The sequence below is a fragment of the Plecotus auritus genome (genome assembly GCF_963455305.1).
Source record: "Plecotus auritus genome assembly, chromosome: 6".
Taxonomy (NCBI): Eukaryota; Metazoa; Chordata; class Mammalia; order Chiroptera; family Vespertilionidae; genus Plecotus; species Plecotus auritus.
In genome coordinates, this window is record NC_137773.1 from 107850886 (window position 1) to 107922808 (window position 71923).

The 71923-nt window shown below is 42.0% G+C and overlaps 2 protein-coding genes and 3 pseudogenes across 6 annotated transcripts; 4 read left to right on the forward strand and 1 right to left on the reverse strand.

Moving 5' to 3' along the window:
* Positions 1-11139: 11139 nt before the first annotated feature.
* TRIM58 (tripartite motif containing 58) lies at positions 11140-31020 on the forward strand. 2 transcript variants are annotated; one of them, XM_080672725.1, is made up of 6 exons: positions 11140-11715; positions 14059-14154; positions 21609-21839; positions 25878-25900; positions 25991-26091; positions 30121-31020. In XM_080672725.1, exons 1-6 carry the CDS (start codon positions 11296-11298, stop codon positions 30708-30710), a joined length of 1461 nt encoding a protein of 486 aa, XP_080528851.1. In that variant the 5' UTR covers positions 11140-11295; the 3' UTR covers positions 30711-31020. The 2 variants fall into 2 exon arrangements, with proteins under 2 accessions (XP_080528851.1, XP_080528850.1); XM_080672724.1 differs by having other exon boundaries at positions 25878-26091; positions 30121-31012.
* LOC308250283 (CDC42 small effector protein 1-like) lies at positions 22439-23067 on the reverse strand (annotated as a pseudogene). Its single transcript has one exon. The product of its transcript is annotated as a CDC42 small effector protein 1-like (transcript).
* Positions 31021-41092: 10072 nt separating the features above from the next.
* On the forward strand, positions 41093-42611 carry LOC308251799 (UDP-N-acetylglucosamine transporter-like; annotated as a pseudogene). Its single transcript has 3 exons — positions 41093-41284; positions 41533-41800; positions 42041-42611. The product of its transcript is annotated as a UDP-N-acetylglucosamine transporter-like (transcript).
* A 4613-nt stretch (positions 42612-47224) lies between these two features.
* Positions 47225-48138, forward strand: LOC308251061 (transcription factor Spi-C-like; annotated as a pseudogene). The gene has a single exon. The product of its transcript is annotated as a transcription factor Spi-C-like (transcript).
* Positions 48139-56081: 7943 nt separating this feature from the next.
* On the forward strand, positions 56082-57026 carry OR2W3 (olfactory receptor family 2 subfamily W member 3; the record flags this gene model as incomplete). Its single annotated transcript, XM_080676583.1, has 1 exon — positions 56082-57026. One exon carries the CDS (start codon positions 56082-56084, stop codon positions 57024-57026), a length of 945 nt encoding a protein of 314 aa, XP_080532709.1.
* Positions 57027-71923: the final 14897 nt, after the last annotated feature.

Below are 71923 nucleotides of genomic sequence, written 5' to 3' on the forward strand. Positions count from 1 at the left end.
AGTCAATAATAACCTTTAACATAAATGGATTACATGCTCTAATCAAAAGACACAGGGTAGCAGAATGGATAAGAAAACATGACCCAAATATATGCTGTGTACAAGAGACCCACCTTAGAACAAAGACTCACACAGACTGAAAGTGAAGGGGTGGCAAAAAATTTTTCTAGGCAAATGGAATGAAAAAAAGCTGGAGTAGCAATACTTATATTTGACAAAATAGACCTCAAAGTGAAGGCCATACAAGAGATAAGGAAAGACACTTCATAATACTAAGGGGATTGATACAAGAGGCTATAACTCTGGTCAACATATATGCACCCAATACAGGAGCATCCAAATGTATAAAGAAACTTCTGTAGGATATCAAGGGAGAGATCGACAGCAATACAATCATAGTAGGGGACTTTAATACCCCACTGACATCACTGAATAAATCTAAACAAAAAATCAACAGGGAAGCAGCAATCCTAAAGGACACACTAGATCAGATGGAACTAATTGACGTCTTCAGAACATTTCACTCCAAAGCCACAGAATATACATTCTTCTCAAGTGCACATGGGACATTTTCAAAGATAGACCACATGTTAGGACACAAGCTAAGTTTCTACAAATTCAAGTAGATTGAAATCATATCAAGCATCTTCTCAGACCACAATGGAATTAAATTAGAAATCAGCTACAATAAAAATGCTAAAAAATAATCAAACACATGGAGGCTAAATGGCATGATATTAAACAATGAATAGGTTACCAAAGAGATAAAAAATAAATAAAAAACATCCTGAAAACAAATGACAATGAAAACACAACAATCCAAAATCAATGCGACACAGTGAAAGCAATCCTGACAGGGAAGTTCATAGCACTACAGGCCTACCTCAAAAACCAAGAAAAACTTATAATAAGTTATCTAAGCCTACAACTTAAATAATTAGAAAGAGATCAACAACAAAAAAGCCCAGAGTAAGCAGAAGGAAGGAAATAATAAAGATGAGAGCAGAAATAAATGACATAAAGACAAAAACAAAACAAAACAAAACCCAAACAAACACAGTACAAAAGATCAATGAAACCAAGAGCTGGTTCTTTGAAAGGATAAACAAGATTGATGAACCCTACCCAGACTCATTAAGAAACAAAGAGAGAGGACCCAAATAAACAATATCAGAAATGAAAGAGGTGAAGTTACAACTGATTCCACAGAAATACAAAGGATCATAAGAAAATACTATGAAATACTTTATTTCAACAAATGGGACAACGTGGATAAAATGGACACATTCCTATAAATATACAACCTTCCAAAACTCAGTCAGGAAGAATCAGAAAACCTGAATAACTACTGATAACTACTGATAAAATTGAAGCAATAATAATAATAAAAAACTCCCAGCAAACAAAAGCCCTCATCCAGATGGTTTCACAGGGGAGTTTTATCAAATATTCAAAGAAGAACTAACACCCATCCTCCTCAAACTATTCCAAAAAATTCAAGAGGAAGGAACACTTCCAAGCTCGTTCTATGAGGCTAGCATTACCTTAATTACAAAACCAGATAAAACACTACAAAGAAAGAAAACTCCAGGCCAATATCCCTAATGAACACAGACGCTAAAATCCTCAACAATATATTAGCAATCGGATCCAGCAATATATATATTAAAAAGATCATACACCATGACCAGGTGGGACTTATTCTGGGGATATAAGGCTGGTACAATATTTGCAAATCAATAAATGTAATACAGCACATAAACAGATGGCAAGACAAAAATCACATGATCATATCAATTGATGCAGAAAACGCATTAGACAAAATCCAAACCCCATTTTTTTATGAAAACTCTCAACAAAGTGGGAATAGATGGATCATACTTCAACAAAATAAAGGCCATATATGACAAACCTACAGCCAACATCATACTCAATGGGCAAAAACTAAAACCATTTCCCCTAAGAACAGGAACAAGACAGGATGTCCTCTTTCATCACTCTTGTTCAACATAGTCCTGGAAGTTATAGCCACAGCGATCATACAAGAAGAAATAAAAGGCATCCAAATTGGAAAGGAGGAAGTAAAATTCATTATTTGCAAATGACATGATACTATGCATAGAAAACTCTAGAGATTCCATTAAAAAAACTACTAAATTTAATAAATGAATTCAGAAACATAGCAGGATACAAAATTAACATCCAGAAATCGATGGCATTTTTATACGCCAATAATTATCAGAAAGAGAAACTAAAAAACAATCCCATTTACCACCGCAACAAAAAAAGATACTTAGGAATAAACTTAACTGAGGAAGTAAAAGACCTGTACTTGAAAAACTACAGGACATTGAAAAAAGAGATAGAGGAAGATATAAACAAGTGGAAGAATATACAGTGTTCATGGATTGGTAGAATAAACATCATTAAAATTTCCATATTACCAAAGGCAATCTATAGATTCAATGCAATCCCTAATAAAATACCAGTGGCATATTTCACAGATCTAGGCCAAACACTCCAAAATTTTATATGGAACCAAAAAGAGACCCCAAAATAGCTGTAGCAATCTTGAAAAAGAAGAACAAAATTGGAGGAATCACATCACCAGATATGAAGTTATATTACAAAGTCATTGTAATTAAAACTGTGTGGTACTGGCACAAGAACCATCATATAGATCAATGGAACAGAATAGAGACCCAAGAAATTGACCCAACCCACCATGCTCAATTAATATTTGACAATGGAGGTAAGAGCATACAATGGAGTCAAGAGAGTCTCTTTAATAAATGGTGTTGGAAAAATTGCACAGATACCTGCAAAAAAAAAAAAAAAAAAAAAAGAAGAAAGAAAGAAAGAAAGAAACTAGACCGTCAACTTACACCATACACAAGAATAACTCAAAATAGATAAAAGACTTAAGAGTAAGGCGTAAAGCCATAAAAGTCCTAGAAGAAACCATAGGCACCAAAATCTCAGACATCTCTCATAGCAATATGTTTACAGATACCTGTTCTAGGGCAAAGGAAACGAAGGAGAAAATAAACAAATGGGAGTACATCAAAATAAAAGAGCTTCTGCACAGAAAAAGAAACCATCAACAAAATGAAAAGGGAACCCACTGTATGGGAGAACATATTTAGCAATGATACATCTGATAAAGGGCTAATATCCAATATATACACTGAGTGGCCAGATTATTATGACCACCTGACGTTTGTAGGCAAATTAGCCATACACTGCATCGTATGGGATACGGAAGCTGAAGGCCTGTTCGAATACCTTTGCTGTCTGCAGTTACCAAGATAAAAAGTCTCCAATTTGCCAAAACCGGTTTGGCTCAGTGGAAGAGAGTCAGCCTGCGGACTGAAAGGTCCCAGGTTCGATTCCGGTCAAGGGCATGTACCTTGGTTGCGGGCACATCCCCTGTAGGAGGTGTGCAAGAGGCAGCTGATCAATGTTTCTCTCTCATCGATGTTTCTGACTATCTATCCCTCTCCCTTCCTCTCTGTAAAAAATCAATAAAAATATATTTAAAAAAAAAAAAAAGTCTCCAATTCACACAGGATACAAGGCCTGGACAGTTGAGCATTGGAAAAAGGTCATGTGGTCCGATGAATCACGTTTCCAGTTGCATCATGCAGATGGCAGAGTGAGAATTTGGCGGAAACAGCATGAAAGCATGCACCCCACATGCATGAGTACAACCCTTCAAGCTGGTGGGGGCAATGTTATGGTTTGGGGCATGTTTTCCTGGCATGATTTGGGCCCTTTAATTCATGTGGAACAATGTCTGAATAGCACAACATACCTAAGTATCGTTGCTGATCAAGTTCATCCTATCATGTTGATGGCGTATCCCAATGGAGATGGCTTCTTCCAACAAGACAATGCGCCATGCCACGGTGCTTGTATTGTGCAGGAGTGATTTCAAGAACATGAGGGAGACTTTACCTTGTTTAGGTGGCCCCCACAATCACCAGATCTCAATCCAATTGAGCATTTGTGGGATGAAGTTAAAAGAGCCATCAGGCAGCTGGTTCCACAACCATCAAATCTCACAGAACTGGACAGTGCTATTCATCAGGCATGGTGTCAGATTCCTCGCATCACCTTTCAACATCTCGTGGAGTCAATGCCAAGAATCATCACCGCAGTATTGAAGGCGAAAGGTGGCCCAACGAAGTACTGATGGGGCGGTCATAATAATCTGGCCACTCAGTATACATAGAACTCATACAACTTAACAAAAGGAAGATAAACAATCCAATTAAAAAATGGACAAAGGCCCTAAATGTACACTTCTCCAAAGTGGACATACAGAAAGCCAAGAGACATATGAAAAAATGCTCAAAGTCACTGATCATCAGAGAGATGCAAATTAAAATGACAATGAGGTATCACCTCAGACCTGTCAGAATGACTACCATCAACAAATCAACAAATGACAAGTGCTGGCGAGGATATGTAGAAAAGGGAACCCTAGTACACTGCTGGTGGGAATGCAGACTCGTGCAGCCATTATAGAAAACAGAATGGAATTTCCTCAAAAACTTAAAAATGGAACTCCCATTTAACCCAGTGATCCAACTTCTAGGAATATATCCTAAGAAACCTGAAACACTCATCAGAAAGAATATATGCACCCCTATGTTCATAGCAGCGCAATTTACAATAGCTAAGACTTGGAAACAGCCAAGTGCCCATCAGTAGATGAGTGAACATTGCAACAAAAAAAGATACTTAGGAATAAACTTACAAAATGGAATACTACACGGCAATAAAAAAAAAGAACTCTTACCACTTGCAACAGTATGGATGGACCTGGAGACTATTATGCTAACCAATATAAGCCAGTCAGAGAAAGATAAATATTTAGATGATCTCATTCATATGTGGAATCTAATGAACAAAATAAACTGATGCACAAAAATAAACCCAGAGATATAGAAGCATGAACAGACTGTTGAACCTCAGAGGGAAGGAAGGGGAGGGTGGGTGGGAAGAGATCAACAAGTAAACTTGTATGCATATATGCATAACCCATGGACACAGACAATGGGGTGGTGAGGAAGCAAGCTTGAAAAGGTCAATGCGGGGGAAGGGGGACTTATGGAATACTTTCAACAATAAAGATTAAAAAAATATATAGACTCAGTTGAGGACAGGAAAAAAGCCTTCTCTACCTGGTCGTGGTCTATATTATGGAACAGGCCTGATCAGATACATCAGGCCCAGATGCCTCTACTCAGCAGAGGGAGACAACATGTGGTTCTGCGCAGTCATCACCCAACTGATGTAAAACATTGGGGGGTGAGGGCATGTATGGGAGTGGGGTGGGGGGGGCAATGGTAAGATATGTACACATATAATACCTTAAAAAAAAAAATTTAATGTTGATATAATTGCAGGTGTCACCCTATTCCATGCCCTTTGCCTGCTTCCACCCATCCCTACACCCCCCTCCCTTAGCCTTCACCAAACTATTGTCTGTGTCCATGGGCTATGCATATATGGTATGTTCTTTAGCTAATCCCTTCACCTTCTTCGGTCAGTCACCCCCACACGCCTCCCCTTAGGCCTGGGCCAGTCTGTACCTTGTATCCATGCTTCTGGTTCCATTTTGTTCTTCAGTTTATTTTGTTAATTAGATTCCACATATGAGTGAGATCATATGGTACTTGTCTTTCTCTGACTGGCTAATTTCACTTAGCATGATACTCTCCAGGTCCATTGCATCCATGCTGTTGCAAAGGGTAAAAGTTCCTCCTCCTCCTCCTCCTCCTCCTCCTTTTTTTCTTCTTCTTCTCCTTCTTCCTCTTCCTCCTCTTCTTTTTCTTTCTTCCTCCTCCTCCTTCTCCTCTTCCTCCTTCTCCTTCTTCTTTTTCCTCCTCCTCCTTTTCCTCCTCCTCTTCCTCTTCCTCCATAGCCATGTAGTATTCCATTGTGTAAATGTGCCATTGCTTTCTTAACCACTCATCTGCTGATGGGCACATGGGCTGTTTTCAGATCTTAGCTATTGTAAATAATGTTGCTATAAACATAGTGATCCATATATTTTTTTCTGATTGGCATCTCAGGATTCTTACGATATATAACCAGAAGTGGGATCACTGAGTCAAAAGACAGTTCCATTTTTAATGTTTTGAGGAAATTTCATACTGTTTTCCACAGTGGCTGCAGAAGTCTGCATTCCCACCAGCAGTGCACAAGGGTTCCCTTTTCTCCACATCCTCGCCAGCACTTGTTGTTTGTTGATTTATTGATAGTGGCCATCTTACAGGTGTGAGGTGATACCTCATTGTTGTTTTAATTTGCACATCTCTCTGATGATTAGTGATATTGAGCATTTTTTCATATGTCTATTGGCCAGCTGTATGTCCTCTTTGGAGAAGTGTCTATTCAGGTCCTCTGCACATTTTTAAAAATATGTTTTTATTTATTTAGAGAGAGAGAAGGGAGAGGGAGAGATAGAAACATCAATGGGAGAGAAACATCAACATCGATCAGCTGCCTCCTGCACGCCCCCTACTGGAGATCGAGGCTACAACCAGGGCATGTGCGGTGACAGGGAATTAAACCTATGACTTCTTGGTGTATGGGTGGGTGCTCAGCCACTAGGCCACACCAACCGGCTGCACATTTTTAAATTGGATTATTTGTCTTCCTGATGTTGAGTTGTGTAAGTTCTTTATATATTTTGGAAATTAACCCCTTATCAGATTTATCATTGGTAAATGTGTTCTCCCATACAGCGCATTCTCTTTTCATCTTGCTGATGGTTTCTTTTGCTGTGCAGAAGCTTTTTAGTTTGATGTAGTCCCTTTTGTTTATCTTTTCCTGAGTTTCCCTTGCCTGTGGAGACATATAGGCAAAAATATTGCTGCGAGAGATGTCTGAGATTTTACCGCTTATGTTTTCTACAAGGATTTTTATTGTTTTGTGACTTACATTGAAATCTTTTATCCATTTTGAGTTTGTTCCTGTGTATGCAACAAATTCTTGCCCAAATCCCTTATTCTCCAATCACATAATGCACCCAAGAGAAAGAAAGGGAAAACCTTTGGGGACATGTTCTCTTCCATTGTGTGAAAGGCTAATCATTCTGAAGTTTCCATACCTCCTCTGTGTGTTCCATGGATTTCTTCCTAATTATGTGCCAGGAGGTTTATAAAGATAATAACAAATTCTCTGCTAATTTAAAGAATGCAGCTGCCGAAACCGGTTTGGCTCAGTGGATAGAGCATCGGGCCTGCGGACTGAAAGGTCCCAGGTTTGATTCCGGTGAAGGGCACGTACCTTGGTTGCGGGCACATCCCCAGTAGGGAGTGTGCAGGAGGCAGCTGATCGATGTTTCTCTCTCATCGATGTTTCTAACTCTCTATCCCTCTCCCTTCCTCTCTGTAAAAAATCAATAAAATATATTTTTTTAAAAAAGAATGCAGCTGTCTTGAAAAGAGTAATTGTTGATTTCTAGATTGGTGATTTATCATCTGTGGCTAGTTGTCTCGATTACCTCACTAGCTTTCTTCAGTTACTTGATTGTAGGATGGTTTTAAATGATAAAAAACCATCTTGCCCAAGTTTTCCCTTGGACATAAAGAAATTCTAAAAAAATACACTATCTTCCATCACAAGGGACATTGCATTTGCTAATGTATTCAGACCCTATACTGGCCCCTCACTCTGTGCAGGCCCAGAGTGAAGCAAGTTTGGAATACAAGTATGAACAGGATATATTCTTGTCTTTGAATTTATTAGGTACTTAAAAGAAAATGTAAATGTAAATCACTGTTCACCTATAGCATTACTGCATAAACCTATCCGTGTTAGCATGCACAGTGCTGATTAAAGCTCCTGTGCACGGGAAGCAGGCCGGGCATGTCTCCCACAACGCCCAGCAGTGTCTCAGGGACCCTGGTTCCCTTCGGGCAGGAGGAGGCTTCTCTGCCTCTCTGCCCTCTGGACTCCTCCCACGGACATGCAGAGGTGCTGGATGCAGGCGCCCCTCGCCCAGCCAAGGAAAGCTGAAGCTGTGAGAGCAGATGTTAGTCCACCTCAGCTCAAGGAATCAACATAGTCTCTGGGGAAAAGAAACAGTCAAAATCCAGGGTGCAACTGCTTAAATGAAAAGCAGCACAGATCCTTTTAGAGATCACACACAGAAAGGAAAGCCTGCGTCGTTGGCTGCTGCTTTTGAGGATATTTTGAGTTTTGTGCTGGCTGCTCTGTGTTTTTTTTTTCTCCATTGTGGAGTGAGCTGCGCTTGGGCTAGAAGAGTGTGAATCCCTAAACCTAGGGCCATGGAAAAAAGGACTCAAGCTAGGGAAGAAGGCAGGGATGCCCCGTGGAAATGGTTTTAGGAGCCCCAAGTCATGGTGACAAAGACATCAACAAGGGAGAGCAGCAAGTCTGGTCAGAGGACGGAGGAGTCCATATCGGCACAGAAGGTGAAACACCAGTGGAGAAGGGGATGACACAGCAGGTGTGGGGTGGCTATGCAAGCTGCAAGTGAGTCAGGGGATGGAGTCAGGGTGAGGATCAGGGAGGGGGTGCACCAAATGTGGCTGCACCAGCACAAATGCAGAGATGTTTTATTCACTCCGAAGAATGAGCATATGAAATTAGAAGTTTAAATTAGACCAACCCTACTAAACAAGAAACTGCCCCAGTGGTCCTTCACATAACGTTTGTAAATACATGACATTGAGTCCACAGCTTGCCTGCAGAGATGGGAGATAAGGGAAATGTGTTTTCTAAGAACAGTGGGTCAGACCTCCGTCCTTATCTATCAATGCTGAAGACAGAACAGAGCCTAGTGATCCTGGAGCCGACCCAGAAGACATGCCATCTGGGGTTGGCTCACCCCTCCACTCTCCCCTCCTGAAAGCCACCATGACCCCCTCAGCAGAGCCAGTTACCTCCTCTTACTTCCTAGACTCCAGGCCATCTGCATTCATGTGATCTGTGCTATCAGGTCATCCATACATTTGAGCAAATAAGTTGCTTTGTTATGTCTCCAAATAAAAGAGAAACAGATTCTAGTATCTCCCAGAATCCTATCTAATAAAAGAGTAATATGCAAATTGACCATCACTCCAACACACACGATGGCTGCCCCCATGTGGTCAAAGATGGCCACCACAAGATGGCCTGCAGGGGAGGGCAGTTAGGGGCAATCAGGCTGGCAGGGGAGCAGTTAGGCATCAATCAGGCTGGCAGGGGAGTGGTTAGGACAGGGGTGGGCAAACTTTTTGACTCGAGGGCCACAATGGGTTCTTAAACTGGACCGGAGGGCCGGAACAAAAGCATGGATGGAGTGTTTGTGTGAACTAATATAAATTCAAAGTAAAGGAGCGGAGGGGAGAGCAAGAGAACCCTCCGCTCTTTCAGCTCCGCGGGCCAGATAGAACAGCCGAATGGGCCGGATCCGGCCCGCGTGCCATAGTTTGCCCACGGCTGGGTTAGGAGGTGATTAGGCTGGCAGGCAGAAGCGGTTAGGGGCAATTAGGAAGGCAGGCAGGCAGGCGAGCTGTTGGGAGCCAGCAGTCCTGGATACAGCATTGGACCAAATAGAAGAAAAAAACATCCCCCTGTCCTCATGTAGCTTACATTCTGTCTCACTATTCTTTCAGTCCTTTTGCTACGTGTTCTCTCTCTCTCTCTTAGTTAAATATGCATATTACATGCCAGGACTTGTGTCAAATGTGTGATATCTATTAGCTCTTTGAATCCTGAGTGGCACTAGCACTGTCCTCACATGTTAGAGGAAGTGGGCATGGAAAGTTGACACAGCTCCCCTAAAGCCCCTCAGCTAGCAAGTCTCTAGCCCAGGGTCAGGGTACATTTTCTGTCATGGAGCCTTCTGTACCTCTGCTTTCTTTTCTAACATCAGGGTTAGCTCATACCTGTCTGTGTCTGTTCTCAAAGAATCTATCCATTTCATTATGCACATACTCTTTCAGCAGATGCTCTCAGACCTTTTAGATTCTGCTTGCTGCCAAAGCTCCAGGCCAAGTGTCACGGGAGCAGTGCCACAAGGACCTGAGTCATCTGGCCTGGCTTCTCCCTGGGACCTTATCTGCCGTCACTCACCCTCATCTGGCCGCACACCAGCCTGCCTGGGGCTGGAGTAACCGTAAATCCTGCGCCCTCCTCTGCAGCTCATCTGGACTCTGCCTTCTCACTTGCCACCGCCCCCTTCCCACCTGTGGTTTGCACTCGCTCTTCAGGTGCTAGCGCAGGGTTCCACCTGGCCCCAGAGGCTGGTTTCGAGTCCTCTGTTACAGTCTTGCAGCGCTGGCGAGTTTCCTTGTTCCAGTTATTAGGGCTCTTGAGAGCTGGGCCACATGTCTTTTGCTCACCTTGCATCTGGGAGCCCGGCTACCAGATTGGGTAGTTTGCTGCAGACATGCCTACTATCACTTCAAACTCAACAAAATGCAAGTTACATTTTGTTCAATGGCAGGTGTCTACCTTACAATGACCTAATGACCTCACCATACTCATCCTGGGTCAGGATCGCCCACATACTGTCTGTCAAATCATCTTCCTCCTTCCCTGTCTTTCTCAGTCCCCCCCATGTACACAGGAGCAGCAGCTCTGACAGCCTCTGCTTGATTGTCCTTCCAAGAACCTCTTGGCCTCCAGCGTTGTTACCTCTGAGGTCCGCTGCGCAGCAATGCTAACTCCCTGGCAAGCCTGCCGGATCCTCTCTGAGCCCAACCAGGTAATTATTCAAATGCTCTGAATGTTGCTGGTCTATAGACCTATCATCATCACACACGTCTATTCAGGCATCTATCTCCCCTTCAATTCATGTACTCATTAAAAAAAGAAATCATGAGCTAATTAACAGGAGATAGGTTGGAGTTTGGAAAAAAGATGTTAAGAAATCATTATGTATGTAAAGGCTGAGGAGGCTGTTGGGTGGTGCAGAACGTGGCAGAAAGAAGGCTCTCAGCCCTTCTCCGATTCACGGGAGGTGGAAACAGGAGCAGAGGAAAGCACACAGTCAGGGGCTCTCGTCAGACGCGTCCAGTTGCCAGGAGGCCTGGAGTGTGCATTTACCCGGTAGCCCAGGGCCTGTGCGCTGTCGCTTTTCACAGGGAGGGGCTCCTCTGGCCTCCTGAACGCAATCCTGCAGATAAAACGCGTGCTGTGCCCGCTGGTCCTCAGGCAGGGCCCCTCCCGAGAGTGCAGGCAGGACGGACAGAGATAGCGGGCGGCAGGGCCCCTCCGAGCGAGCGCGGACAGGAGGGAGACGGCACGGCCTGCGCGGGGCGGACGGGCATGGCCGCGGGGTCGGCAGGGCAGCGCCTGCGGGAGGAGGCGCGGTGCCCCGTGTGCCTGGACTTCCTGCAGGACCCGGTCAGCGTGGACTGCGGTCACAGCTTCTGCCTGCGCTGCATCTCCGAGTTCTGCGACAGGGCGGACGGCGAGCAGGGCGGCCTCTTCGCCTGCCCGCAGTGCCGCGGCCCCTTCCGGCGGGAGGGCTTCCGCCCCAACCGGCAGCTGGCCAGCCTGGTGGACGGCCTGCGGCAGCTGGGACCCGGCTCGAGCCCCGCGGGGCCGCAGTGCGCGCAGCACGGCCAGGAGCTCAGCCTCTTCTGCGAGGAGGACCAGGCGGCGCTGTGCTGGGCGTGCGACTCGGGCCCCGAGCACAGGGGCCACCGCACGGCGCCGCTGCAGGAGGCCGCCCAGCGCCACCAGGTGAGCGGTGCTCGCGGCGCACCTGCCGGAAGGCCAGGTCAGGAAGGGCCCTCGGACCCCGGCAGGCCCAGCGGAAGCGTCCAGGGACCTGCCCAGGGACATGGCCTGGCGCCAGCGCCTGCTCCCAAGGACTTCGTGTCTGCCCCAGCGCCACCTCCCCGCCCCTGGCACTCGGCCCCGCGCCCCCATCGCCCTTGCCCTCACTCCCCCCTCTCCCCAACCTCCGCACGGCCCTGGCATTCTCCCTGTGAGATGAGTCCCCCTCCCACAGCACGCACTCAGGTTGGGAAGGGGGTCCCTGCCTTTGCTCCATGGTACCCCCTCTGCGACCCTTGCTAAGGAGCACAGACGCACGCCGCGGTACAGGGTCTCTCGCCCACATAGCCCTCCCACGTCCTGTACTTTCCTCTGCTCCTTTCCGATGCTGGGAGTCTGGGCCCCACAGTTAGAGCTCTGGTGTCCACTTGCTGCTTGGTTACAGGTGTGCATTTTTATGGAAAACCTTCCTAAAAACTACCATTGGCACAACGCCTTCTTTTACATAGTGTTTACCTTGCCTTATCAACACTGTTACCAGCACAATCCTGGGGTTCGAGTATTAGTTAAATAGCGCCTGAATGGGCACAGGGCTCTACAATAGGAATCCAGGAGCTAAGGGCACAAGCAGGTCTTTATTCAACTCATATTCGGGGACTGAGGATGTGAGCACCTTAATGAAGAGGTGCCTCCTGTAGGAATACTTGCCCCCCCCCCCCAAAAAAGGGTCATCTGTGAAACTCTATACATAGAATTCTCCTTCCTAGTGCTCCTCAAAAGTTCCTGGACATAATCGGAACACATTTAAATTCCTGACATCAGGAACAGCTACTAGCAAAAGGAGATATTGACATGTTTATCTGAAATACCATCACGATGAAATGAATTAAAGTACAAACTTTCTTTTATTTTTAAAACATAGTTTTAAATAAAGATTTGGGGTGTTTATCCCCTCAACTTCCCTCTGGACTTACCTAGAAATACCTCTCTGAGTTTTCTTTTTGGTTTTGGTTGCCACCTACAAAACTCGGATGCCAGCTATTTTCCAACCAGACTTTTGCAGAATGTTTCTGACTTCTTTACATCCAGAAAGCACCGTACAGAGCATGGCTAGTGTAATATTCCAGAGAAGTTTTCTATATTTCAGTAGTCTTTCAATTAAGTGCCAAATAAACATCTTCTGAGCATCTTGGCCTATCAGTCTCAACTTGTTAGGGCTCCATGTTCTCTTTCTACAGTTGTCTTCTTCACCAGCCAAGATGCAGCAACACTAGCCTAGTCACTGTTGTCCCAAGCACACCAGGCCTTAGGCACCTCCTTGCTTTCGCTCACAATTTCTTCCACGGGAGGGAGCTTTTCTCCATCTACGTGTTTCTATTCCTTTCAAAAGCTAAAACGAATGCCATTTCGGTCGTGTTAAATCCTTCATTAATCCTACTGCGTTTTACCAGCATTACTTCATTATTATTATTTTTTAGAAATAACTGGTGTGTAGGACTTATTAATGACTTTGGCATGAGTTATGTTATGAGGCGTATTGAATGACTTTGGGTAGAGTTTTAAAATTTGTGTGTAGGTGTATCTTTGTGTGTGTTCTCTGCAAATAAAATAAGTGTTTACCTCTAGCAGGGGCTAGGGTTGAAAGGAGATTTAGTTTTCATTAAATTTTTTTCACTCCTTGTGAGATTTACAACATTCTCTATTTCTTTTTCATTGAATAAATACCAACTTATATGGTTTCTTGTTGCCTAATAATAATAAACACTTTTCTGATTCCAAAGTAGTTAATAATTTTTGGAAGATAACATGTACAGATTTAGGAATAACAGTATTGCTCAACAGGCACTAATAGGTAAGGTTTTTTAATCTATTGAATGTTTTTACTGATACTGCCTAGTTTTTATATATTCTTTAAAGCACATTTTACAAAATTGGTATCACATTACATAAAATATACTTATTTTAATTAACTTTATAATTTTGAGTATTTCTTGTTATTAAGCCCCTTATTTTAATTTTATCCTGTTAATGTAAAATACATTTTTCTTACCTCCTACTCTTAATATTTTGGTTAGTTGTGGTTTTACTATTTCAAATATGCCATAATGAACATACTTTTAGATACACCTTTGATTATGTCTCACGTTAACAAAGTGTATTTATATTTCATTTCGTTATAATGAGGTTGGACATATTGCTATGCTCACAAGGCCTGTTTTAGGTGATCTTTGTAGTGCCTGACACACCTCGTCGGGATAGATGCTGAATGAGGGCATCTTAATGGTCTCAGCATATCTTCCCAAACAGGTAAAGCTCCAGATGGCCCTGGAGCTTGTGAGGAAAGAGATGGAGGAGGCCTTGACTCAGGAGGCCAACGTGGGGAAGAAAACGGTCATTTGGAAGGTAGGAGAATATTGTGACTTCAGAAGGCTTGCATGTTTGAAGGATACACATTTGGGTCGTTAAAGTATTCTTCCCTGCTCCAGCGCGTTTGTTACAGCTGCGCCCTTCTTATCTATAACCCCCACCTGAATCATAAACAGTTTTGCTGATCTGGCTGTCACTGTATCTCACTGCTGCATCCCTGGAACGCCGAGCAGAGTCCAGTTCTACCACTACGAGGTTGAAGATTGCATTTGCTGGATGAATGAATAATAAACATTTCATAGCATATTTTTTTATATATATTTTATTGATTTTTTACAGAGAGGAAGGGAAAGGGATAGAGAGTTAGAAACATCGATGAGAGAGAAACATCGATCAGCTGCCTCTTGCACACCCCCTACTGGGGATGTGCCCGCAACCAAGGTACATGCCCTTGACTGGAATCGAACCTCGGACCCTTCAGTCTGCAGGCTCTTAGGATATCCTCTGAGCCAAACCGGTCAGGGCTCATAGCATTGATATAGCTGAAACACAGCTAGAGGAGATCCATCATACATACAGCAGGGTCATTTGAACTTTCAGCCTCCTTTTTACATTTGAGTTTTTTATTGTTGACACTATTGCAGATGTCCCCCATCACCCCCTTTGCCCCCCACCCCCGGCAGCCTCCACTCCTCCCCTCCCCCCCCCCCCCCCGTGTCCCCTTCCCTTGGCCTTCATCACACTATTGTCTGTGTCCATGGGCTATACATATATGGTATGTTCTTTAGCTAATCCCTTCACCTTCTTTATCCAGTGCACCCCAACCCCTCCCCTCTAACATTTGTCAGTCTGTTTAATGTATCCATGCTTCCGGTTCTATTTTGTTCGTCAGTTTATTTTGTTCATTAGATTTCACATACTAATATAAGTGAGATCATATGGTCTTTGACTTTCTATGATTGGCTTATTTCATTTAGCATAATACTTTCCAGGTTGAGCCATGCTTCTTTTTTACAGCTTTTTTTTATCCCCTCATCTGCTGATGGGAACTTGGGCCATTTCCAGATCTTGGCTATTGTAAATAATGCTGCCCTGAGCAGAGGTGCATACGTTCTTTCTGATGGGTGTGTTAGGATTCTTAGGATATTCCCAGAGGGGGGATCACTGGGTCAAATGGAAGTTGCATTTTAAATTTTTTGAGGAGACTCCATACTGTTTTCCACAGTCCATACTCCCACATACAGTGCCCTAGGGTTCCCTTTTCTCCACATCCTCACCAGCACTTGTTGTTTGTTGACATTGTAAAAGGTTTGAGGTGATACCTCACTGAAGTTTTTATTTGCATCTCTCTGATGATTAGTGATGTTGAGCATTTTTTTTCCATATGTCTATTTGCCATCTGTATGTCCTCTTTAGAGAAGTTTCTATTCAGATCCTTTGCTCATTTTTACTATAAAATTGGATTGTTTGTCTTCCAGTGTTGATTTGTGTAAGTTCTTTATATATTTTGGAGATTAACGCCTTATCAGATATATCATTGGCAAATATCTTCTCAAATACAGTGGGTTCTCTTTTCATTTTGTTGATGGTTTCTTTTACTGTGGGGAAGCTTTTTAGTTGTTTGTAGTCCCATTTGTTTATTTTTTCCTGAGGTTTCCTTATTCTCAGAGACAATATATTGCTGCGAGAGATGTCTGAGATTTGACCGCCTATGTTTTCTACTAGGATCTTATGGTTCATGACTTACATTGAAATCTTTTATCCATTTTGAGTTTATTCTGGTGTATGGTGTAAGTTAGTGGTCTAGTTCCTTCCTTCCTTCCTTCCTTCCTTCCTTCCTTCCTTCCTTCCTTCCTTCCTTCCTTCCTTCCTTCTTCCCTCCCCTCCCCTCCCTTCCCCTCCCCTCCCCTCCCCTCCCCTCCCCTCCCTTCTCTTTACCTTCCCTTCCCTTCTTTGCATGTACTTGTCCAATTTTCCCAACACCATTTATTGAAGAGACTGTCTTTAGTCCATTGTACGTCCTTACCTCCTTTGTCACATACTAAATGTGACGATTAAAGTATGGGTGTATTTCTGGGGTCTCTGTCCTGTTCCATTGATCTATATGCCTGTTCTTATGCCAGTACCAGGCTGTTTTGATTACAATGGCCTTGTAGCATAGTTTGCAATTTGGTATTGTGATACCTCCAACTTTCTTCTTCTTTCTCAAGATGACTGCAGCTATTCAGTGTCTTTTGGTTCCATATAGATTTTGGAATTTTTTTTTTTATCTTGAAATATGCCATTGATATTTTAATAGGAATTGAGTTGAACTTATATATTGCTTTGGGTAGTATGGCCTTTTTAATTATGTTAATTCTTCCAATCCATGAACATGGTATGCATCCACTTATTTGTATCTTGCTTAATTTCTTTCTTCACTGTTCTATAGTTTTCTGAGTACAGGTCTTTTATCTCCTTGGTTAAATTTATTCCTAGGTACCCTATTTTTTTGTGTTTGTTACGATAGTAGATGGGCTTGTTTTCTTAGTTTCTCTTCCTGATAGTTCATTATTGGTGTGTGTCTTTTGTTCTGAGGTGAGTTAGGGGTACCAGGGAAAGCACCTTGTAGATAGCATATAGTTGGGTCATGCTTTCTTATTCATTCAGCTATCTTGTGTCTTTTGGTTGGAACATTTAATCCATTTACATTTAAGGTTATTATTGATAGGTACTTATTTATTGCCATTTTTATTCTGTATGCCCATGTTCTTCTCGCTCTCTCTATTTCTTCTTTCTTATAATAGTCCCCTTAGCATTTCTTGCAATGCAGTGCTGGTTTGGTGATAATGTACTCCTTTAGACTTTTTTTTTTTTTGGTCTGGGAAGCTCTTTGTTTCATCTTCAATTGTGAATGATAGCCTTGCTGGATAGAGTAGTCTTGGTTTTAGATTCTTTCTCTTCATTACTTTAAATCAAGGGTCCTCAAACTACGGCCTGTGGGCCACATGCGGCCTGTCGAGGACATTTATCCGGCCCGCCGGGTGCCGCTGCCTGTCCTGCTTAGCAGCCGACTCATCCCAGGCCCGCAGTGCACATAGGAATTTGTTCATAGTGGTTTTTTTTAAACTATAGTCCGGCCCTCCAATGGTCTGAGGGACAGTGAACTGGCCCCATGTTTAAAAAGTTTGAGGACCCCTGCTTTAAATACTTCATGCCATTCCCTTCTAGCTTGTAGTGTTTCAGTTGAGAAATCAGCTATAGCCTTATGGGAGCTCTCTAGTAGGTAACTGACTCTCTCTCTCTCTTGTTGCCCTTAAAATTCATTGTCTTTAAAGTTCGCTATTTTAATTATGATGTGTCTTGCTGTGGGTCTCTTGTGTTCCTTTTTATTGGTCTCATTGTGCTTCCTGAACTTATGGGACTTTTTCCTCCTCCAGGTTAGGGAAATTTTCTGTCAGTATTTTATCAAACAAGTTCTCTAGCCCTTGCTCACTTTCTTCTTTCCTTGGTACCCCTATGATGTGGATTTTGCTGCAGTTTGTGTTGTCCCTCAGTTCCCTTAAACTGTCCTCTTGCTTTTTTAAGTATTTTTCTTTTTGCTGCTCTAATTGAATGATTTTTTTTTCTACCTTGATTTCTAATTCACTAATTCAATCCTCAGGTTCTTCTAACCTACTGTTAATTCCTTCCAGGCTACTCATTATTTCAGCTATGTCATTCTTCATTTCTGACTCTTTCCTATTCATAGTTTCTATGTCATTTTTCATACTGATGTTGTTCGCACTAAGTTTCTTGTAGTTCTCATTAAGTTCCTTGTAGTTCTCACTACGTTGTTTGAACATCCTTATAACCATTACTTTTAACTCTGTATCTGATAAATTGCTTGCCTCCATTTCATTTAGCCCTTTTTCTGGAGATTCCTCCTATTCTTTCATTTGTGGCCAGTGACTTTGTTTCCCTACTTGGTATGCTTCTTTGTATTGGATAAGACTGCTGTACCTCCCTGTCTTGGATGGATGGCCTTCTTGTCAGACACAGTGTAGTAGTCTCCTTGATCTTACGATGTGGGTGCTCTTGGAATGTCCCTTGTGTTGGTTATATGGGCCATACTGTTGCATTTGGGTCTTTAAAAAAATTTAAATCTTTATTATTGAAAAAATTACATATGTCCCCTTTATTCCCCAATAGACCCCTTCTAGCCTCCTGTCCCCCTGCCACAGGCCTTCCACACCCTATTGTCCGTGTCCATGGGTTATGCATATATATATGCATATAAGTTATTTGGTTGATCTTTTCTCATCCACCCTCCCTCCCCACCTTCCCTCAGAGATTCCGCACTCTGTTCCATGCTTCCGTGTCTCTGGATCCACTCCATTCATTAGTTTGTTTTGTTAATTAGATTCCACATATGAATGAAATCATGTGATACTTGTCTTTTTCTGACTGGCTTATTTCACTTAGCATAATACTCTCCAGGTCCCTCCATGCTGTCTCAAAGGGAAGAGATCCTATTTTATTTTGCTGCTGCATAGTATTCTATGGTATAAATGTACCATAGCTTTTTTATCCTCTCATCTACTGATGGGCACTTGGGCTGTTTCCAGATCTTAGTTATTGTAAATTGTGCTGCTATGAACATAGGGGTGCATACATTCTTTCTGATTGGTGTTTTGGGTTTCTTAGGATATATTCCTAGAAATGGGATCCCTGGGTCAGATGGAAGTTCCATATTTAACTTTTTGAGGAAATTCCATTCTGTTTTTCACAGTGCCTGTACCAATCTGCATTCCCACCAGCAGTGTACTAGGGTTCCCTTTTTCTCACATCCTTGCCAGCACTTGTCATTTGTTGATTTGTTGATGGTAGACATTCTGATAGGTGTGAAGTGATAACTCATTGTCATTTTAATTTACATCTCTCTGATGATCAGTATCTTTGAGCATTTTTTCACATGTCTCTTGGCCATCTTTATGTCTGCTTTGGAGAAGTGTCTGTTGCCGCAACCTTTGAGGCGGGGTTCAGGATCTGAAGGAGGGGCCGATGCACAAATGAAAATGCTATACAAGAAATATGAATTTAGAAGGCATGGGGGGTCAGGTGGAGACCTCTCTCTTGAAGAGGTACCCCAACTTCTGGCTGGTCCGCTTTTTATTTACTTGAATACACATTTACCCTCTAGCAATGAGTACAGGCAGATCAAAGGTAAAGTTTGGTAAACAGCTATGGATTATCAGGTTAGGAAATTGCCTTGAGCCATTGAGCCCACAGCAGGGCAGTATTGTGCTGATTTTCAGCCCTGCTAAATATCAAAGTCCATTGGCCTTCCAAAGGGTCTTTTTGCATTAATATGCTAACTACTGTTTGCTTTAGCCTCCAGTAGACTATTTAGGTCCTTTGCCCATTTTTTAATTGGATTGTTTGTTTTGTTAAGTTGTATGGCTTCCCCATATATTTTGGAGATTAACCCTTTATCAGATGGTATCATTGCCAAATATGTTCTGCCATACAGTGGGCTCCCTTTTCATTTTGTTGATGGTTTCTTTTGCTGTTCAGCAGCTTTTTATTTTGATATAGTCCCATTTGTTTGTTTTCTCCTTAGTTTCCTTTGCCCTAGGACAGTGGTCGGCAAACTCATTAGTCAACAGAGCCAAATATCAACAGTACAAAGATTGAAATTTCTTTTGAGAGCCAAATTTTTTAAACTTATTCTTCTACCGCCACTTCTTCAAAATAGACTCATCCAGGCCATGGTATTTTGTGGAAGAGCCACACTCAAGGGGCCAAAGAGACGCATGTAGCTCGCAAGCCACAGTTTGCTGACCACTGCCCTACGAGATATATTCGTAAACATTGTTATGAGAGATGTTTGAGATTTTGCTGCCTATGGTTTCTTCTAGGATGGTTTCACAACTTACATTTAAGTCTTTTATCCATTTTGAGTTTATTTTTGTGTATGATGTTAAGATGGTGGTCAAGTTTCATTTCTTTGCATGTACCTGTCTAATTTTCCCAATACCATTTATTGAAGAAACTGTCTTGACTCCATTGTATGTTCTTGCCTTCTTTGTCAAATATTAATTGAGCTTAATGGCTTGGGTTGATTTCTGGGATCTCTATTCTGTTCCATTGATCTATATGCCTGTTCTTGTGCCAGTACCAGGCTGTTTTGAGTAGAGTAGCTTTATAGTATAACTTGATATCTGATAATTTGTTATTTTCAATCCTGAACTGACTGCAGACTTACAAAATTAGAAACTCCATATCAAGATCTTGGTCCTGCATTTAAAAAAATATACACTGGTTATTCTAAAGTAGAGATGATGCTAAGATTCCTGTTCTAAGCCAAGTAAATTTGCATGATCTTTATTATTGAGAATATACCCATGTGAGCCAAATGCAACAAGCACAGGTTTGATAAGATGAACTGTAAATTCTACAAAACCCTTTTCCTTCCTATGTTTGTAGACATAATTGTAGTACTGAAAATGATAATATGAGGGGAAGATGCATTGCAGCTGAACCCCTTCTCACCACACCATCCCTCATGCTCCACTCCTCATAGCATCCAGCATCTGGAGCAATTGCTTGAGTTGTACTTCCAGATCAGATTATCAAATTCAGAGTTGGTTCATTTAACTAGGTGAGTATTATATGAACCTAGTCATTTACAAAGAGGTATATGGAAATAGAGATGGGAAATTGGAGAGAGGAGTTGAATTCTATGGGAGTTGAGGAAAACTATTATTAATTTTTTAAAGATGATATTTTATGCTCTTTAAACAAACCAAGATGTGATCATGTTTAAATATGGACCAGAGAATGTAAAATGTGGAGAGACTGTGGGAGAATTATTTGCCTGTTGCACTCAGTTTAGATATAATGCTGCTGTATCAAATATGTTTCTTAGGTCTATTAAAAAATGAAGGCGGTGAGATTTGAGTAGAAATCAAAATCCCTGAGGTTAAGTCTGCAGTCAGTGGCCTGAGGACTGCTTAGCTCTTTCTGGACTCTGCAGAGAGCGCTGGCCCCAGGGTTCCAGATGTGGAACTGAGAAGATAATCCAGGTTCTCTAATCTCTAAGCCTTTCCTTGTTCACATCTATAAACCCAGGTCTCTGATCTCTTTTCATGATCCCGCTGTTTCTGCGCATGGCTCCTTCTAGTGATCCCTCTAATAGTAAATTTCAACTGGTCTGTTAGTGCGTTTCCTCGATAATTTAATATCCATTTAATTCTAATACCCGTACTCCTCTTTCCCCACATTTTGTATCCCTTGCTGAAACTGGAATATAAAAGTGCATTGTCCCCAAGACATAAGCCATGCCTTCCTTAAACTCGCAGCTTGAAAGCTCCATCAAGTCAGGTGTCATGCGTGTTTTAAAATTAGCCAGTGCGTGCCCAGAGTGGGGGAGCTGCGCTCACACAGGCCTTTCCCAGCCTCACTGCCTCAGGAAGGCAGCACCAGGCGCTGTGCCCCGCCCTGGTGATGGAAGTCACCTCTTCTTGCAGGAGAAAGTGGAAACGCAGAGGCAACGCTTCAGGCTGGAGTTCGAGAAGTACCGTGGCTTCCTGGCCCAGGAGGAGCAGCTGCAGCTGCGGCGGCTGGAGCAGGAGGAGCGCGCCACGCTGCAGAGACTGCGCGAAGGCCAGCGGCAGCTGGCGCAGCGCGGCAGGGCCCTGAGGGAGCTGGCGCAAGAGCTGGAGGACCGCTGCCGGCTCCCGGCCTTGGATCTGCTAGAGGTGAGGTCCCAGAGGGCTGCAGCGCTCACAGCCCCGCGGAAAGGACACCCTAGAGCTCACCAGAAGCGCATGAGAACCAGGGGATCCTCCAAGAATCTTATAAAATAGTTCACATCGAAGAGAAAAACCTAAATATTTTTTTAAAATTAATTTTATCACTTATGTAACATTAAACAGAAGAAGGACAGCATACACTATGTTGGCCTAAAACACTTCTTTTGTTTTGTTTTTAATTTACTTTTTAATTAATTTTTAAAAAGGAAAGATACTGGGGAGCTAGCAATGCTACAGAAACAGGGTTAGAGGCCTAACTAGAGAAAGACGCTGGTATTGGCAGAGAGATATTGAAGAGCTGTGAGCTTAAGGTCTGAGATTTAAAGAGAGTAGACTAGGCAGTGGTCCCCTCCCAGGCCCTGCTTGAGGTCTGCTTCAGTTCATTCCAGAAGGAAGGAGAAGGGCAGAGAGGTAGGGAGCTTCTTAGCAAAGCCAGCTTCAGCTTGGTAACCTCACCCACCTGCCACTTAAGGAGTTCCAGGTTAATAGTTTAAAAACAGGTGGCACCCAGACTGTCATTCAGGAGAAGGGAACTCATTCCTGGTTTCCAGAAACTCCTATTTCAGATCTGAGAGTGTCCAGGGCTTCAGCTGAGCTCCTCCGGCCAACCAGTAGTTACTTGGTCAGTCCTGCTGCCTTGACCCCATCTCCAGGAGGGGCTACAGTCTGAGGAAGTAGAGGGAGTCCAGCCCCCAAGTCTTTTGAGGCACTATCAGGCTGATAAGGAAAAAGGGGGCCTTGAGGACACTGGTTCTCGCAGGATCTGGTGGAGGCAGCATCCCTTCTGGGCTGGGCACAGAGTGGAGACTTCAGACAGCAAAAACATTCCTGTCGGAGCTACAAGCCCCTAGAATTGCTCCATGGCCTGTCTCGGTTTCCCTTGGATCTCATCTGCTCCTGAACAGCACCTGTCATGGCAAGTCATCTCTGGCCCCCATCTCCCCAGAGCCAATGTGAGTCAGGTGGACGAAATTCATTCGTTCCCCAATCATGGTCCGATTGATCCATCTCCTCTTCTTCTTTGGCTGGGGTTTCTCTACCACACAGCAGCCCAGTTTGTGCCAAAATTTACTCATGTTCCCTGATGGTTCCAGTTTCACTCTGCTGCCAGAGGCCCCAGAGGGCTCTTGCTCTGGTGCCTTGCACCCACTCCTCACTCCCTGCAGGTGTCACAACAACCTGGGTTCACTCAGCAAGTCGGGGCTAGAGAAAGGAGAGTCCTCAGAACCTTAGCTGAGCAGTAAAGGCCAGTGTCTCAGACCCTGAGAAACCAGCAGGGCCAGGGAGTGAGGTGGGCAGGCAGGCACACGGTTCTCTTCCTCAGGCTTGGAACCCTGCTCTGCTCCGGCATCGAGGTGCCTGGCTAGAGCTTGTTGGGGGTCTCCCGCTCTGTGCCCGCCAGTGTGGGGTCCCGGACTCGCTCCTCGGTGCGGTGGGGAGCCGAGGGCCTAAAACACTTCTTAAAACCTCACAATCTGCCCTAACTGGTTTGGCTCAGTGGATAGAGTATCGGCCTGCGGACTGAAAGGTCCCAGGTTCGATCCCGGTCAGGGACATGTACCTTGGTTGCAGGCACATCCCCAGTAGGAGGTGTGCAGGAGGCAGCTGATCAATGTTTCTCTCTCATCGATGTTTCTAACTCTCTATCCCTCTCCCTTCCTCTCTGTAAAAAATCAATAAAATATATTAAAGCAAACAACAAAAAAACACAACTGACAATCTGTCAATGACTATATTGCTGTATTCAGTGATGGCCAATTCAGAAAGTCTTTGGTAACCTGTCTCGGGCATTAGCCAAGCATATAAATCAATTTTAAGTTGTCCAGATTGGGATTTTCACATTAAAATTTAAGGCCAACAGCTGCATCGCATGCCCGTTCCAGGACCAGTGCAAGTGCAGAGCTTGGTGCAGTTTGCTCAGATGCTGTGTGGTATTGAGACGGACATGTTCACTTTATCTTCCATGAAAGCGTTAATCCTGGGTAATCGGAAATGCTGTCCTGGATGCATGCATGTCATCTGATTGAACCACTGTGATAGAAGGTTCCCAGGCAGACTTTATTCTCTGAGCCCCATTGACTTACTCAGAGGTTTCTAAACTAAGTGATTCATATCCTCATACAAGGATGGTGACTTAGCACAGTGGAGGTCGTTAAATGAAGAATTTACAAAGCATTTATATTTAATTTTATCCATTTTGTCTTTCAAATATCTCTATGTAAAAATTATTGTTGTTTATTGTTATTGTTGCTATACCTATTTCCTTGTGAGCAAACTGAAGGTCAGAAAGGATTTTTTAATTTAAATTTTAAACAGTAGGTAAACACAAGAACGTCAGCATTTTTTAAAAATCCTCACCTGAGGATATTTTTTTATTGCTGTGTGTGAGAGAGAAAGAGAGGAGAGAGGAGAGAGGAGAGAGGAGAGAGGAGAGAGAGAGAGAGAGAGAGAGAGAGAGAGAGAGAGAGAGAGAAAACAAAACATCGATGTGAGAGAGTTGCTTCCCCTACAGCCCAAGCAGGGATCAAACCTGCAACCCGGATAGGTGCCCTGACTGGGAATTGAACCTGCCGCCTTTCAGTGTACAGGACAACACTCAACCACCTGAGCCACACCAGCCAGGGCAGAACTGTAGCATTTTATTTTTTATTTTTATTTTTTTCTATATATTTTATTGATTTTTTACAGAGAGGAAGTGAGAGGGATAGAGCAGTGGTCGGCAAACTGCGGCTCGCGAGCCACATGCGGCTCTTTGGCAACTTGAGTGTGGCTCTTCCACAAAATACCATGGCCTGGGCGAGTCTATTTTGAAGAAGTGGCGGTAGAAGAAGTTTAAGTTTAAAAAATTTGGCTCTCAAAAGAAATTTCAATCATTGTACTGTTGATATTTGGTTCTGTTGACTATTCAGTTTGCCGACCGCTGGATAGAGAGTTAGAAACATCGATGAGAGAGAAACATCGATCAGCTGCCACCTGCACAACCCCCACTGGGGATGTGCCTGCAACCAAGGTACATGCCCTTGACCGGAATCGAACCTGGGACCCCTTCAGTCCACAGGTAGACGCTCCATCCACTGAGCCAAACTGGTCAGGGCAGAACTGTAGCATTTTAAATAACATTCATTGTCTTATCATATCTCAAAATACAACTTATTTAAAATGAGCTTTCATTAGCACCAAATAAATGTTAAAATGATTTATAATACAAATCTTAAGAGGATGTATTCAAATAATTTTTTATTTTCATCCTCACCTTTCCCTTTTCCCCCCAGCATCAGTAAACTACATCCAATGGTCAAGAACAAGGTCTGCCATAAATATAAACTCTATCATTTCCTACTTATAAAAATTAATCTGATAGGTGAACATTTTTAGAGGGAGAGGAGAAATGTATGCAGTTGATTTATTTAATAATGTACTTGGCGATAAAATGGTGTCTTTATCCACTTAGGGAACCTGTTCACATAAGAGTCCATTGAAATGAGGAATTTGGGGTTTTCTTTCAGAGACATTGAGAGTAACGTTTCATGTCTGTACCTTTCACTTTCTCAAACACATTCTGCAGATATTTAAGATGTTTTTTATTAACAACTTTAATGTTGACTTTATTGCGGGTGTTCTCCTTCCCCCCTTTCCCACATACATTTGTGGCAGGATGTAACTCTTTATTAAAATATCCAAATGTCAGAGTTATCAATTTGGAAAATAGTTAAATTGATAGATATCATAGGAATTAACTTAAACTTTGTATATTCTATTCTCATAGAGGGAAACTGATTATATTATTTGAAATTCATGAGAAAACTCAACAACAGCCTATTTTTGTTTTTTATTAAGAGAGAGTCATGTCTTCTATACTTTATCTTAGTAATAGTTAGTGATTTCCAATAGTTCCTAAAGAGATGTTCATGGTTTGTCCCCATTTTGTCAGAAGCAGTTCTGATATCGAACTCACACTTGCTTGTATTTCTCTTTTATTTCCAGGGGGTGAGAGGAACCTTGAGCCGGTATGTTTACTTTCTGAAGCAGAGCATGGGTTGGGAGGTGCCAAGGAGGTTGGTGGATGTTGAAAACTGTGGGTTCTGTGCTCTTCTCAGAAGTAAGAGTGTCACACAGCTGGAACCGGAGACCATCCCCCTGGAGCTGAAGACCATGTGTCGAATCCCTGGGATGAGAGAAATGTTGAGGAAATTCCAAGGTGGGTTGCACCTTAGAGCTTGGAGGACAGTGGTGTTTGGGGTCTGGCTGCTTACTAGAGCAGTCAGGGACAGTAACAAGCAGAACCCAAAGTTTCGTGACTAAAGTCAGCACAGGTTTATTTTGAGGTCATGTTATTGGTTTATTACTGGACTGTGGAGGGTTTGGTTTCACATCATCTTGTTCTGGAGCCCTTGCAGACAGAGCCCACCTCCTTCATATTGCTGGTAGCCATGGGGAGGGCGAGGTTATGGTGAACCAGGCACTGCTCCTGAAGGTACACATGCTGAGGTGGTGCACATGGCTTCCCCGATGATGTTATTAATGAAAATGTGTCCCATGGCAATGCCAGACTGTAAGGGGATGGGAGACAGCACCGTGCCCAGAGGCAAGAGGATGGGGATGTGGATGAACAGTCTTGATGCCAATATAAGCTGATTTGGTTAGAATAGTGGGCTCAAGTAGCTGTGACAGGAGTAACATTAGTTCTAATAAATCTGCATTTTCTTGTTTATAAAATGCTAAAACAGTATAATTTGAAGGACTAGATGAAACATATTTGAAAACAGAAAAAAAAAACACATCAATATAAAAGCATTGCAGCGTATCCTGTATAATAAAAACTTAATATGCTAAGTGTCCGGTCGTCCGGTCATCCATTCAACCAATCAAAGTGTAATATGCTGATGATATGCTAAGGCTTCTCAACTGCTCACTATGATGTGCACTGACCACCAGGGAGCAGACAATCGACCAGTCGACCACTCGCTATGATGTGCATTGACCACCAGGGGCCAGCCAGTCGACTGGTCGACCAGTCGCTATGACGTGCACTGACCACCAGGGGGCAGATGCTCCAACTGGTACATTAGCTTGCTGCTGGGGTCCAGCCAATCGGAACTGAGCCAGATGGGCCGGACATGCCCTGGAGCCCTCCTGCAGTCACTCCCCAACTGGCCAACCTCCCACATCCCTTCCTGGTCCTGATCATGCACCGGTGGGATCCCTCAGCCTGGCCTGCGCCCTCTTGCAATCCAGGGCCCCTCGGGTGATATCAGAGAGCCGGTTTCTGCCCAATCCCACTCAACACAGGAGCTGCCCCCTGGTGGTTAGTGCGCTCTCAGCCAGAAGCCATCAGTCGGATATCCCCTGAGGGCTCCCGGACTGCAAGAGGGCACAGGCTGGGCTGAGGAACACCCCCACCTCAGTGCAAGGATTTTGTGCACCGAACCTCTAGTCAAATAATAAGTTTGGCTTATTTTATTATCTGTCAACTTGATGTGTTGCTTAAATTAGAGAATTAATAAAGTAAAAAATATTTAGTCAATTATTTTTAGGTAAGAATAACTGTAGTGTCATAAATTAGTTGGTTTGGCCTGATTATGTTATTATTTACAACAATAGAGATTCAATTTTTATTTTTTAAAAATCCTCACCCAAGTGAGGATATTTTTTCCATTGACTTTTAGAAAGTGGAAGAGAGGGAGAGGGAGAGAGAGAGAGAAAGGAGAGAGAAAAACATTGATGTGAAAGAGACACATTGATTGGTTGCCTCCTGCTCACACCCTGACTGGGGCTGGGGATTGAACCAGCAACCGTGTAACTGGGGTATGTGCCCTTGAACCCAAGACATGTTGGTCTGAGGGCTGGCACCCTAACCACTGGCCAGGGCCAGATTCAATTTTTTAATTTTTTTAAGAAATACAACTTATACCAATAATAAAAATGCATTATGACTATATAGTGGTTTCACTACTTAATGGGAAACAGCCTTGTCCCATAGTGATCGCTGGGGAGGAGGTGGGGTGGGGAGAGATAGAGGAGGGTATAGGGGAGATAAATGGTGATGGACTGAGATTTGACTTGGGGTGGTGAACACACAATATAGTGTACAGATGATGTGTTGTAGAATTGTTGCACCTGAAGCCTGTATAATTTTGTTAACCAGTGTCACCCAATATATTCAATAAAGAGGGAAAAAAAAGGCATAGATATTACTGGATCATAGGAAATAGAACATATTATTAAATGAAGGAAGAAGACTATAAAAATATAAAATCATATAAAATTAATTCCATTTATGCAAAATACATATACATAGAAATATAATAATGCTTATCTATGAGAGATGGGATTTATTGTGATTTTTACTTTATTCTTTATATTTTTAATATTATTTGAAATTTTTATAATAAAAAATGAAGCTAAGTTATACTCCAAACCCGCCACCCTCCCAACAACCGCAATCCCCTCTTTAGCAGTGACGTTCAATGATTTAACCCATGTTCTGATAGGCAGATTTATATATATCAACTGCATAAATTCTTACAATCATCATACTCTCAGAATTTATGTCCTCATATTCCCAATGCTATTTACGGACTGAAGTGATCAATTAATCAGTTCAACAAATATGCCAGCCACTTTTCTAAGCATTGAAATATGTCAGTGAACAACAAAAATGCTACAAATCCCAGCTTCATGTTGCTAATATTACTTAAATTTTTCAATATACAGGAAATGTTAAAAGATGATACAGAATATTGAAAACAAGGAGAAAGTAAGGGTGACCAGAAGTTCTGGGGGTAGGGCATCTACTTTTGAATTTTGTGATGGAGGAAGGCCTGACCCAGTAGGGAATAACTCGGCTAACATCTGATCTAGAGGCGAGCCTTCCAGAGAAGGAAATATGATAGATGTCTTTTAGGACCTGTGAGGAGGCCTGTACTGCGGTGGCAGAGTCAGGAGGACAGTAATTAGACCTCTGATCTAGATGCTTTACCTCTAAGTCAACTAAAGAATCAGTGAACAATTGTAAGCGGGTGAATAACATGATTGGGTTAATCAGGTGTGAGTATTAACAAAACATCACTATAGTGACTTAGAGACAAATAAGAATAGCAATCATAGTAGTAATGTTTGTATTGTGATATTAAAAATAAAACTATATTAATGAAATTCACTATTTTTTATTATTTATAAAGAGAAAGCACTGAATATTTTACATTCTTACTTCTTCACACAGATTTCATATGTAGATTTACTTATTGTGTTTACAAGTGAAATTTCACATCAATCTCATTGGGACATCCCAGTGTCAGTATTTGTGTTCTGTTGCTGCCCCAGACTTACTAGTAGTTACTTAAAACCACATGCATTTATTAGCTCAAGGTTCTGCAGACAAGACTTCCAGATGGGGTGAGCTGGCTTCTCTGCTTAGGGTTTCACAAGATCAAAATCAAGTTGTTGGCCAGGCTAGGCTTCTGTGAAAGATCTGGGGAAGAATCACTTCCAGCCTTACTTAGGTTCTTAGCATAATGCATTTCCAGGCAGTTGTAGGGCTCAGATCCCCATTTCCTTGCTGACTGTCAGTTGGAGGTCAACTGCCTTTCTTCTCATGGGGTGCCCCCTCTATCTTCAAAGCCAGCAATGACAGATCAAATTCAAATATCTCTGCCTTTTTCTGGCATGAGCCCAATATCCAGAGCAACCTCTCTGATTTTTTTTAAAAGGTTGATGTGATTATATTAGAGCCACCCAGATCATCTCCCTCTTGAGTATCACCAGAGTATGAAGGTCACGGGTTCTACCTCAGAATTCCACCTAACATAGCTTTGAAAGTGGTGGTTTTTATATTAATGAAATTTTCTTAGAGTTTATTAGAAGAAATTTTATATATTCCAAGTAGTTTTTAAATTTTATTTTAAATTCAAAAAGATATTCCGAAGAGCACCCAAGTGCTTTGGGTGTAGAGAAAAGGATGCTAAGTGGTTATGCACTTGTTTTGTTACAGCATCAGTGGTTATGTTTTCAATGGGGCAATAATAAGCCCTGGATTCAGAGTACAGGGGAACACACTCAAATGTAATGAAGAAAATTCTCAGCGACCTGCAAGATGATTTACTGTGCTTTCTCTAGCAGTTGTTAGAGAATGAGGAATGGTGTGATTATTCTCTTCAATATAATGGATTCCTATGTGTTCACTAGCCTTTTCCATCCTTTTACATGTCCCACAAAATTTTTTCCACAGTTGATGTAAAGTTGGACCCGGCCACAGCGCATCCTAGCCTCCTCTTGACCGCTGACCTGCGCAGTGTGCAGGACGGAGAACTGTGGAGGGATGTCCCCAACAACCCTGAGCGATTTGACACATGGCCCTGTATCCTGGGTTTGCAGAACTTCTCATCAGGAAGGCATTACTGGGAAGTCATGGTGGGAGAAAGAGCAGAGTGGGGGTTAGGAGTCTCTCAAGACACAGTGCCAAGAAAGGGGGAAACTACACCATCTCCTGAGAACGGAGTGTGGGCCATGTGGCTGCTGAAAGAGAACGAGTACATGGTCCTTGCCTCCCCATCGGTGCCTCTCCTCCACCTAGAACGGCCTCGTCGCATTGGGATTTTCTTGGACTATGAAGCAGGTGAAATCTCCTTTTATGACATCTCAAACGGGTCTTATATCTACACATTCAGCCAGCTGTTCAATGGTGTTCTCCGACCTTACTTTTTCATCTGTGACACAACTCCTCTTGTCCTGCCACCTATGACAGAAGCAGAGTCAGGAAATAGTGCATCCAGCAGTCATCCTAACCCTGCTTCTAACGTTAGAGATGACCATTCCTAAAATTCTGTCTGGAGATACACTTCAAAGTGGAGCAGTTTCCTGGAGCAGAGTGGAGGATATACAAATGCGAGGCCTGAACAAATGTCCCCATTTTAGGACAGCACTTCAGTCATTGCTGCTATGGAAAATTTCCCACAGGGACAAAAGACAAAGTATGAACTATTTGCATTTGGAAGATATTGTGAAATTGAAATATAATAATATTAGAAATGGAATATTCCCATCACTTTTTATCAAGATGGCTCCACATGCTTTCTTGATGGCTCTTTTAAAATGAATTTTGTATTAAATATATTTACATATTCATTATAATTACTCATTTCTTTCAACTCATATCTTCCATGTATTAACAATTAGAAATGGCAGTTCTTTTTCAACAGTTTTTTTTTTTTCAATTACCATTGACATATGATGTATTAGTTTCAGGTGTACACCCTGGTGATTAGACATTATGTAACTTACTGAGTGGTCATCCTGATAAATCTCATACCCATCTGAAACCATAAATAGTTATTAGAATATTATTGACTATATTCCCTATGCTGTTCTTTACGTCCCCATGACTATTCTATAACAATGAATTTGTACTTTCCCATCCCCTCACCTTTTTCAACCATCCCCTTGACCCCCTTCAGCATCGGGCAACTGTCAAAATGTTCTCTGTATCTATGAGTCTGTTTCTGTTCTGCTTGTTTATTTATTTTGTTTTTTATTTTTATTTTTTATTTTTTTTTAAAATATATTTTATTGATTTTTTACAGAGAGGAAGAGAGAGGGATAGAAAGTTAGAAACATCGATGAGAGAGAGACATCGATCAGCTGCCTCCTGCACGCCCCCTACTGGGGATGTGCCCGCAACCCAGGTACATGCCCTTGACCAGAATCGAACCTGGGACCCTTCAGTCTGCAGGCCGACGCTCTATCCACTGAGCCAAACCGGTTAGGGCTATTTATTTCGTTTTTTAGGTTAAATTGTTAATAGATATGTATTTATTGGCATTTTATTATTCATATATTTTATCTTTATCTTTTTTTTTTTTAAATATTTTATTGCTTTTTTTACAGAGAGGAAGGGAGAGGGACAGAGAGTTAGAAACATCGATGAGAGAGAAACATCGATCAGCTGCCTCCTGCACACCTCCTACTGGGGATGTGCCCGCAACCAAGGTACATGCCCCTGACCGGAATCGAACCCGGGACCCCTCAGTCCGCAGGCCGACGCTCTATCCACCGAGCCAAACCGGTCAGGGCTTATCTTTTTCTTTCTTTCTTATTCTTCTTAAAGAAGACCCTTTAAGCCCTGGCCGGTTTGGCTCAGTGGATAGAGCGTCTGCCTGCGGACTCAAGGGTCCCGGGTTCGATTCCAGTCAAGGGCATGTACCTTGGTTGCGTGCACGTACCTTGGTTGCGGGCACATCCCCAGTAGGGGATGTGCAGGAGGCAGCTGATTGATGTTTCTCTCTCACCAATGTTTCTAACTCTCTCTCCCTCTCCCTTCCTCTCGGTAAAAAGTCAATAAAAGATATTTTTTTAAAAAAAGAAGACCCTTTAACATTTCATGTAATACTGTTTTGGTGGTGATGAACTCCTTTAGCTTTTTCTTGTCGGGAAGCTCTTTATCTGGCCTTCAATTCTAAATAATAGCTTTGCTGGGTAGAGTAATGTTGGTTGTAGGTCCTTGCTATTCATCACTTTGAATATTTCATGCCACTTCCTTCTGGCCTGCAAAGTTTCTGTTTAGAAATCAGCTAACAGTCTTATGGAACCTCCCTTGATTTTCTCTTGCTGCTTTTAAGGTTTTCTCTTTGTCTTTAACCTTTTGAATTTTAATTATGATGTGTCTTAGTGTAGGCCTCTTTGAGTTCATCTTGTTTGGGACTCTCTATGCTTCCTGGACTTGTATGTCTTCAGCAGGTTAGGGAAGTTTTCTATCATTATTTTTTCAAATAGATTTTCAATTGCTTACTCTCTCTTTTCTCCTCTGGTACCCCCATAATACACTTGTCGTCTCAAAGGCTCCTTACACTACCTTCATTTTTTGGGTTCTTTTTTCCTTTTGCTGTTCTGACTGGGTGCTTTTTGCTTCTTTATATTCCAAATTGCCGATTTGCTTTTGGCTTCATCTACTCTACTTTTGATTCCCCTATATTATTCTTCATTTCACTTAGTGTATCCATCATTTATGACTGGTTCTTTTTTATGGTTTCTGTGTCCTTTTTTTATGCTGTTGAAGCTCTCAGTAAGTTCCTTGAACATCCTTATAACCATTTTTTTTTAAAAACTCTATATCTGGTAATTTGCTTGCCTCCATTTCATTTAATTCTTTTCCTGGAGACTTCTCTTGTTCTTTCATTTGAGACCTGTTTCTTTATCTCTGCATTTTGGCTTCTTCTTTATGTTTGTTTCTATGTAGTAGAAGACTTCTATATCTCCTGGACTTGGTAGAGTGGCCTTGTGTAGAAGGTGTCCTATAGGATCCAGTGGTGCAGCCTCCCCAGTCACCTGAGCTGGGTGCTCCAGGTGTGCCCCTGTGTGGGCTGTGTGCACAGTCTTGTTGTAGTTGAGCCTTGATTGCTGTTGGTGTCACTGTGAGGGATTGACCACAGGCAAATTTGCTGTGAGAACCAGCTGTGACTACAGCAGAGGAGTTGCTGCACAGGATTCAACAGTATGGAGTAGAACTTGCTTCAGTGGAGCTTTGGTGCTCACCAAGTCTGCCCCTTTAGTGCATAGCTCATAGAGGTGGTAGAGTTTTAATCTAGCATTGTCTGAAGCTGTCCACTGGGTGCACTGGCTCTGGGGCCTCCCAGGAGGTACTAGGGCAGCCACCACTGTGCCCTGCCTGGAGACACCCAGCACAAGCTACAGAGTGATCTGCAAATGGTTTCTACTTGTACTGGGCCTGGAGGGGCCCAGGAGAGGCCAATCTGCAAACCAAGCCTGACTGCCATTAGTGCCAGGCCTGGAGCCACTTGGGAGGAGGTACAGGGTACGCAGAGGCCAGATGCTACTTGTTTGAGAGATTTTGGGAAAGTCCTAAGCATGAGGCAAAAGAGGCTATTCGTATAGAAATGGGTGGGCCCACAATTTTGGTGGTGGTGGGGGGGATTGGAGGGGGGCGGGGAGGGCGGTATCTCAGGGAATCAGTAGGGTGGGGTGAACAGTGTGAGCCAGGTTGATGGACACTTAGATATGGCACACACCCGCTGGGTCTGTGGGGGGAGAGTTCAGAACAGGAACATTGGCCTCTGCCAGCCTTTTTTTCTGGCAGAACGTTGCCTTCCCCAGCTCTCACCCTGATGTTGAACAATTCAGTTCCTCCCTGTATGTCCCTGGTTCCTTTCAAGCTGCTGCTCCAGTGGATCTCAGAGAGAGTGAATCCAAGTAAGTCTGTGTATGTGCCCTTTCAGAGGAACTGCCTGGGACTTCAGCAGTTCTCCGTCTCATTCAGCCACAATCTCTGCTGGTTTTTACAGCCAGAAGTTATGGAGAACTTCTCTTCCTGGCCCTGGGTCCTTGGGCTGGAAGGTGTGGTGTGGGACTGGGACCCCTTGCTCCTCCAGAGGGACTTCCATAGCCAAGATATGTCTCCCAACCTTAAAGCATCACACATGGATGTAGGACCAGCCTGTTCCACATCTCCACCCCTTCTACCAGTCTTGGTATGGTTTCTTCCTTAAATGCCTGATTGTAGGACTTTCATTTAGCTAGATTTCAGGCAGTTCTGAATGATGGTCATTCTGTAGTTGTAATTTTGATGTGGTTGTGTGAGGATTCAAGTACGTCGTTTACCTATGCTGCCATCTTAAGTAGAAGTAGAAATGGCAGTTCTTAAATTGTTTGAGAACTGTCCAATATCATTCTATCATCAGATTCATAATTGTATTTCTTCTCTTCATTTTTCTTCTCCTCTCTCATTCCCTCTCTCTTTTTTCTTTCTTTGTCTCCGTATCTTTCACTCTGTTTCTCTCTCTCTCTTCCTCTCTTTCTTCTTTTTTGCATGATACCTATTATTATTTCACCCCCATATTCTTCCTGAAAAAAAAAATATATATATATATATATTCCTTTATAGATTTACAATTGCTATGACTATTTAATTTCTTTCAAGATCTATATTCTGGGACTGATTTTTGAGGATTATGAAATTCTTTCCTCTGAATCTAATATCACAGAAACCCACACCATATCCTCTGGGATTGCAATTTTTTCCTTCATTTTTGGAATATGTTTTAGAGTAGGAATTTCTCAGAATTCTGGGTCAACTAGTTCTTTGACCTAGCCCTTTACTAGTTATAAGAGCTCAAACATATAACCCCTCAGTATCAGTTACTTAAAACAGTTTCTATATGTGGAACAATGATATTGACTTCACAATGTTATGGTAAGTATTTAAGATCATGATTGATATGATTAGTTAAAATTCAAATTTGATACTTAAATTTAATATAAGGATGATAATGATGATGAAGAAATAAGAATAATTGGCTTATTTTTGAAGTATATTCTGTATGTTCCCAACAAAATGTTTGTCATTGAAGGCTAACTTTGCCACTATATTTTTATGTATCTGTATCTAATAAATAAATGTTAACTGCTAGGGTGTTTCTCAGCATCTGCTGGGGTTCAGGAATCTGGAAAAGGGGCTGCGCATGAATTAATTAAGAAGCTAGAGAAGAAATATGAATGTGGAAGGCATTTGGGGGGAGCCAGAGGAGGCTTAGTTCTAGTAACTAAGTTCTCCAAATCTCCGGGCCCAAGGCTTTTTATTCCCACATTTTGCCCTAGAGGTAAGCAGATATACATATTAAAGGTAAGGTTTGGTAAACAGTAAAGTATTATCAGGTTGGGGGAACTGCCCTCAGCTGTCTGGCAGCAGGCAATAACATGCAGATCTTCGGCCCTGCTGAAGCCCCAAGGTATATCAACCTTTTGATGAACTTCTTGCATTTATGACCTGCTGGAATTAGCTACCAGCATATCCCCCTTCTTTGATTTAATAAATTTAACAAGAATGTATGTCATGAGAGGATCCAAGATGGCGGCATAGGTAAACACCTAAACTGCTGCCTCGCAAAACAATTTCAAAACTACAACTAAAAGACAAAATGTCTATCACCCAGAACCATGGGAAAGCTGGCTGAGTGGAAGTTCTACAACTAGAAGGAAAGAGAAAAGAGCATTGAGAATGAAAAGCTGAGGTACGAAGGCACGCGATCTGGGCTGGCGGCAGGCATTGCTTTTTTCAACCCGAAGGGAGACAAGCCCCCCATTACTCTGAAATCCAGTTTCTGGGGAGACCCTGGGGAACCAAACTCCTAGGGGGAGAAGCTGGACTGTCTGCCATCGGGTCAGAAAGTGAGGGTGGCTTGCTTGCAGAGCTGCGCGCAGGAATAATTGTTTACTTCACTGGGGCATGGGACGCGGGGACGCGGTTGGAGACGCAGAGTCGGCTAACTGGCAGCCATTGCCGTTTACCACGCCCTAGCCTAGTGATGCCCTGAGACCCCGCCCCGCACAACTTACAAACCCACCCAAGCTGCAAGCAGCGGCTTTAGCATATGAAAGGCCTGCCCTATCGCAGCTTAACCTAGCAAACTTGCAGCCCGGGTCAGACAGCTCCAAAACCTCCAAACCCCAAGCAAAGAGGAGAAAACTGTAGTTCTCACTGTAGCTCCTGCTGGGTGGCCTCAGACAGTAGCTGACTTGCACCCCATTGGAGATCCAGAAGCCAGTGTACCTAGTGGTCAGTGTGAGACACCAGATTTCAACTCCTCACATCCATAATTGACACATTCAAGAGGCAGACTCAGTGAGCACCAAAGCCCCACTGAAACAAGTCCTGCACCATAAGCGTGTCTCCAACGCAGCAGTTCTTTCATTATAGACACAGCGGGTCCTCACAGCAAATTGGCCTGGAGGTCAATTCCTCCCAGTGTACCAACAGCAATCAAGGCTTAACTACACCAAGACTTTGCACTCAGCCCCACAAAGGGGTGTACCAAGAGCGTCCACCTCAGGTGATTGGGGAGGCTGAGCTACTGGCCCCAAAAGTCACCTACCACAGAAAATCACCCCATCAACACAGGGAAGCAGCCAAAATGCAGAGACAAAGAAACATGTCATGAATGAAAGAAATGGAGGAAAGCAAACTACTGGATGACATAGAGTTCAGAACCACATTTATAAGGTTACTCAAGAATCTTCTAAAAACCTCTGGGAAACTTAGTGAGACCTTTAAGGATCTTAATGAGAATGCCAAAAAAATGGAAAAGGACCAGTCAGAAATTAAGCATGCACTGTCTGAAATAAAGAATATACAGAAACTCAACTATAGACCAACGTACCCCAAGAATCAAACCAAAGATCTGAAATATGAGGAAACAAAAAACACCCAACCAGAAAAACAAAAAAGAAAAAAGAATCCAAAAATATGAAGATAGTGTAAGGAGCCTCTGGGACAACTTTAAGCGTACCAACATCTGAATTTTTGGGGTGCCAGAAGAAGAGAGAGCAAAATATTGAAAACCTATCAGAAGAAATAATGACAGAAAACTTTCCCTACCTCGTGAAAGAAATAGACTTACAAGTTCAGGAAGGGCACAGAACCCCATACAAGAGGAATCCAAAGAGGACCACACCAAGACACATCATAATTAAAATGCCAAGGGCAAAAGACAAAGAGAGAATCTTGAAAGCAGCAAGAGAAAAACGGTTAGTTACCTACAAGAGAGTACCCATATGACTGTCAGCAGATTTCTCAACAGAAACTATGCAGGCCAGAAGGGAGTGGCAAGAAATATTCAAAGTGATGAACAGGAAGAACCTATAACCAAGATTACTCTACCCAGCAAAGCTATCATTCAGAGTTGAAGGTCAGATAAAGAGCTTCACAGACAAGAAAAAGCTAAAGGAGTTCATCACCACCAAACCAGGATTACATGAAATGCTGAAGGGTATTCTTTAAGAAGAGGAAGAAGAAGAAAAAGGTAAAGATAAAAATTATGAACAACAAAATGACATCAAATACATACCTACCAACAAGTGAATCTAAAAATCAAGTGAATAAAAAATCTGAAGAACAGAATGGACTGGTGAATATAATAGAATCAGGGACATAGAAAGGGAGTGGACTGACAATTCTCAGGGGAAAGGAGGTGTGAGGGGTGCGGGAAGAGATTGGACAAAAATCTTACACCTATGGATGAAGACAGTGGCGGGGGGTAAGGGCATGGGGTGGGGTGGGGAATCAGGTGGAGGGCAGCTATGGGGGGGAAAAAAAGAGGAACACCTGTAATAATCTGAACAATAAAGATTTATTTTTAAAAAAAGAATGTATGTCATTTGCAGAGGTCGGTTCCTTTTAAGATTTTTAAATTCAATGGAAAGGATAGAGTTCTATCATGTCCTTTTTAGTTGCTGTCAGGCATCAAAGGAATCAGTCTGCAGTAAGCTCCTTTTTGGGCCAACAGTTCTTTGAGTTCCCTTTCCAATGTCCAACAGTTTTTTATGGGTTTCCTTCCCAATCACTGTCCCCTGTGACATGACAGCAATGATATTCCATTTCTGGATGGTGGACAAACAGTGATCAATGACAATGCAGGTCCGGCCTTCTTTGGCTTTGTCCTGGGCAACCTGCAGTGACGCACAGCTGCTGATGGCTAGCATGGCAAGGAGTCTTCACCATCCTCCATCTCTGGACTGTTTCTCCTCTCTCATCAGCGTGTTGCTTGGGGCTACTGCTATCTGTGCTGATGTAGTCTGATCAGTTCCTCTCTTGGATCCATTGTTGTAGGAATCCATATGGGCTTGGAGGGGTTTTCTGGAAATATACAAGCATATTCTCAACCAAAGGTTAATAAAGGAATCCTTTCTGTAAACTAGACTCAGATCCTTTCATTCTGCCAAATCATTTTCCTTTGTCTTATTCTGACACCATGTGTGTGTCTTGCCATCAGCATTACAAGTAAAAAAATTTTTTAAGTAATTAAGGCTTCATGTAATTTACTTATAGGAGATTCTTCCACTATCTCCCCTTTTTTTGTTTTAAGTAATATAAAGAGGCTTTTGGAACTCCTGTAATGTAGCTTTGATAGCTTTTAATTTAATTTTTAGCACAGAAGTATGACTGCTCTGAGTTATTTGTATGCTAAGCAGCTTTACTATGAGATGAACCATTAGTAAAAAATTAGTTAATGCTTCAAGAATAGGTTCCTGCCTAGTATAACTAAGTTCTCCCGAATATTCACTTATTTCAATTTGCCAATTTAAGTTAGTCTGAAAGAAAGCTTATTTTCTAAATTTATTTGTCCTTGGATGTGGACAACAAATGACATCAATTGAATTTCTGCTATCAGTCTTTGAGTATATCTATAGAAGCTTTGTTTAGGGAGACAAAATGTAAATTATTTACTTTTTTTTCTAAGGCCTAATACATTGACTTTTAACTATAGTTTTCTAGGAATTTGAAGGAAATCTTCATTTATTTCTACCCAGAGTAATTTCTAGACCACCTTTAGACAGTTTCTTTTAAAAATCTTTTTTTTTTTTTTACACCAATGCAACCTACATGGTTGCTTTTTAGATGTTGACTGGTACCCTCATGCCTACACATTAAATGACTCCCTTTATATTCATGGTGACTACTAATGATCAGATTTAATGTTTGGATAATAACCTTTAGTTATAGAAGTGATTTCAAAATTTTAAAAATTTCTCCTTTTTACAATTTACTTTTAAACAGCATTCTTTTTTTTGCCAGTGCTCATTTGCATACACAGAGGGATCATGGGAGGTCTCAGGAATGCAAATTTTTATGTTGGCCTTTGTTAAAGCCAACTGCTTATAAAAACACTGGCTTCTCATTAAACTGAAATTATATGAGATCTTGATTATATTTTAAAAAGCTAATTTATTAAGTAATTAAAGTAGGCATCTTTATTAAAAAAGCAAATTTAGTAAACTTATACATTTGATCTATGAGGTATAGATGATGTTCCATCCCTCCAGCCTATTTTGCAGGCTGCCAGGGCTTTTGTTTGCTACATGATTTCAAGTATATTGGATTAGCCTAATTCAAAAATATTTATTTTAAGAAGAGAGAATAAATTCTTGAATCACTCCAGGGCCCTTGGAGTGTCCCAAAATCATCTCTCTGTTAAAGTCTTGAAATGTAACTTGGAAAGACTATCAAATATATATATATATCTCCCCCAAAGATTATATTATATACTTTTTATAATTATTCTAAAAGATATCTATTAAATTTAAACTGGTTTTTATATTAAAAATTTGGTTGAGACCATAGAATTAATCCTCTTTAATTAGATCTAGGTTGAAATTTTACCATATGGACTATAATATATTTTGAATTACTAATTTTTCCAGAGAGAATACAAGAATTGTTTTCTCAAAAATAAATTTCTATACTTTATGTATTTTGTTATTACAACTATATAGTTTCTCCCAACTTAATTTGAACTTTAACCTCTTAGAAGCCTTAAATTTTTTGGTGGCAAGTTAAATACTTAGCATTTCTCAGGTTAGTAATAACTTTATATTTTCAAAAATAAAGACATATTTAATTAATAAATTTAATTCTGTCCTCTAGATTTTTCATATGAGGCAAACTCAGGTTAACATTTAGTATTTTGTCATTTCAAACAAGTTTTTTATTATTTAATTCAATAAACTTCCAAAGTTTTAAGTTGCCAAAGGCTTTGGAAAACCACATTTCTGGCTGGTGAAAGGAGCGGGAAGCTGGGAAGCAAGCTTGTAGCTATTTAAATGCAAAATCACCACATTCTTTCTGCTGGGGGAAATGCTACCAGCCCAGCCCCCTCCTTCAACAAGGAGCGAACCCCCACTATTAATATACCTATAATTATAACTGAAAAGCTTTACTACAAATTCTTTATCTTAGTTATATCCATGTTTCAACAATTTTGAGATTTTTTTAAAGCCAATTATTATTATCCAAGGAATTTACTTTGGTAAATTCTGTAACAGAGATAATTTACTGACTTTCTGGCAGCCTTAATGTTAACTTTGGAATGTGGTCCATTATAATTTAAAAACTATCCTTTATTATGGAAATACCAATCTTATTGCTTAGAACCTGCCTGTATCTTTTTCTTGGGTTATCTCTGCCATCTTTTTGAGGAAAAAACAGTGTTGGGGTTTATTCTGTAGCATCCGTAAAGAGATTAAACTTAGGCTGGCGGCAGGGACAGAGGGGATGGTGGGCAGCACCCCGCGGCAGGGGGCGCGGGGGACCAGCGGGCATGGCAGCCCTGGGCGGGCATGGCAGCCCTGGGCGCCCGGCCGAGCTGAGCCACTGGCCCCGTGGCCGGCCGAGCAGGCAGGTAGATGCAGATAAAACAATGTCTGCCAACCTCAAATACCTTTCCTTGGGGATCCTGGTCTTTCAGACCACCAGCCTGGTTCTCACGATGTGCTACTCCAGCACTTAAAAGGAGGAGGGGCCTCGGTACCTGTCCTCCACGGGCCGTGGTTGTGGCTGAGATTCTGAAGATAATGGCCTGCATCTTATTAGTCTACAAAGACAGCCATAGGCCGAAACCGGTTTGGCTCAGCGGATAGAGCGTCGGGCTGTGGACTGAAGGGTCCCGGGTTCGATTCCGGTCAAGGGCATGTACCTTGGTTGCGGGCACATCCCCAGTAGGAGGCGTGCAGGAGGCAGCTGATCGATGTTTCTCTCTCATCGATGTTTCTAGCTCTCTATCCCTCTCACTTCCTCTCTGTAAAATATCAATAAAATATATTTAAAAAATAAAAAAAAAAAGACAGCCATAGAATGTAGTCTGAGGGCACTGAATCAAATGCTGCATGATGAAATCCTGAACAAGCCTATGGAAACGATCAAGCTTGCTATTCCATCCGGGGTATACATTCTTCCGAATAACCTGCTCTACGTGGCGCTGTCCAATCTCGACACAGCTACCTACCAGGTCACATATCAGTTGAAAATTCTTACGACGGCGGCGCTGTTCTCTGTGTCCATGCTGAGCAAAAAACTGGGTATGTACCAGTGGCTCTCCCTGGTGATCCTGATGACCGGAGTGGCTTTTGTACAGAGAGGAAAGGAGAGAGATAGTTAGAAACATTGATGAGAGAGAAACATCGATCAGCTGCCTCCTGCACGCCTCCTACTGGGGATGTGCCCGCAACCAAGGTACATGCCCTTGACTGGAATCGAACCTTTCAGTCCACAGTCCGACGCTCTATCCACTGAGCCAAACTGGGTATAGGGCATGGAGCCTTTTATTAGCACAGCTTGCGGGAGGCTCTGGTTGTCAAGGCGGTGTCAGATTTGTGTGTCTAACCCCTGCTGGGCATTTTGGCTGGGCTCTTCAATCGGCCTGTGGCCCTCGGATGCCCAGGAGCTGGACGTGAAGGCGCTGTCGGCCGGCTCGCAGTTCGTGGGCCTCATGGCCGTCCTCACGGCCTGCTTTTCCAGTGGCTTCGCTGGGGTGTACTTTGAGAAAATCTTAAAAAGAAACGAAGCAGTCGGGGTGGATCAGAAACATTCAACTGGGTTTCTTTGGGAGCATATTTGGATTGATGGGCGTGTATATCTATGATGGGGAACTGGTATCACAGAACAGGTTTTTCCAGGGATACAACCGACTGACCTGGGCAGTTGTTGCTATTCAGGCACTTGGAGGCCTTGTAATAGTGGCTGTTATAAAGTATGCAGATAATATTTGAAAAGGATTTGCAACCTCTTTATCCATAATATTATTGACATTGATATCCTACTTTTGGCTACAAGATTTTGTTCCAACCAGTGTCTTCTTTCTTGGAGCCAACCTCATAATAGCAGCTACTTTCCTATACGGCTATGACCCCAAGCCTGCAGGCAATGCCACCAGAGCATAGTGAGTGCTGCTGTCACTGGCTCACAGCCGACCGGGCTCGGCGGGAAACCCGCAGGACTGCTCAGACCCCAGGAAGGTGTCGCACCGCTCTTCATACTGTCCAAATGGTTGGGAAACATGAACGTTTTGGCTAACGTGTGTGTATATATGTAACAGAATGCCTATCGCATCTAGAGATCCAAGCTTGAAAGTATTGCCAGGGGTTACAATCACTGCAGGGAGCTGGAGATCTGAGTTTAGAGGGACCTGCCATTTTGATCGCTGCAGGATGACCTGTGCTCTCTGCAAGAGCGCACGCAGCGAGCGTCAGTGGTCACTTCTGCAGAGGAGCTACTTCATTCTACTTGGTGTCTGTCTTCCCCCTCCGTACAGGTCAGCAAGTCGGTGGGATAGTCAGAGTTCAACAATGATAACTATTGCCTGTAAAGCTGTGAGGAAGTAGAAGGGTGGCCTGAGAAACACTTTCACGTACCCGAGATTTCTATATTTATACGAAAGATTGGTAAACAAAAGATCGCTAAAAGTTATTCACCTACATAAAAACTGGTGAGGTACCATTCTGGGTCTGGCTTGTCAGAGAGTGAAATGCAGAGTCCACATTCACATTCCATGGAGAGAAACACACACATATTTCTCCATCTACCTGTCAGGGCTTCCAACGCCTCGGAAGCGTCCCCACTCCGTGTGGGGGGCACTGGGCCCTTGGGTGCTAGCGGAGCTGGCCCTCACCCACCTGCTGCTTTTCTGTAAATCGCATCAGTCTTTAGTGGTACTTTAAATGAATTCCTGTGTGTTCCTTAAAGTTTTAATATGTAATTTAAAGGGATTAAATACTCATTTATTAACTTACAATAAAATAATTCTTGTCTAATATCTCCATTTGGAGACTTTTGAACTATCAAAGCATGAACTGTACACATTAGGATGTTTTTAATGAGTATTTTACTCATTGATCTGTAAACTCTACAACTGTTGACAAAAACAACCACCAAAGTAGGACTGACATCAAGGAATTGAGACCAAAACAACTTTCCTTGGAGACATTCCAGGTTGCCACGGTATCACCTAATATAAATGGCACTTGGACTTACACCCAGGGCCGCTCAGTGCTTCCCAGGTGCTCACACCCCGTCCCAGGGGATCTGAGTCCCCAGGGCCCTGAGCACGGGGAGGCGGGAGGCGGAGGCGCTGGCTCCCCTGTGTCGCTGACACAGGTTTCTTTTCCATTTGCTCAGCACCGCAGGTGGAGTGGCAAATTGCATGAGTTATTTACTAGGTAGTACACGCAGGGGTCCTCAAACTTTTTAAACAGGGGGCCAGTTCACTGTCCCTCAGACCGTTGGAGGGCCGGACTATAGTTTAAAAAAAAACTATGAACAAATTCCTATGCACACTGCGGGCCCAGGATGAGTCGGCTGCTAAGCAGGACAGGCAGCGACACCCGGTGGGCTGGATAAATGTCCTTGGCGGGCTGCATGTGGCCCGCGGGCCATAGTTTGAGGACCCCTGTGAGATAAGAGGACGTGGTGGGCAAAATCCTTCCTGAAGTTGGAATGTGGGTTTATTTATTGATGCCAGGATTACCAGAGAGTAGAATTATTTTACTTTATGTTTTTCATCAGACTTAATATATTTTTAAAGTTTCCTGTTCTAATCATATAAAAACTGTAAAAAGTAATGGACTTTGCTAAATGTTATTTACTTCTTCTCCACTACTTCTTTCTCTCTCCACGATTTCATTCATTATAAAAAATATGCTAATTCATGGGAGGAAAGTGCCAATTGATAGTTTTATTAAAAATTAAGAACATGGTATTTGAGAATAAAAGTTGAAATGCCGCAAAAAAAAAAAAAAAGAGAGAGATTAAACTTAGCTCAAAGCCTTGTCCAACATCGGACGGAGTGCTCTTTTGTTTTAAGCTAGCTTTCTCTCTTTACGAGTACAGAAATCCTAGATGCATTCCTAAATTTTGCAAAATTTTTAAATGGCGGACTGGGGAAAAACATGGCAGAAATGAGATTTTTCTAATAGTACTCTTGGAAGTGGGTGTCCATTTTACAGGATTACCACATGTCTCTCTACCCCCACATCCTGCTTGCTTTGGGAAATGTAGTAAATGGTCTGGCGCATTCCTTTTCCCAATTAAATTAAAGGCATACTTAATAGACTAACAATAAATACATTAAACCAAACAAAAAATGACAGAAAAAACTACATTCAACAGATAACATCATTGACTACCCTTTAAAATTATTTTTGCTAAACTTGGCCTGCCCCAAGGCATCATATGGTAATTATTTAAACAAAGAATCAGAGAGTTCCTCTGCGAGAGGGCTGATGGCTCCACCCTCTCTAGCTGCGATTGAATCTCTTGACACCAGAAGCAGAGGATCCAGCAGAGCCTTAGGTATTATAGATTTTTGATCCCCGGTATGAATTTGGCATTTTGCAATTTGAACAAGAACCCACATAGTTAAAGATGACAATGGCACTCTTTTTCCTTGAGCCTGATTGAAGAAAGTGCCTTTTGATATTTCAATTTCTTTATCCTTGAGCATACAAGCTAAAAATTTACAATGATATTTTTGCCTTTGAACTGAATTCTTTCCCATTATAGTCTGGCTTGAAACAAAAGACTTTCCCGCCCACCTAGGCTCCCAATTTCCTAGGCGTGGTATGGACTTTATGCACAGTTAATCTCCTCACCGAATTCCTCACTTTTACCAGTAAATCCTTCTTTCTTTGCTCAGGTGAAATCTTCTTCTCCAGATGTCCCTGTCTCGGGGAGCCATTAATGCCAGGGTGTTTCTCAGCATCTGCTAGGATTCAGGAATCTGGAAAAGGAGCTGTGCATAAATTAATAAAGAGGCTAGAGAAGAAATATGAATTTGGAAGGCATTTTGGGAGAGCCAGAGGAGGCTTAGTTCTAGTAACTAAGTTCTCCGAATATCCGGGCCCAAGGCTTTTTATTCCCACATTTTGCCCTATAGCTAAGCAAATATACATATTAAAGGTAAGGTTTGGTAAACAGTAAAGTATTATCAGGTTGGGGGAACTGCCCTCAGCTGTCTGGCAGCAGGCTATAACATGCAGATCTTCAGCCCTGCTGAAGCCCCAAGGTACATCAACCTTTTGATGAACTTCTTGCATCCAGCAGCTAACCAATTGTTAAATTGCTTAAATGCTAAATGTTTAAATGCTAAAATTATTAATCAACTCAAATTTGCTTAACATTATGCTAATAATGTTATGTTACTAATTTTGCCAAAACTTCAATCCTCCTCTTTAACTCCAGGACCTGGAATTTTATGGTGTTTATGTCTTCCGGAAGATTTTTTAAAACTAAAATCTTTCACTTACTTTCAAATAACATTATTAACAGTTTTTGTTTTAGGCTTTTAAACATTTTCTAGACTTTTTGCATTTGGAGGAACTTTAAAAATGCAGCAAGCTTATTTTCAAACTCTATTTTCAGATGGATTTACTTTACTTATTGATGAATCCTTGATTAACCTTAGATTTCTACATTCATGTTTGATAGACATAGCAAACATTTTTACTCTCCATCTGACTCAGCGGATAGAGCGTCAGCCTGCAGACCAAAATCCCGGGTTCAATTCCAGTCAAGGGCACGTACCTCAGTTTCAGGCTCCTCCCCGGCTCAGGCGCTGGTCAGGGCACGTGCAGGAGGCAACCAATCAATGTGTTTCTCTCACATTGATGTTTCTCTCTGTCTTTCCCTCTCTCTTCCACTCTCTCTAAAAAAAGATATATGGAAACATATCCTTGGGTGAGGATTAACAACAAAACAAAACAAAATTCAAACAGAGATGACAATAACATACCCTTACATCTGTCTTGTTGCAATTTAAAGACCATGCACACCCTAGGTCTGTCCACACATAATCTGCATGGGGGAGAGCCACATGCTCTGGATCTCGGCCCATACCTCCCCATCATCAGGGGTTATCACCTGAGTGCTCGAGTCATGGGAAGGTCAGTACTGAGAGACAGGAGTCATGATAGAGAACATACATTCAGCAGCACAACATCTTCTTCATGGGGATGGGGCAGTGCAGAATCATTAGTCTGAGATCCCACATTCTTGGGTGCTCTACCCATAAGACAAGGAAGCCTAATGGGTTGGAAGGAGATCACCAGCATAGACCTACTACCAATTCAAAGGGAGTCCCAGAAATTCCACCTCAACCTCAAAAGCCAGAGTCTGGTCTCTACTGTTGCCCTTAAATCCTGACATCTCATTATGCATTTCATAATAATTTATTTTATTCATTAAACCAACTTAAGTCTTTCTTTATCCCTTGCATTCCAAGAACCACAAAACTTTGTGCAGAGGGTGATGCAGGCTCGTGTTTCAGAGGAACAGGTGATTTCCACCTGGTACCTGTGGGTGCCAGATTGGATTCTGAAGAACAGGTAAGATGGATGGGCTGAGAATGAAACATTCGTAGGTGGACAGAGCACCCATAGTTTCTATCAGAGCCACTGGAAACCATCGCAAAGAAACCTTTAAGCTAAAGAAGAAAACTGGACACCCTCGGCAAATGCAGCAACTTCAAGGAGTTTACAGAATTGCCAAGTTAATAAGAAGTATGGCTTGTGTCGAACAAGATAGGCTGGGCCAAGCATTTGGAGATGCTTTTGACGTACTGAGGCAGCATTCAACTGGAGATCTTCAGTACCTGCCAGATTGTGAAGACTGTGTGAATTTCATCAACCACTGTTCTCATGTCAGAGAAAATCCCAGCTACTATGTGGTATGCTGCCTCCAGAGCAACCTGTCTACAACTGGAAAACAGTAATAAACCATCCTGTGGACCTCTGTCTTGAAGGGAATATTCCTCAATCTCTGCAGAACATCCCTGAAAACCAGCTGGTACAACCTCCTGTCTCCAGCAAAAGGGAGGAAAAGGCAGGAAGAAGCTCCGACTGTTTGAATACCTTCATGAATCTCTGTGTAATCCCGAGATGGCATCTTGTATTCAGTGGATAGATAAAACCAAAGGCATCTTTCAGTTTGTATTAAAAAAAAAAAAAAAAAAAAAAAAAAAAAGAAAAACTTTCCCAACTTTGGGGCAAAAGAAAAGGCAACCGGAAGACCATGACTTATCAGAAAATGGCCAGAGCGCTGAGGAATTATGGAAGAACTGGGGAAATCACCAAAATCCGGAGGAAACTAACTTACCAATTCAATGAGGCCATTCTCCAAAGACTCTCTCCATCTTATTTCTTGGAAAAAGAGATCTTCTACTCATAGTATGTTCAATCTGATCAAGGATATCTAAGTTTACTAGTAAGTAGCTGGAATGCAAATTGTAACTATACATATGCCAATTACCATGAGCTGAGTTACCCTAATTGCTAAATATAATCTTACATATTATGATTTCCTAACATCAGAAATCCCGGAACCCACAATACAACGTATAGTTAATAAATTATAGAATTGTATACTATATAATTTTATTAACCAATGTCACCCTAATAAAATTCAGTAAAAATTAAAAAAAGAAATATCTATAAAACAACAACAAAAACTTTGTGCATCTCCTAGTATGACTGTTCTTCTTCCCTTCCCAGTTCCTGAAAGGTCTCTAATGTTCTCTTTGTAATTCTGATTCATTACCAGTAAAATCCTCTAAATCCACATCAATTTCCTGATTGTCCTTCTACTTTCTCCTCCATCTTTTCTCCTGAATGCCAGACTTCTCTACTTAACTCTCCACTTGTCATCAAAATACACATGTTAAAGTCAACATACTTAAAACTGTACCCCAACTCTTTGCCTAGTGAACACACACACACACACACACACACACACACACACACACACACAGGCTTCTCCATCTAAGTGGATGACAACTACATTCTACATTCTTTCATATGCTCAGGTCAGAAATCTGGGGATTCTGCTCTTGATTTCACTGGCCCACATTCAGTTCATCAGCAAATGCTGTCAGCTTTCCCTTCACAGCTTCACCAGAGCTCTGCCAGCCCTACCTCTGCCGTCTGCATCCATGGCCTGAACTCCCCCTCCCTTGGGGTTGCTGCATCAGTTTCCTAACATTATAATCCTGGCTGTATTCTGGCCATTCTCACATCTATTCTTAATGCTGCAGCTTGGCTCATCCTTTTAGTGCCCACAAAGCCCCCTCATTCAACTCAGAAAGAAAGCTAACATATTTACAGCGAACCCTCAGGCCCCATAGGCTGTGAATGCAGTTTCTTCTCTGATTCTGTCTCCCTCCTCTTACATCCCCTTTTCATCCTGCTGCGTATAATCTGGCCTCCCTTGCTGGTCACATTCCACCATCAGGCCTTTCTCCCAGCTGTGCCTTTTACCTGCAATTCCCTTTTCCCTGATGTATTCCATTTAACCCTTAAATCCTGCTCCAACTCAGATCCTCAGTGGGGACCACACAGCCCTTATCCATTCTGGGCCCACCCTCCCAGTGCCCTTCACCAATAATATATTGGAATATATTCCAATAATATATTGGAAAATAACATTTTTTCCAATATATTATTTATCAACTTCCAATGTGTTATGTTGCTGTCTTATTTATTAGTTCATTTTTGTTCTGTTGCTTTGCCTTTTTTTTTTTTTTTTGGTAGAATGTAAGCACTCTGTGGGAGGGGTCTTTGTCTGTTGACAGCAATAGGTTCAACATTGCCTAAGCACCTCAAACACTGGTTTGTCTGTGGTATCATTTACTGCATACTTACTGAACAAATAAATGATTGTCTTGCTGGGGTTGCAGAATTAAATAATGGAGCTGAAAGTGTTTTGTGGGAAATATAGTATACTAAAGTGATATTATTATTATTTATAACTAATCACTGGCCAATAAAGTTTAATGCCAAGTGCTAAATGAGTAAAATCAATTTTTATGTGTAGAGGAAATTTGAAAAGAAGACCGAGTTTGCAGAGGTGATGGAATCTAGTGATAGGCATGGTCCTACGGAGCCTCCTGTAGCTTTAATTCCTGTGACAACACAATGAAACCTGGAAATCACGCTTTGCCTCATACATATGACACATGACACCTCTCTTATACTTGCTAGAATTATGGGTAACATTTTATAAAATTCTATGGACTAAAACCTTTTTTAAAAAATTGAGTTATGCTCCATGTGTCCCTCTTCACCTGAATGGCACAATAGTGCCAACTCCTCTCCCCACAGGGTGCCTTGGGTCTGCTCTCCTTGTCTTCACGTCCTACTATTGTGCATCCCTCTGTTATTATGCATTGGCCTTTTTTCTAGCCCACATTATTATAAAGAATAACTAAATTAATAAAGAATGATTAAAAAGTCACCCCCTAACAGTAGATTCTAGTTTCTATGTCTACAGTTTATCAGAAACTGGATGATTTATTTAAATAACTAATTTGATCATTTACCCACCTTCACCCCACAATGGGGCGACTATTTGGTCAAGTGATTTAACTAAATTGCTAATTATTCTAGCATGTGGGAAGGCCCTAAAATGATGAAAACGGGGAGGGTGGTGATATGTGGAGCTGGTGGAAGCAGGAAGTAAAATAGCTTTATTAGCCAGTAGAAGGAACTGAGCAAATTTAGAGTAGTAATTCAAACTCTTCAGTCCCAAAGGGCAGAGAAATGGGGACACTGGGATTTATTAAACCCATCTGCTCTCCTAGCACCGACCCTACGTTCACATTTCTGGGGAGCAGCTCTTCCATTGTACGAGGAAGAGGGCAGGAGAGAGGAGGGCTGCACATGCTACACTGTAGAGAGTGCCTGGGAAGGCACACGGGCATTTCTTTTCTTTTTTTTTTTTTTTAATATATTTTATTGATTTTTTACAGAGAGGAAGGGAGAGGGATAGAGAGTTAGAAACATCGATGAGAGAGAAACATCGATCAGCTGCCTCCTGCACACCTCCTACTGGGGATGTGCCCGCAACCAAGGTACATGCCCTTGACCAGAATCGAACCTGGGACCCTTGAGTCCGCAGGCCGACGCTCTATCCCCTGAGCCAAACCGGTTAGGGCACACAAGCATTTCTTTAATTATCGTCAGCTGAACCCAGTGGCATCGGCAAAACCACACCCTGGAAACTCGCTTTGCCAAAAGACACGAGTGTTGTCAATTTGACCTTCAGTCCAGGTGCTAGGGGGTAGGTTTTGTTATTTAAATCCAGCCAAGCACCAGGAATGAATACGACTGGGGCCCACCCAAGAATGCACATAATCTCCTTTGTCTTGACTTTTAGTAAAACTTCCTGTTTTTCTCGCTGTATAAAATAAACACGCTGTATGGGCTCAGAGTCACCTGTCCCTGTCCATGTCAGAGGACAGTGGCCCCACCTGACCCCAGCTTTTTCCTTCTATCTCTGTGTCTGTCTCTTTCTTTCATTTTCTCAATCCCCAGCTGCCCCTACTCAGGAACTGGACTGCTCTCTAGCCGCGCTGGATGCGGAAAAGAGAGAAATATTTACACTACACATCTACAGTTCTACACACTCTCTTGCATGGAGCAGTCTCTTCACACCCTGAGTCTGTGCCTGTATCTACTCAAAAGAACCCAAATTATTATTTTGACATATTCCTTCGTCAGTTTGTTGCAGAAGACCAAAGAAAACCAAAGACGCTTCTAAGGAAAAGGAGGGACACTGTTTAATATACCGGCGGACTCAGGGAACAGCCTTCCAAATCTGAGTGAAGGAACACGCATGGGGCCCTCCTTATATCTCCCTCCCCGTGATCTTTGTCTTACAAACATGGATTATGCTTCCGGTCCTTTTCGTGGGCCTTGCAAGAAGGCCCCCAGGTGTTGGGGGTCTCCAGGCCATGTCTGATGGTCTGGCCTGGCGCCGGCATTAATAACCCTCCCTCAGGGGCAGTGCACTGTTCACAGTAACAGGTTCTGCAAGACCAGTATCTGGGAAGGAGAGAGGGACTTATTATAGGTTATCAGGAATGTACACTGAGCTTGCTGGCTTGGATTCAGATCACTAGCCCCAAATATCAGGGTTACATTGGAATTAGTCCTTTTTAGCCTTCTCATGTTGACTCAAAAAAGTATGATTTTGCTCTGATGTTGCCTGGCTGACTGCTAGGACTCAATTATTATTCATTTATTTACTTTATTATTATTTAAATTTTCAGCCTTGTGATATCATAGTTGCCTCTGTAAGAGCATTAAAACACGGTCATAACCCTGGTGGGTCTGGCTCAGTGGATGGAGCATCGGCCTACAGACTGAAAGGTCCTGGGTTCAATTTCTGTCAAGGGTATATGCACAGGTTGCGGGCTCAATCCCCAGTGTGGGGCGTGCAGGAGGCAGCCAATCAATGATTCTCTCTCATCGTTGATGTTTCTATCTCTTTCTCCCTCTCCCTTCCTCTCTGAAATCAATAAAAAAAAATATTAAAAAAATAAAACACAGTCATATGTACACAATATAATAAATCAGGGGTTTATGATATTTTCTCCACTTCTCCCTAGTCAGTTTTTGAAACTGAAGGGATTAAGCAAAACAAAACAAACCGTCATAGACACAGACAACAGCATGGTGATTACCAGAGGGGAAAGGGAGTGGGGGGAGGTAGAAAGGGTAAAAGGGGGGATACATGGTGAGGGAAGGAGACTTGACTTGGGGTGGTGAACACACAGTACAATATAGAGATGATGCATTATAGAATTGTGCACCTGAAACCTACATAATTTTATTAATCAATTTCACCCAGTAAATTTAATATAAAAAGAAATAAAGTAAATAGAGATAAAAAAGTTTGAACTGACATATGATGACATCTTCCTTTCAAATCCCAAAATAAAACTAAATAAGTAAATAAAATAAAATAGTTCACCCTGTTAGTTCCTTAAATTAGTAATAATATTAATCAATGTACCCATAAAATGTTTTTCCACTATCTAGGACAATGGGTTATTTATTTTTTATACATAAAATTCTTAGTAAAAAATGTCAAAACACTTCTTTATTTTTAATAGATCTAAAGAGGAAAAAAACACACACCGTGATCCTGTTCCAGGTAGAATGGGACCAATTATGCCTCAATTGATTTTTAGACATATAATAATTCTTGGGAGCAGGGGAAGGGAACAAATGGCCCAGCAGTATTTACATAAAAAGTATATAGAATAACAGTGGCGTGAGTCCCAACTTTGCTCTCATGAAGTAATAAATCCTTAATATATCAAGGGACATATTCTCATGGTCCTCATTTTCTGCCTGGAGCCTATGGGATTTGTTGTGATGCATGCCCGTGTTACACCTCAGTGGATGTACTAATGAGCCCTATGGGTTCAGAAGTTTCCCTGGAGCGTGGGGCTGTGGATGACCCCAGATCACCGTCAGGGTCTCTCTCCATTCTTTTTTCAGGAAAGCAGCATCATTGCCATACACCTGCACAAACATCATGGTCCATTGCATTTGCAGAGTCATGGGCTGCAGCCAGGAGAGGTGCCTTTAGTTTCTCCACATGTGCAGTTACACCTGGTAGAGCATCTGCCTGAACCCAGGAGAGGAGACATCCTGTACATGGAGGTCCTCCAGCTAGATCTGCACCTTCCGACTTCTGACTTTTAATGGAACTGGTAGCACAGAAGTAAAAATTGTGAGTAGATTTCTGGATTGAGGAACTCAATTTATAAATTGCACTTCTCTGTTGGTTTGTTAAATTAAAAAGCCACATAGATAAACTATCAACTGTAAAAAGGAAGGATTTCTTACCCTTTACAACAGCATGGATGGACCTGGGGAATATCATGCTGAATGAAATAAGCCAGCCAGAGAAAGACAAACATCACATGATCTCACTTATTTGTGGAATCTAATGAACATAATAAACTGACCAACGAAATAGGTCCAGAGGATACATGGAACAAACCTCGGGGTGGTAAAGGGGATGGGAAGAGATTTACCAAAGAATTTAAACAATGGGCACAAACAATAGTGTGGTGAAAGCCTGGAGTGGGGCAGGAGCTGGGAGGAGGGGGCGAATGGGGAGAAAAATTGGGGGACATCTGTAATACTGTCAACAATTTAAAAAGCCATATAGAATGCCTCAAAGGAATAGAAAATGAGGAACACATCCTTTGCTATTGGAAAATGTATGGATTATGACAGATACACCTAGACACAACTCTATACACAAACACATAACATCACAACTTATGTTACTTAATTAAAACAAATCAAATTTACTAGTGCAAAGTGATTTTTAAAAGATGAGATATAAAAGTGCTGAAGAGACAAAGTATGAAAGAACACAAAATGAAAGTTATTATTTTTTTACGTTGGGACTGGAGTTTGTTTTGTTAAGAAAGACAGGTTTGTCAAGTGCATGTGAGGAAATGAGACCTGAGATGTGAGTTTCATTTTTTTTTAAAGGAAGAACATTGAAAAGGTTATTATCAGCAGTGTGTGTGATGGAGAGGTGTCACTCTTAGCTAGAAAGATGCAGAACATGGTCCTGCTCTGAAAAACATGCTCCTGTTTCCTGCCATCTATCATTGTAGCCACACATTTTGGGAGTTTAAACTCTTCAGTCTTCAATATTAAAAAATCTTTCATTAGTTATTTTTATTTTGTTTCATTATTTTCTTGCCAATTCCTTGAAAATATTATTAAAAAGGTAGCCATTCAATTGTCATGTTGAATTTCTCTAGTATTTTTATTATTCTTTATATTTTTAGTGGTGTTTCTTATAGCATAGATTTATTAAAAATAGGAAAATTTAGCTGTATTTTGCTTTATTGCTTTTGAGAATTGCAATTTGCCTAGTGAGACCTATCTAAATTCAAGATGATCAGGAAACAACTTTTGTACTTTCTTACAATAGTTACATTTAATTTTTAAATATTTGATTTGTTAATTGTTTTGGTCAAAGCAGTGAATGAGTGAGTCACACTCCCCAACTCCAAGTGCCCCCACTTACCATGGTTTATTATATTTCCAAAGTATGTTTGAATATATGTTAAATGTAGAACTTCTCTGCCTAGTCACATGGGCTTCGTTTCCCATTTCCTGTGTATATGACACATAAGCTTTATGCAACATACTTTCATATTTACCAACTTTTAAATTAAAAAATATCAAAACATATCTATAAAATAAATAAGGTAGCTTGATGATTACCATTTTAGATGAGAAAACTGTAAAAGGTAAAGAGCTTTCTGTGATCTCCTAATTGTATCTTGTTGACTAAGGGACTGTAGCAGGGGGGTTGGGGCTGTAGCTTAAGACGTGTTAAATGGATTCCTCTATGTTGTCTGTAAGACTGGTGCTCTAGGTCTTCATACATGCTTTGTTTGAATGTGATAAACTCTTAGCATTGCAATTTGATAGAGGTTTCTGCACATGTATGTAAATTATTGCATTAAAGTTGCATTACCTGTTGTGGTCTTATTTTCCTCAACCAGCTTATACTGCTTTGGAAGAAAAATATATATATACTCAATTTCTTAAAAATCAGACCCAATTCAGAAGGAGATGTTAATTTTATGTGTATGTTGCTTTAGTAATATTCAGTTATCTCATATATTATTTATTTATTTATTTGGGTACTTTTAAATTACCTCAAGAATAATGGTCAAATGAATGAGATGTGTCCTTGAGTTAAAGAACAAATAAAATATTCTTCATATAATGGATATTTTCTACATACTATTAATTCATTATTGTGGGATTCCATTTTGGGCGTTTGAGGTTTTAGCAGGAGCTCAGGAAATTGTGTTTTAAGAAAAATCAGTGGCTGAGCCATGGCAGGACTAGCTTCTGTCGTTAAAATGACAAGCGGTGCCAGCAGCGCAGGACGAAGACTCTGAGCCCAATTTCCTTGGTTCAAATCAGCACTGCCTTTTCTAGAATATGATCATTTGCTTAAAATACATCTGCCTCAGTTTCCTTTTCTGTAAATGTGGGATAATAAGACTGTCAACTCCATATCACTCCTGTTGGAGTTAAATGAGTAAATAACTGCCGTGACCTGCACAGTTGGGTTCAGGATCTGAAGGAGGGGCTGATGCACAAATGAGAACATTAGACAAGAAATATGAATTATTAAGGGGTAGGGGCCAGGTGGTGTCTCTTTCATGAAGAGCACACTGACCTCTGGCCAGTCTGCTTTTTATTTACTTGAATACACATTTGCCCTTTAGCAATGCAGACAGGCATATCAAAGGTAAAGTTTGGTAAACAGTAAAAGGATTATCAGGTTAGGGAATTGCCTTGAGCCACCACTATCTCAATAGGAACAATCGGTGTTTAGCCTCAGTCCTGCTAATGCCCAAGGTCCATCACCTTCTGAGTTCCTTGGTGCACTGACAATGTTGGCAAGCAGTGGCTCCCTGCAAATAACTGTAAAAAGCATAGAGGATCCCTGGTTCATAGTAAGTGCTGCCTTATATTGTCTGTGACCATTATTAGTATTGCTATTCTTCTTCAGGTGCAGTAGAGATGGATGGGACCAATGATAGTGCCCAGGGAAATTTCATCCTTTTGGGATTTTCTGACCACCCCCATTTGGAGAAGATCCTCTTTGTGGTCATCTTGATTGCATATCTCCTGACCATTGTGGGCAACACCACCATTATTCTGGTGTCCCGGCTGGACTCCCACCTCCACACCCCCATGTACTTCTTCCTCACCCACCTCTCCTTCCTGGACCTCAGTTTCACCACCAGCTCCATCCCCCAGCTACTCTATAATCTCAGTGGGCATGACAAGACCATCAGCTACATAGGCTGTGCCATCCAGCTATTTCTCTTCCTGGGTCTGGGTGGTGTAGAGTGTTTGCTCCTGGCCGTCATGGCATATGACCGGTTTGTTGCAGTCTGCAATCCCCTGCACTACATGGTGATTATGAAACCTCGCCTCTGCATGGGCTTAGTGTCGCTGGCCTGGGGCTGTGGTGTGGCCAACTCCCTGGCCATGTCCCCAGTCACCCTGCACTTACCACGCTGTGGGCACCACAGTGTGGACCACTTCTTGTGTGAGATGCCTGCTCTGATCCGGATGGCCTGTGTCAATACAGCTGTGATTGAGGGCACTGTCTTTGTTCTGGCAGTGGGCATTGTGCTGTCACCCCTGGTGTTTATCCTGGTCTCCTATGGCTACATCGTAAGGGCTGTGTTACGAATACAGTCAGCATCCGGGAGGCAAAAGGCCTTCAACACCTGTGGCTCCCATCTCACAGTGGTCTCACTGTTCTATGGAAACATCATCTACATGTACATGCAGCCGGGGCACAACTCTTCCCAGAACCAGGGAAAGTTCCTCACCCTCCTCTACAACATTGTCACCCCGCTCCTGAACCCCCTGATCTACACCCTTCGAAACAGAGAGGTGAAGGGGGCACTGAGGAGGCTGCTGCTAGGTGACAGAGAGGTGGACAAGGAGTAAGGGTGAGTAGGAGAGGTGGGTATCTCCAGCCTGACCATCAACTCCTTCAGAAGCCAGGGGTGGCATTTGGGACCATTCAGTTAGACCTGGTCTGGACCTGTACTTCCCAATGTGTATGTCTTTTCCTGGACTTCCGTAAGCTGTTTCCATTCCAACATTATATGTTTTCATGTGTAACTGCACAACACATATCATTCAAAAAATCCCTCTACATGAAATTAATAGTTATGAAGATGAGTTTCCACAGATTCTACCAGCCTTCCAAGTAGAAAACTGCCTTTCTTAACCAGTTTTGCTATTGTTGCTGTTTGTTTTTTTGTTTGTTAATTGTTCAGCAGCTTTCTGTGTATTTTAGTCAAAACAATCACAATTTGATTTACTTTCTTAACTGACAGCCATCAAATGCGGGAATTCAGCAATTTGGGTATTCTCTTTTTCCCAAATTCACATTCAAAGTCTTTCATAGAATCAAGATTCCTTTCTACCATTTCTCCCCAAATGTTGATGTTTTCCCCTGCCGGAAGCCAATTCCAGCATGTCAGCAGGGCTGAATCATCTGGAAATAGCTGAGGGCATTTCCCCAAACCTGAAAAGGAAGCATAAATGATTGCTTGCTGCCAGACAGCTAAGGGCATTTCAATCTACATGTTATTGCCTCCTACTGGCCAAACACTTGAACAGCCGAAGGCAATTCCTTCAATCTGACAATGGATTCTGTGTACTAAACCCTACCCTTTGATATGTATATCTACCTTGCCTTAGGACAATTTGTGTTAATAAAAAGCGAAGGGTCCTGAGACAAGGGAGAACTTGGTTTCTTTAGACAAGCTCCTCTGGCCCCCCAAATGCCTTCCAAAATTATGTTTCGTCTCTGGACTCTTGATTAATTTACACACAGCACTTCTCCAGATTCCTGAACCCTTCTAGATGCTGGATTAAGACCACTGGCATTCCCCAAAGTCTAGTGTAAGATTCTGGGTAAACCAAGAAGGTAATCTATAACATGATAGGTGGATCATTTAAATCTTAGAACATGATTATTTCTCAGGTATATATTTACTTTATTAGTGAGAAGGACTTAATATTTATTAAGTTCCTGTATGAGGCTGTTGCAGAAAACCGGAATAATCAAACAATGCAGGAGAATTTGGAGTCACACTTTATTCACCGCGGTGGGCTTAGAGAAAATGAATTCAAATTCTAAGCAAAGCTACAAGCAGGACTTCCCTTTTTATTAAGGAGCCAGTCCTCTGTGCAATTAGTGGTTATCTCGCTGCTGGCCTTGAAAACAACACAGTTCTATCCAATTAAAAAATGCACCTGGCATGGCATTGAGAGTATGGGCATATCTAGTCTCTGGCCTACAAGGTCAGACAGCTAAGTTTATCTTCCTCATTATTCAAGCAGGCTAAAGCAGGCTGGAAAGCAAAGTTATTTTTTTAGAATAAGAGGCCGTCTAAGAAAAACAGCAGAGAATTCTAAACAGCAGTTTTTTACAAAATAGGGGTTTTCCTTCTCAAGGCAAATGCTCTTAATTTATTGAATTTTCTCTGCATTTATTGGAGGTCAACATGATTTAATTATTCATTTTTACCCATGTAATTCACGAAGCTTTAAGGTTTAATCATTTGCTCAATTAGAACCGAACCAGAGATATGCTGCAGGTTCTGTCTGACTCCCAACTCCTGCTGTTTCCATTGCTACATGAATTTTCAAAGAGCAAAATCCTTATTCATTTAAAGATTAGTATCACAGAGCCTTTGGAACTAAAGAGCATGATTTTCTCCCATTCCCTGGGTAACACAGACCAGAGTATAGAGGAGAAAAAAGTTTTCCTGGACCCTTTTAGGGTTCCTGTTGGGTCTCAAAATTAAACAAAGAAAGATTAACAGGAAAAAAGCATACCAACTGATGCAATAGAAGTTTTATGTGACATAGGAGGCTTACTGAGGAAATGAAGATCCTAAGAAATGGTTTTTATGCCAGATTTGATGAAGAGTAAATAGTGGTGGAAAAATACAAGGGGATAAAGAGGGTGTGAGATGAATGTAATATGTGAGGGAAATTAGCAAGGCCTGTGTGTTTGGGTTCCTCTTGGTGTCTCTGTATTGGAAATAAGGATGCTCCTTTCATCCAGGAATAAATAGTGCACCTCTCACAAGAGCGTTATGATCTGCTTCAGATAAAGGTGAGAAGTCCTTCTTGTACCTGCGGCTTCACAAATACTTCATCTTGAAATATTCAATATGCCAAAGTGCCATGTTTTGGGGTGTCATGTCCTGAACCCTGTCAAGGGCTTTTCCACTTAATGTATGAATTCATGACCTGGGATTGTGTTAAAACGCAGGCTCTAATCCAGTAGAGATTAGGAGGTCTGCGATTCTGCATTCCTGCAACCTCCCAGGGATGCCCTTTCAGACACAATCTAAGGCCATAGGAAACACACCCACTGCTCTCTCTGAGGTCTTGGAGGACAGAAACATTCTGGAGAAAGCTGAGGTACAATTCAGAGACTAAGGGGAATCAAAATGGGGAGGGGATGAGGAGAGACTGACTGGGGGATGCTGTTACTTCTGTCCTCAGTCCCCTCAGCTTCAAGCCCCCTCTCCATGATGGGCCTGAATTTCCACCCTCCCTGTCTCACTTCCTCACTCCCTTCCCTCATTTCATTTCAAAGAGCACCAGGCTCATTGGGGTCATTTAAACTGTGGACAAACCAGAGCCCACTGGAACGGGGAGTCCTGTGCTTCAAGGGAACCCCAGTGTGAATATTCATAATCACTGTTTTAAGGAGGTCATGCTGTAGATGGGCGGATGGCAAATGAGGAAGTGAGAGCTATCTGTGTGGAAGTTAGCGTTTCCCTCCCTTATCTATGACACTCCACCATGGCACCAGCCAACTAAGAGGCTTCCTAGAGAATTGAGGTGGTGCTCCCAGTGCCTCTCCACACCTCCTCTTCTTGGAGAGAATGCACTGAGTGTGCTGAGTGAACCCTAGGAGCAGCCCCGTGGGCTCTGAAGTTGCCAGTGCTCCAGCTTCTGGAGAAATGCCCTGGAAAGAACCAAGTGACAAGAAAAACATTCTAAGATGTTCTAAATTAAATTACAGCAGCCAGCGTGAGAGAAAGAGACAGCAACGATTAGCCAGTTAATAGCTGGGGGCTAGCTAACAAGACTGCTCACATCCCTGAGTGTTGGGTGAAGCTTTGACTCAACATCCAGGCATCTCCTAGTGACCACTAGACACCACCATACCCTACTGTGCATGGACTTTCAGGACTGTTGCCTGTAACCAATCCAAAGTAGTAAATATTTCTTCCTTATGGATTATGCACCTATCCTAGAATGCCTCTGCCTTATCTTATCCAGCCCACCTTGTCTGTAGCCAATATAAATTGTTTCATAGCAACTTACATCTTTCTTCCCCCCCCCACGCCCCCACCCAAACATAATGTGTAAAAGCGCCCGTCAACTCCATGGTGGTGGACATGTCACCTTCTCCACCTAGTGCTGCTGCCGGTGGTTCTGACGTCATGATCCAGAACCTGCTCCTTTGCTGGCCTTCAGATGGCTCTATGAACCCTTTCTTTCAGAAAAGCCTTTCGGCAATGGAAGCTAAATGCTTGTCTAACACTGTACAAAATAAAAGGCTTTTCTCCGCAGAAGGGGGCAGGAACAAGGAAGTCATACTAGGCAAAGTGAGTTGGTTAATGCAAGGTTGCTTTTCTTTTGGGTAAAGCAGGGGCAAAAGAGAATAATAGTGACGAAGGCTGAAATTTATCCCACTTGTGCTGATTAGATTTCTGGTTGTCTGGTTTCACATTTCATTTCAAAAACTGTAACTGCGTCTTGGTTTGCTGATGTGGGATAAGCATAAAGCGAGTCCATTTGGGGCCTCTTGTCTTTAATGCCTCTGATGATCTTATGCCTCGCGGATAATAATAAAGGCAGTTGCTGTACAATTGTGTAAGAGAGTCACCTCACTGGGTCTAACACAGAGCAAAGTTGATTTTGCCTGAGCCTGTGCTCCCAGGAAACAGCCTCAGGCCCTCTAAACCGGCCCTTTGTGTCATCTAGGTCTGAAGACATCTCCTCCTTGATTCTCATGGATTCTTCTTCCTGAAGGCAAACTCAGAAAAGGAAAATAGTGGGATGAATCTCAGCCTCTGTCACTATTATTCATTGTGGATCTCCACTGGCACTTATCCTCTCCCTCCTCCACTGTCCACTCTAAATAACCTTCACCTTCCGCTATCCCATCAGCAGATTTGGTGGCTTTTCTGGAGCTATAACCCCAGCCTTGATCCTTATGGATTTGAACCCTTAATAGTAATACTTCTCTCAGTTGAGTGTTGCTGTACATATCTATTCAGTTATAAGGGACGAGGAAATACCACAAGTGTTCTGCACATTCCATACTCTTCAGTTTTCTTGCATTTGTTCTGGATCACTCATGAGGGCATCTGTTTTCACCCTGTGAATGGTCTGAAATCACCTGAATCTAGCTAGAATCTTTCATTCCTTAACCTCAAACTTGTTTCTGAGGGACCATGACAAGGTAGAACTACTGAAAGCTTGTTTTTAACAATTATGCTTCCTCAAAATTTTGGACTGCATAGGGTTCACCATGATTTACTTGTAACCACTAAATCCATGGCAAATGGAACTGGTTCTTGGAACTATACTGCCATAGAATCAACTCTCTATAAAAGTGTGTAGGAAGTCACTGAAGGAGGACTGCAATGCAAAGCGTGTAACTTCATGACAGTTATTTCTGAATTGTTCAAGCTTTAATATTAAATTTCCTTTTAAATTTATTGCAAAGATACATGAACCAATGTTTTTACCTCTGAATGAAACTATGAAATGATCCTCTCATAGCACTGTATAACTCTTTATTTCATCCTGTTTATAATCTACTAGAGGCCCGGTGTACAAAATTTGTGTGCTGCGGGGGGGGGGGGGGGGGGGAGTGTCCCTCAGCCAGGTCTGCGCCCTCTCACAGTCCGGGAGCCCCATGATGGATTGCCCTGCAGAGGGAGGTCCCACTCACCTGCCTGGACCTCCCTTTGTGGGGCAATGGATCGTGGAGCCCCTCCCCCCCCCATTGATTGCCCACCAGGGGGAGGCCCCGCCCACCCGGCCAGGGCGCCAAAATCGATCGCCCTGCGGAGAGTGGCCTGGGCCTCTCTCTGCAGGGCAATCATGGGGCAATGGCAGGGACCCCCCCACCCCCCGACCAATCGCATCGCACCCACCTTGGCTGGCCTGACACCAGTGCGTGTCATAATGTGGTCATCCAGATGGTCGTTCCACTGTTCAGCCATTTGGTCAATCTGCATATTACACTTTTATTACTACCGATAATGATAAAAGCATAATATGCTAGTTAGACCAGACAGCCAAACAACCTTCCAGATGTTATTCCAGACATCCTTCCAGACAAAGCCGTGGTGGTGGGGGCCGAGGCAGAGGCAGTTAGGTGCAATCAGGCAGGCAGGCAGAGTGGTTAGGGGTGATCAGGCAGGCAGGCAGAGGTGGTTAGGGGTGATCAGACAGAGTGGTTAGGGGCGATCAGGCAGGCAGGTGAGCAGTTAGGGGTGATCAGGCAGGCAGGCAGGTGAGCGGTTAGGAGCCAGTAGTCCGGGATTGCAAGAGGGTGCAGGCTGGTCTAAGGGACTCCCCCCACCCCATGCATGAATTTCATGCACTGGGCCTCTAGTATTCATATAATGGCCTACAAAAGAGGTCACAGATCCAATGCAGAAAGAAAACTTTTCTGTTCTTTGCAGATAATTTCACCCTCACCAATAAGAGTTCCATAATTCATATTCATAACCATATTGTTATGATACTTCTTTTCTACTTCTGGCTGCTGGAAGGAAAGAATGGATGGGATTGTAATCCAGCCATGATATATGAAGTGTCCTAAACCATGTAGATTTAGTTCAGGGGTCAGTTAGGAAATGGCTCTCAGGCCAAATTCGACCATTGAAAGTTTTGGTAAATGAAGTGCTATTGAACACAGCCATACCCATTTGTTCATATATTGTCTATGGCTGCTTCTGTCAGTAACATAGTTAATTGCAACAGAGATAGAGGGGCCTGTAAAGCCCAAAATGTTTACTATTTGACATTTTATCTTTACAGAAAGTTTTCCAGCCCTTGATTTAGGCTTTTGCATTAATACTACGGAGTATTATCCTTTGTTGTTTTAACAGGAGAAATGCCCAAAATTTATTACGATTGTACCTCTGGGGTACCATAAAAACATTAGGCAGTTGAGGGCTTGCATGCCATTCTGTACAAAGGGGAAGATGGCAGCATTCTGGGATTTCAAAGGGAAAGAAGGTAATTCACAAGTAGATGAGAAAGAGCAAACGTGGTAAACAAATTCTCTCTAGGTCACCCTGAAACAGAGAGAAGTCCAACAAACAGGCCTCGCTAGATTTCTCCCCTCTGCCACATTGAGTTTATATTATGATATGAACCAGGTTTAAAAAAATGATTGATTCAAACTTATCTTTATTGTTGAAAGTATTACAGATGTCCACTTTGTTTGGTAGTTGTTGTTTTTCCCCATTAACCCCCTCCTCCCCTCACAATCCCCTCCCAAGCTTTGCCACACTGTTGCCTGTGTCCATGGACTATGCATAAATGCATATAGGTTTCCCGGTTAATCTCTTTTCCCCAGCCCTGACCTAAATCTTCCCTCTGAAATTCATCAGTCTGTTCATGGTTCTCTGTCTCTGGATCTGTTTTTGTTCATCAGTTTATTTTGTTCCTTAGATTCCACATATGATGAGATCATGTGATCATTATCTTTCTCTGACTGACTTATTTTGCTTAGCATAAGTCTCTCCAGGTCTATCCATGCTGTTGCAAATGATAAGAGTTCCTTCTTCTTCTTCTTCTTCTTCTTTTTTTTACTGCAGCATAGTACTCCATTGTGTAGATGTACCACAGTTTTTTGTTTTGTTTTTTTAAATATATTTTATTGATTTTTTACAGAGAGGAAGGGAGAGGGATAGAGAGTTAGAAACATCGATGAGAGAGAAACATCTATCAGCTGCCTCCTGCACACCTCCTACTGGGGATGTGCCCGCAACCGAGGTACGTGCCCTTGACCGGAACTGAACCTGGGACCCTTCAGTCCGCAGGCCGACGCTCTATCCACTGAGCCAAACTGGTTTCGGCTATACCACAGTTTTTTAATACACTCATCTGCTGATGGGCACTTGGACTGTTTCCAAATCGTAGCTATTGTAAATTGTGCTGCTATGAACATAGGGGTGCATATATTCTTTCTGATTGGTGTTTCTGATTTCTTAGGATATATTCCTAGAAGTGAGATCACTGGGTCAAATGGCAGCTCCATTTTTAATTTTTTGAGGAAACTTCATACTGTTTTGCACATTGGCTGCAGCAGTCTGCATTCCCACCAGCAGTGCATGAGGGTCCTTTTTCTCCACATCCTCGCCAGCAATTGTCATTTGTTGATTTGTTGATGATTGCCATTCTAACAGGTGTGAGGTGATACCTCATTGTGGTTTTAATTTGCATCTTTCTGATGATCAGTGACTTTCAGCATTTTTTCATATGTCTCCTTGGTCTTCTGTTATGTCCACTTTTGAGAAGTGTCTATTTAGGTCCTTTGCCCATTTTTTTTAATTTTTATTTTTTTATTCCACTAAATTCAGTAAAATCTTTTTTAAATTTAATAAATCTTTATTGTTCAGATTATTTCAATTGTTCCTCTTTTTTCCCCCATAGCTCCCCTCCACCCCACCCTCTGCCCTTACCCCCCACCACTGTCCTCATCCACAGGTGTAAGATTTTTGTCCAATCTCTTCCCACACCCCTCACACCCCCTTCCCCCTGAGAATTGTCAGTCCACTCCCTTTCTATGCCCCTGATTCTACTATATTCACCAGTCCATTCTGTTCTTCAGATTTTTTATTCACTTGATTTTTAGATTCACTTGTTGGTAGGTATGTATTTGATGTCATTTTGTTGTTCATAATTTTTATCTTTACCTTTTTCTTCTTCTTCCTCTTCTTAAAGAATACCCTTCAGCATTTCATGTAATCCTGGTTTGGTGGTGATGAACTCCTTTAGCTTTTTCTTGTCTGTGAAGCTCTTTATCTGACCTTCAACTCTGAATGATAGCTTTGCTGGGTAGAGTAATCTTGGTTGTAGGTTCTTGCTGTTCATCACTTTGAATATTTCTTGCCACTCCCTTCTGGCCTGCATAGTTTCTGCTGAGAAATCAGCTGACAGTCGTATGGGTGCTCCCTTGTAGGTAACTAACCGTTTTTCTCTTGCTGCTTTCAAGATTCTCTCTTTGTCTTTTGCCCTTGGCATTTTAATTATGATGTGTCTTGGTGTGGTCCTCTTTGGATTTCTCTTGTTTGGAGTTCTCTGCACTTCTTGGACTTGTAAGTCTATTTCTTTCACCAGGTGGGGGAAGTTTTCGGTCATTATTTCTTCAAATAGGTTTTCAGTATCTTGCTCTCTCTTCTTCTGGCACCTCCATAATTTGGATGTTGGTATGCTTGAAGTTGTCCCAGAGGCTCCTTACACTATCTTCATATTTTTGGATTCTTTTTTTTTTTCGCTTTTCCGGTTGGGTATTTTTTGCTTCTTTGTATTTCAAATCTTTGACTTGATTCTTGTGATCCTCTAGTCTGCTGTTAGACCTCTGTATAATATTTTTTATTTCAGTCAGTGTATGCTTAATTTCTAGTTGGTCCTTTTTCATATCCTTGAGGGTCTCACTAAATTTATCGGCCTTTTCTAGAAAATTCTTGAAAAACCTTATAACCGTGGTTTTGAACTCTATATCCAATCATTTGCTTTTCTCCATTTCTTTCATTTGTGATCTGTTTCTTTGTCTCCGCATTTTGGCTGCTTCCCTGTGTTGATAGAGTGGCTTTGTGTGCTAGGTGTCCTATAGGGCCCAGTGGCTCAGCCTCCCCAGTTACCTGAGGTGGACACTCTTGGTGCACCCCTTTGTGGGCTGTGTGCACAGTCTTGTTGTAGTTAAGCCTTGATTGTTGTTGTTATCACTGGGAGGAATTGACCTCCAGGCCAATTAGCTGTGAGGATCAGCTGTGTCTATGCTGGGAGAAATTCTGTGCTGGAGACAACCTTATGAGACACGACTTGCAAAAGCCTCTGTGCTCAGCTTGGATGGGGAGGAGTCTCAGGGCGGAGCAGACAGCATTGGTTTCTCATCAGCCCTGCCCTAATAGGTCCCTGTGTCTCAGTGTCCCGTGGTAATCACTGCAAGCACCTCTGAGAGAAAGCCACTTGAGTTCCGCCCACTGCCAGACAGTCCAGTTTCTCCCCGAACAAGTCTGGGTCCCCATAGTCTCGCCCAGAACTGGAGTCCAGTGCAGTCGGGAGCTTTTGTCTTCCTCCTTCTTGAGAAAGCCACCACATACTCAGTTGCCCATCCTCTCTGCGCACGCGCGCACCACGGTACCTTTGCCTTCCGCAGTTCCTCTGAGTCTCAGTGTGCTTTTCTCTTTCCTGACAGTCCAGTTTCATCCTGTATGAGTCTGGGTCCCCAGAGTCTCGCCCGGAACTGGAGTTCAGTGTAGTCGGGAGCTTTTGTCTCCCTCCCGCTTGAGAAAGCCAGCTGCACACTCAGTTGCCAGTCCCCTCCGTGCACACGTCTCAGTACCTCTGCCTCCTGCAGCTCCTCTGAATCTCAGTGTGCTTTTCTCTTTCCTTCTAGTTGTAGAATTTCCAATCAGCCAGCCTTCCTGTGGTTCTGGATGATGCCTGTTTTGTCTTTTAGTTGTAGTTTTGAAATTGTTGTGCAAGGCAGCAGTTTAGGTGTTTACCTATGCCACCATCTTGGTTTCTCTCCCTTTGCCCATTTTTTAATTGAGTAATTTGTCTTCCTTTTGTTACATTGTATGAGTTCTTTATATATTTTGGAAATTAACCCCTTATCAGATGTTTCATTGGTAAATATGTTCTCTCACGCAGTGGGCTCTCTTTTCACTTTGTTGATGGTTTCTTTTGCTGTTCAAAAGCTTTTAATTTTGACGTAGTCCCATTTGTTTATTTTCTCCTTAGTTTCCTTTGTCCTCTAGGAGATGTATCCATAAACATATTGCTACAAGAGATGTCTGAAATTTTGTTGCCTATGGTTTCCTCTAGGATTTTTATGGTTTCACGACCTACATTTAGTTCTTTTATCCATTTTGAGTTTATTCTTGTGTATGGTGTAAGTTGGTGGTCTAGTTTTATTTATTTTTTGCATGTATCTGTCCAATTTTCCCAAAACCATGTATTGAAGAGACTGTCTTTACTCCATTATATGCTCTTGCCTCCTTTGCCAAATATTAATTGAGGATAATGGCTTTGGTTGATTTCTGGGGTCTCTGTTCTGTTCCATTGATCTATATGCCTGTTCTTGTGTCAGTACCAAGCTGTTTTGAATACAGCGGCTTTGTAGTATAACTTGATATCTGGTATTTTGATTCCTCCAACTTTGTTCTTTCCTGAGATTGCTGCAGCCATTCAGGGTCTTTTTTGGTTCCATATAAAATTTTGGAGTGTTTGTTCTAGATCTGTGTATGCCGTTGGTATTTTAATAGGGATTGCATTGAATCTATAGATTGCTTTGGGTAATATGAACATTTTAATGATATTGATTCAATCAATCTATGAACACAGTACTTTCTTCCTCTTGTTTATATCTTCCTCTATCTCTTTTTTCAACATCCTGTAGTTTTCCAAGTACAGGTCTTTTACCTCCTCAGTTAAGTTTATTCCTAAGTATCTTAATTTTTTTGATTCAGTGGTAAATGGAATTGTTTGTTTAGTTTCTCTGTCTGAGAGTTCATTATTGGGTATAAAAATGCCATTGGTTTCTGGGTGTTAATTTTGTATCCTGCTATGTTGCCAAATTCATTTCTTAAATTTAGTAGTTTTTTTGGTGGAGTATTTAGTGTTTTTTATGTACACTATCATATCATCTGTGAATAATGAGTGTTTTACTTCTTCCTTTCCAATTTGGATGCCTTTTATTTCTTCTTCTTCTCTGATCACTGTGGCTAGGACTTCCACTACTATGTTGAATAAGACTGGTGAAAGCGGACATCCCTGTCTTGTTCCTGTTAGGGGAAATGGTTTTAGTTTTTGCCCATTGAGTATTATGTTGGCTGTATGTTTATCACATACAGCCTTTATTATGTTGAGGTATGATTCCTCTATTCTCATTTTGCTGAGAGTTTTTTCAAAAAAGGGTGTTGGATTTTGTCGAATGGTTTTTCTTCATCAATTGATATGATCATGTGATTTTTGTCTTCCAATTTGTTTTTGTGCTGTGTCACATTTATTGATATGCAAATATTTTACCAACCTTGCATCTCACAATAAATCCCATTTGGTCATGGTGTATGATCTTTTTAATGTATTGCTGGATTCGGTTTGCTAATATTGTTGAGGATTTTAGCATCTATGTTCATCAGGGATATTGGCCTGTAATTGTTTTTTTGTAGTGTCTTTATCTGAATTTTGAATTAGGCTAATGCTAGTCTCAAAAAAGGAGCTTGGAATTTTTGGAATAATTTGAGGAGGATAGGTGTTAGTTCTTCTTTGAATGTTTGATAAAACTCCCCTGTGAAGCCAGGGCTTTTGTTTGCTGGAAGTTTTTTGTATTATTTCTTCAGTAGGTATGGGCCTATTCAAGTTTTCTGATTCTTCCTGATTGAGTTTTAGAAGACTGTATTTTTCTAGGAATATGTCCATTTCATCCAGATTGTCCAGCTTGTTGGAGTACTTTTTTATAATCCTTTGTATTTCTGTAGGGTTACTTGTTACTTTGCCTCTTTCTTTTCTGATTTTGTTTATCTGTGTCCTCTCTCTTTGTTTCTTTTTTTAAAAATATTTTTTTATTGATTTTAGAGAGGAAGGGAGAGGGAGAGAGAGATAGAAACATCAATGATGAGAGACAATCATTGATTGGCTGCCTCCTGCATGCCCCCCACTGGGGATTGAGCCTGCAACCTGGGCATGTGCCCTTGACTGGAATCAAACCTGGGACTCTTCAGTCCACAGGCCGACGCTGTATCCACTGAGCCAAACCATCTAGGGCCTCTCTCTTTGTTTCTTGATGAGTTGGCTAAAGATTCATCAATTTTGTTTATCTTTTCAAAGAACCAGTTCTTGGTTTTGTTGAACTTTTGTTGTTTTTGTTTTTAGTCTCTATGTCATTTATTTCCATTCTGATCTTTATTTCCTTCCTTCAATTTACTCTGGGCTTTTCTTATTCTCTTTCTAATTCTTTAAGTTGTAGGATTAGATAGTTTATTAGAATTTTTTCTTGTTTTTTGAGGTAGGCCTGTAGTGCTATGAACTTTCCTCTCAGGACTGTTTTTACTGTGTCCCATAGGTTTTGGGTTGTTGTGTGTTCATTTTCATTTGTTTCCAGGAAATTTTTTTATTTCTTTCTTGATCTCTTAGGTAACCCATTTACTATATATATAAAAGTCTAAGTGACCAGAACAACCAGAATGACTAAAATGACTGGAACGACCAGTCACTATGATGCACACTGACCACCAGCGGGAAGATGCTCAATGCAGGAGCTGCCCCCTGGTGGTCAGTGCACTCCCACAGCCAACCTCCCACAGCCAGCCAACCTCCTGGACCTCCTCCCGCCTGCCCCCCGCCAGCAAACTTCCCATGGACCCTCCCCCATCTGTTCCCCTGGCCAGTAGGGGCAGGTGGCAGGCCCTGGCCAGCCCAGCCCCAATCGGGACTGGGTGAGACGGCCCCAATAGGCCCTGATCACTGGCCAGGCCTAGGGACCCCACCCATGCAACCTGTGCATGAATTACGTGTACCAGGCTTCTAGTATTTTAATAGCATGCTATTTAGCCTCAAGGTGTTTGAATGTTTCTGCATGTTTTTACTGTAGTTAATTTCTAATTTCATACCATTGTGATCTGTGCAGATGCTTGATATGACTTCAATCTTCTTGAACTTGTAGAGATTTGTTTTGTGTCCTAATATGTGGTCTATCTTTGAAAATGTCCTGTGTGCACTTGAGAAGAATGTATATTCCATAGCTTTGGGGTGAAATGTTCTGAAGATGTCAGTTAATTCCATCTGATCTACTGTGTCATTTAGGATAGCTTTTTCCTTGTTGACTTTTTTTTTTTTTTTTTTTTTTTGTCTAGAAGATGTATCCAATGAAGTCATTGAGGTGTTGAAGTCCCCTACTATTATTGTATTGCTGTCCATCTCTCCTTTAAAATACTTCAGATTTTAAAAAATATATTTGGATGCTAATATATTGAGTGCATATATGTTTATCAGAGTTATATCCTCTTGCTATACTGTTGGAAGCCGCCCATTGTCCTCTGATTGAGACATTGGTAGCTGAAGCAACTTCCACCTGTCAATTTTATGTAAATCCTTGCTGATTGGCTATTACTGGCTATGGGTGGATCCCAAACCTTAATTAAAGGGATTGCAAGGCCAGAGTGCATGGTAGTCCTCCCCCTAGAGGTGGGCTCCCACCTGACCCCAAATATTCCCAAATTAATACTTTTCTAGTCTCTTTCATTTGTGTGCGGCCTTCTCCAGAACCCGAACCCTGAACCTGAACCCTGAACCACACTGGACGTGAAAGGGGTTCCTGCAATTGACACCCGAACATGGGACATCTGGAGGAGATGATATTTTTCACCTAGAGCAAAGGAGGAAAAATACACCGAGAAAAGGTGTGGAAAAAATTCACTGAGAAAAAGGTGAGGAAAATTCACTGCCCGCAAAGCCCACAGCCAGCTGCAGAGTCGCAATCTGTATGTAGGGTGGGAATGTCTTTTTCAACCAGACTAATGGGGAAGAATTAGTTTATAAAGTAATGTGGTTTCTTGTTCAAATTAAAATCTTAGTTGTATTTGGAATTTAAAATCTGTAATAAGTGAAACTCCTGCTGAAACCGCCTATGGTGCAGAGAAATTCAAAGGTAGCAGGAGAGGGCAAGGCTATCTACTCTCCTGCAATGAGATTGCTTAAAGTTTTCTTTAAAAATTATAAAAGAACTCGCAGAAAAATGCAAATCTTAGCCAAATTGGGTGTTAGTTATTACTTCGGAAAGCGAAAAAGAAAGAAAAAATTTGAGATCTGTCTTTGTCTATTAAGCATGAAAAAATACGCAGCCAAATGTGTTGCTGATGCTTCCCCCAGAGCAAGCAGAAGGGGAAGTGAGAGACACGTGGCGAGCCAATATGGATGCCCACTCTCCCAGTATGCTAATTTAAAGTTTCCTTTCTTGCTATGAAAAAGTTTTCTCGCCTTAAAAATTTAGAAATGTGTCTGGAATTTCTGTGCTCATGGGGAGAGAAGCCTGGCTTAAAAACAAATGCACCCAACTGTCCACTTTTTGGACATATTAGATAGGGTTTTAAGCCGGAGTCTCTCTTCAAAAGCTGCAGAAAAAGAAAAACCCAGAACTGTTTCTTTTTCCTAAGAAAAACGGTGAAAAAGTCTTCTCAAAAGAAAATTCAAGCTAATTTCAGCAACAGGATTCGCATTTCCATAATAAAGAGTAGTTTTTTAAAAAATGCTAATGAACCTTGGTCAAAGTTAACTTTTAAGGCCTTCAAGAAAATAAGTAAATTTGTCTCTGTTATAGAATTTACCCAAAGTAAATGCTTTAAAATAATTATAATTGACTCTAGAATTTCAAAGAAATTGTTGAAATATAGATAAATAATGTATTAATTATAAAAAATCTAAATAGCCCAGGTGAGGGCTGGCTATGCCCTTTGTTAATGGAGGAAGGGGTAGACGCCCTTCCCCCCAGCAGACAGATAATCCAGTTTCCTGCCAGCAGCCATCTTTAAAAAATGTGTTAATTTGCATTT

What these genes read in the sequence shown, in the direction of transcription:
- TRIM58 (XM_080672724.1), top strand. Translation starts at nt 11,296, where the DNA reads ATGGCCGCGGGGTCGGCAGGGCAGCGCCTGCGGGAGGAGGCGCGGTGC. An exon ending in AGGCCGCCCAGCGCCACCAG is followed by an intron (nt 11,716 to 14,058) that starts GTGAGCGGTGCT and finishes CTTCCCAAACAG; the next exon opens with GTAAAGCTCCAGATGGCCCT. An exon ending in AGAAAACGGTCATTTGGAAG is followed by an intron (nt 14,155 to 21,608) that starts GTAGGAGAATAT and finishes CTCTTCTTGCAG; the next exon opens with GAGAAAGTGGAAACGCAGAG.